The following is a 72,089-nucleotide window of genomic DNA, read 5'->3' as shown; positions in this document are numbered from 1 at the left end:
TTGCTCGGGGTTTTCATCATTTCTTTAAAGTTCAAAAGGTTAGACAAAGCCCTTTTTCATCATCTGCTAGATATTTTTTTTCAGAATCTAAAGCTCACAGCCTCATTTCAGAATGCTCTGTTTCTAACCAGAGGAAGCACAAGAACATAAGATTGGCCATACTGGGTTAGACCAAAGGTCCATCCAGCCCAGTATCCTGTCTTCCAACTGTGGCCAGTGCCAGGAGCCCCAGAAGGAATAAACAGAACAGGTCATCATCAAGTGATCTGTCCTGTCACCCATTACCAGCTTCTGGCAAACAGAGGCTAGGGACACCATCCCTGCCCATCCTAACTAATACCCCTTGATGGACCTGCTGTGTGTTTCCCTCCCTTTTTCTTTTTTGTAATAAAGACTGAGGCGTGGTGAACACTACAGAGTTAGGTCGACGGACGGCCGCTTACATGCACAAGCTATATAATTACTGTGGTGTCTGTATGTTGACATACCTTGGGTTGACCTAATTTTGTAGTGCAGGCTTGCCCGAAGATTACCTGCTCATTTTCTACAGTAGTTATGTTCACCATAACTTTACTGCCTTGTGATATGCACAGGAAATGACTCCTGTGAACTAGACACTTTATAAGTCAATGGTGCTACGCTACTTTGCACTAGCTGAGAATCAGGCCCTTTGGAGCCTTGTTGAAGCTCGGCTTGTAAGTTTGTGTGCTGCAGAATTCTGCCAATCGGCTTGGAAAATCTCAGTGGAATTTGCTGAAGTGTTGTGTAGATTGATTGTGTCTGTGCAGTGCAAAGCAGAATGGTGCAGTGGAAAGTGTTTGACCTGAAATGTAAGACAAGATGAGTGTTGATTCACTGCTAAGTACCTTAGAACTTTCCTGCTCCAAATAGCACTGGTAGGAATTATTTTCATTTATTTGGATTTCTGACTCCACTGTGCTAGAAGCTGTACACTCCCAGATCAAAAAAGACGGTCCCTGCCCCAAAGAGCTGATAATCTAAGTATGCAACGAGAGACAACAGATGGATATAGCCAGATGTGGGAGTACAAGGAACCAATGAGACAATATGATAGCATGACAGGATGTGGTCTTAGCACACCAGTGGTCTAACCACTGTCAAGATTTTTATAGGAATGACAGCAAAGGAGAGATTTAAGGAGTGATGTGAAGGATAATGAGGTAGTTTTGTGGGTGTTTACAGGGAGCTTCTCCCAAGAATGAGGGGCAGCATGGGAAAAAGCATGATGGAGCTTGTTTGAAAATTTAGCAAGTGGGCTGTGGAGGCTGGTATGGGTCAACTGGAGGCAGGAGACATCTTGATAGTGAATGTGAAATGACAGGTAGTTGGGGATAGGCCCTGAAGGGCCTTGAAAGTGGACAAGTAGTGTATGGCTGATGTGATCTAGAAGGGGGAGTCAGTGGAGGGATGCAAAGAGGGGTGACATGGTCAAAGCCACAGGGTGGGAAAATGATCTTTGCCCAGGTTATGGGCGTAAGTGACAGGCAGGATGCTTATGGTGTGCACCATGATTGAGAAAGGAGGTAGCTGGGAATGCTTGGTGGTGGTGGGGAGATCAGGAGCTCTGTTTTTGCTATGTGCACCTTCCAGCAGACAAGAAGTCTCCCATCCTGATGGACTGGCAATCACAGAAAGGCCAAGTGACAGGGTGTGGCAGATGGGGCTGATGGGCGATGCTGAAGGAGACCGGGCGATGGTCAGAGATGGGGGCTTAGCAACAGAGAGATCAGAGAAAGCAGTGCTTCGTGCAGACCAAGTCAAGTGAACGTCCCTTTTGGAGAGTGGGGGAGTTGAACCAGGACTGCAGGTGAAAGGCAGAAGTGGGGGGCGAAGAAACGTGCAGATAGGCGTTGGATGACTCATCGGCATGGAAGTCCCCAAGGATGGGTGTGGGGGACAGTGAGGACAGGAGCTGAGGAAGGCTGATGGGGAGCCAGGTGGACAGTAGGTAACAGCAGTATGGAGGGCAGAGGAGAGCAGAGTTGGGGAAAGATTGGGAAGGAGGAGGAGTGGGGAGGAGGAGCCAGCAGAGCTGGTGGGACCAGCAGAGGGGTGAGGATAATGAGGATGGAGAAGGGAGATGGAAGGAGGGGGAGGATGGATGCTATGATGCAGAAGTGGGGCGCGATGAGAGAGAGGGGCAGATCAACAAGCTTACAAAAAAAAAGTAGAGTTTGAAAAATGCTACAAAGGGAACATTCACAGAAGAATCCCCTCTAAGTCGCTCCGGGGCTGTCCCACCCCGTGAGCGAGGGGAGAATTGCAATATCAGCTGTGCCTAGGCAGACCAGCCCTGCCCGTCCAGAGTCCCACTGATGTCAGCCCAAGGCATTTATCAAACTGGGGAAACATATGCAGGGTAGGTACTGCAGTATAGCCCAGCACCCCCTTGGGGGATGACTCCTTTCACAGCTTTCTAATGGTACCTCATATTTCAAGACCTGAAAGGCAGAAAGTGGGAGTATCACACGGTAGGTGAGCACGTAACACCGCATTTTTTGAAATCCTTCCAGCAGCTCCCAACCTAATCTTCCCGCCCTGAAAGAAGCTTTTGTCAACACCTGCCCATACTGCATGAGGCTAGTGCCGTGTCTAAAGACCTAATCGATGTCGAATTGCATCGCCTGTAACGAATGATTTAGCTACGGTCGGTCCTGCTTTGAGCAGGGGGTTGGGCTAGATGACCTCCTGAGGTCCCGGCCCACCCTGACAGTCTGTGATTCTGTGAATGGGCTGCAACACTTTCTGCTACATACGCCTGATGTGCACAGACCAGTGCTTTGGGCATCTCCTTTGGGGAGCTCAACTTGATGCACATTAAAGGGACCTGGTTTTCAGAGGGCAGGTCCTTAGGACCTTCCATGGAGCTTAGGGGTCTTTGCATCAGAGTGTATGACGGTGAAGTAGAAGCCCTGCTAGATGCTGCAGGAATATGAATAGTCATTTTAACAAGGAATTAAAAAAAATATCAGGAGAGCCATGACAAAGTTTATATCACTTCTTTGGGTTGGAGATGGTGTATAGTTTGTGCTTCTCTGTGCTTTCCCTTCTTTTTCAAAGATTTCTTTAAGTCTCTGAATTAATTGCATCCGTGTGTCAGTTACGCATGTGAGAGAAATCATATTTATCTGGCTGCCTTACATAGCATTGCTTAATTAGAAACCCCATTCCTTTCCCAAAGCCAGCAGATTCCCTCCTGTCTTTGGGCTGTGTGTTTTGTTGCTGCTGTCAGCAGAGACATATCTCTAATTTGATCTAAGTAAGACTTTTTATGAGAGCTGACATCTTGCTACGGGACTTGAAATGACTTTTTCCAGGTTCTTTCTTAATTCTGACAGTTAGGAGGTAATTACTAACCACAATTTTTGTCGTACATCATTCCAGTGAAGGGGAATATTAAAAAGCTGGGCAGGAACCTGATATTTTTAAGGTGACAATCAAATTTATAGTGAGTAATGTTAAAACAGTAGATTAAAATATAGCATAACACTGAGTTGATCTCTCATTGTGGTGATGTTCCAACTAGTCATAAAGCTGACTGAGCAACATCCATGTTAGAGTGAGGAAATGATTCAATGATTTAAACAGAACTTGGTTTGTTCATATGCAATGGTTTATTTTTCCTGTGTATGGATGAGGACTAGCTTAGTTTGTAAAGTCACCCACCTGGATGTAAACCTTATTTGCATTCCAGATAGCTGAAGTGTTTAGTGGTTAGAATAGGTGTTTTGGAGTCAGATCTTCTGCATTACTGGTCCATTTTTATTATCGACTTGCTGCAAGGCCTTGGGTTAGTTGCTAAAAATATTTTTGCCTTGGTTTTTCCACCTGTAAAATGGATATAATTTTTTTTGCCCTGTGGAAATAACAGAATGTTTCTAACGTGCTTTGAGATCCACCAATGAAAGGCAGATAGAAGTAAAAAAAAAAAAAGAAAAGACGTAATACACATTCTAAGATCAAGTAACCACGGGCTGAAGCATCTGTCTAGTTATCGAAGCTATCTTCTTGTATAGGAAAACCAGTCCTTTAGCTTTTGTGCACATTGATTTGCTTCACTGAAAGAAAATAAAAAACATACACTACAAAACCTCTTTAAACTGCTTGTTTTTTCTTACTGTGCACAAACACACACACACACACACACACAGAACAGTTGGGGCACATTTTAGAAAACTACATTTCAGTGTTTTACAACACTTTTAGTGTCCACAAAGCAGCTCTTCCTTACATTTAGGTTGTTCCCCCTGCCTGATTCATCTCAGAACAATGTCAGTATGTAGTGTTGATGCCAACAGAAGTCACTGTCAGGAAAGCGTTTGTATTAATGAACAACACTAGGAAAAAAATTGATAAACCAACACTTCTGCTCACATTGGCACTCTTCCCAGTCACATGAACTGCTCAGAGTTCTCCACACACCAAATAAGAGCAGAGGCATTCTCCGTCAGTATGCATCTGTTTAGGCATAAAAAAGAATTCATAAGTGCTGTATATGGCAGTTTAAAGGGGTTTTGTAGCGTAAGCTCTCCGTGTTTGCTTCAATGAGACAAAACCAGTGTGAGGCTGGGCTAAAAGGCTGGTCAAAATCAATACAAAATGTTTCAAGATTATTGGAACAAAACCGTTAGATTGAATTGAACCAAATTCTTTTTGGCTTTTGGGTTTGCAGAAGTTTGAGATAGTGACACTTTGTCCTAGTTCAGGATGGGGAAATTTTTTGCTATCTCAAATTTTCCAAAGGACGAGAAAATTATTTCCCAGCCAGCTTTACCCAGGGCCACAGCACTCCCTACCCACTTGTGCTCTTTGCACAGACATCAATTTTCTTCACACCTCATGAGGGGAATTCGTCACCTAAAACAGATCCACTCATGTCAAAAGTCTTTGCACAGCAGATATCAGTGCTGGTCAAGTCGTCATTGGCTCTTCCCCAGTCCTCATCAGTGCATGAAGCTGAGTGAAAAAAGTTCTAAGAATAACTTCGAACTGGATACAGGTTATGGAGTGGGGCAGCTCTAATCCTAGGTCTGCTGAATGGTGTCTGATCTATAGATTATGTATCAATTATATTGATTACTTAAGAATTCCCAGTTATCACTTGGAGGGTTGGTGGGTTCTTGTCCCAAGATCAGGCCCAGTATTATTGAAATTATTATATAGTTGGGAACCCCAATGTGCATATCTGCAACATTCACACTGTAGGAACTCTTCTATATTTACAAATAGTTTATTAATGCATTTAGCACAGTCACAAACACTCCAGCTCAGTAAGGTAGAGATACTACAGAATGTACATGTGCACAGCCATATACTGTGGCAAGGTACCTTCTCGGTTTCACCAGCCTCAGCTGTTTTTAGCCTTGGTGAGACGGGCTTGGGTAAAACAGTCACAGAATCATAGAATATCAGGGTTGGAAGGGACCTCAGGAGGTCCATCTAGTCCAACCCCCTGCTCAAAGCGGGACCAATCCCCAACTAAATCATCCCAGTCAGGGCTTTGTCAAGCCTGACCTTAAAAATGTCAAAGGAAGGAGATTCCACCACCTCCCTAGGTAACGCATTCCTGTGCTTCACCACCCTCCTAGTGAAATAGTGTTTCCTAATATCCAACCTAAACCTCCCGTACTGCAACTTGGGACCATTACTCCTCGTTCTGTCACCTGCTACCACTGAGAACAGTCTAGAGCCATCCTCTTTGGAACCCCCTTTCAGGTAATTGAAAGCAGCTATCAAATCCCCCCTCATTCTTCTCTTCCGCAGACTAAACAATCCCAGTTCCCTCAGCCTCTCCTCATAAGTCACGTGTTCTAGTCCCCTAATCATTTTTGTTACCCTCCGCTGGATGCTTTCCAATTTTTTCACATCCTTCTTGTAGTGTGGGGCCCAAAACTGGACACAGTACTCCAGATGAGGCCTCACCGATGTCAAATAGAGGGGAACGATCACGTCCCTCAATCTGCTGGCAATGCCCCTACATATACATCCCAAAATGCCATTGGCCTTCTTGGCAACAAGGGCACACTGTTGACTCATATCCAGCGTCTCGTCCACTGTCACCCCTAGGTCCTTTTCCGCAGAACTGCTGCCAAGCCACTCGGTCCCTAGTCTGTAGTGGTGCATTGGATTCTTCCGTCCTAAGTGCAGGACTCTGCACTTCTCCTTGTTGAACCTCATCAGATTTCTTTTGGCCCAATCCTCCAATTTATCTAGGTTCCTCTGTATCCTATCCCTACCCTCCAGCGTATCTACCACTCCTCCCAGTTTAGTGTCTTCTGCAAACTTGCTGAGGGTGCAATCCACACCATCTTCCAGATCATTAATGAAGATATTGAACAAAACCAGCCCCAAGACTGACCCTTGGGGCACTCCGCTTGATACCAGCTGCCAACTACACACGGAGCCATTGATCACTACCCATTGAGCCTGACAATCTAGCCAGCTTTCTATCCACCTTATAGTCCATTCATCCATCCCATATGTCTTTATCTTGCTGGCAAGAATACTGTGGGAGACCATATCAAAAGCTTTGCTAAAGTCAAGAAACAACACGTCCACTGCTTTCCCCTCATCCACAGAGACAGTTATCTCATCTTAGAAGGCAATTAGATTAGTCAGGCATGACTTGCCCTTGGTGAATCCATGCTGACTGTTCCTGATCACGTTCTTCTCCTCTAAGTGCTTCAGAATTGATTCCTTGAGGATGCACAGGATGCATCATTCCTTCTAGGATGCACAGGAGCAGTCCGTTCCGTCTCTCAGCCAGTCTTTTGGGCTTGTTTTTCTTCCCTTAGGGGAGGGAATGCAGCCTCCACTCCGGGTGAGGCTCGCTGTCTTGCTGCTCCTAGCCTACTGGCAGCTTGACTCCTCTCTCTCTCTCTCTCGCTCGTTTCCCCCCACTTCTCCCAATAGGGGAGGGTTTAAAAGGGTCTCAGGCAGCCCATAGTGTTCTGTAGAGGTACAGCCTCTGGGTACCGGGTGACATAATCTAGCAGAAATGTGCTGATGGCCCCGGGCTGATTTCTCCAGTGGCCCTACTAGGTCCATAGCTATTTGCTCAATCGGACTTCAATAATCGGCGGAGGTACCAAAGGGACCCTTAAGTGTGGTCGGGGGCCATGTAATTGGCATTCCGGACAGGAGGCACAATATTGTCGGACCGCCGCATAAATTCTGGGCCAAAAAAAACCTCTTCAGAATTCGACTGAGGGTTTTATCTACCCCTAGATGCCCCTTGAGCAGATGGCTGTGGGCTAGATCCATCACGCCCCTCTGATGCTTCTGTGGTACTAAGAGCTGTTCCATGACTTGCTCTTGGACCTGGACTACTCTGTATAGCAGATCCCTCTTTATCATATAATATAGCCCTAGGCTCTTGGCTCTCCCTTCCAAAGGGACCCCATTCACCTCAGTTACTACTTTGTGAATATTGCTATATATTGGATCATTGGCCTGATCCTGCCCAAAATTCTCCTGTGAAGGTCCAATTTGCCCAAACTCAGCTAATGTAGATCTGCATGATATTGTCCAAAGTAGACTTTATAAAGGATTCTACTCTTTGTTCTTACCATGTTCTAGGGAAACTTTGTTTGGGTCTACATGGGTTTTGTATGTTTCAAAATAAGGAAATCTGGTGGATCATTCTCCAAAACCAATCCAGACATTAGCATAGTCTCACATCTGCTTGATAGCTCATTCCACGTACAGGCCACCTTCAACCATTCTTTAGTTGTGGTTTTTTTTTTAGCTGCTTTGACTCCAAGAAGGCAAATGATTTGGCAGTTCATAGCTACAGAGAAGTTCTCTCCTGTTGCTTGGTTTTGATCCACCCATTACAATCTAATGGGTTTTTTTTGGCAAAATGTTTAAAACAGCATTTTCCCAAATTTGTCACTGGCATACTTCAATACATGTAAATGAATATTAACATTAGTTTGCTTAAAGATTAAACCTGTTTTGAATCTGATTGCAATTTGGAAGGTTACTGTAAGACAAACAGAACTGAGAATTCCATTAATAAAATATGAAGAACATGCATGTTGTTATAATACAAAAATGTGCAATTATGTCTTGATCGCAGCTCAGGGATTACATGTTTTTAATGAAGTGCACATTGTCAGAGTGGGAAGCAATAAAAATGAAAAAAGTTACAGAACTGAAAATTTAATATATATGATAATACACATAAATCTATTAGAGAAAGTAAAGCAGAATTAATTACATTTCCGAACCCAGAGGGTGAATAAAAATGGTAAAGAATTAAAAAATAAAAAATTCTTACTGTAATTAGAGTTTAGCACACTAAAATTAGAGGAAGTGTTTTCTTTTCTGATAACTTGTGAAATCTTTTCTAAGCGCAAAGCAAGATGGAGTAGGGAGTCTTAATTATGCATTTGAACCGTAACTCAAGAAACCTATACACAACTTAGAAGAGAAGATTAAATATCCTATTATGTGTATGTATATATGTGTGCATGCATTTATTTTGCATCTGAAAAGTTGTGCAATTAAAAATTTATGTGTGTGTTACACACACACACACACCTCTTTTTAATTTCAGAACTTTTCAGAGGCAAAGTAAATAAAATCCAAGGAAATACAGAGAGACTGAACAATTTAGTCTGTATTTATTTAGATATATAACTAATAGACAAACGACTGTGCGAGAGCTCTCGGTGACCTGGCAATTAATCTTGCAACAGCATAATACACCCAGCAGTATTAAAAAACCCCAAACAGCCGACAAAGAACAAATTAACTCACTAAAACAAATATTACATATTATTATTTATGTTTTAGTTCCTTTTAGTACCTGCTCACCAACTTCTGGAGACTGAAACATGGAAAGTCACTTTGAGTGGGAAGCCCAGTGGTATTTAACCCTGAAATCCTTCATTTCCCTCCGAATGAGGGCAGAGAATCTTGGCAAACGGCAAAAGATTGTGCTTGAATGGAGTGGGGAGTTGATGGTCACACCCCTCATTGTCCTTAGAATCATTCAGTGTAACTGTCCTCAAGTCTCCTGGACGTGATCCTGCTTCAGAAGGAAGCAGTATTAAATGTGCTCTGGATCTGTTAGTCTCTCTTCCAGTTCTCTAACACTGAACTCCATAAAACTTCTACATTTGCCTTGTCTCCTCTTCCCTGCAATCCTTTGAATTTTCTCTTCAGTCTCTTTTATTTTCTTTCCCAGTTCCAAGCCTTCATTGCTGTATGCACCAAGGCACGACCACACCTCTGTGGCTGCTGGCTAAATCCTAGTGTATATCCTTCTTTTAAGTCTTTGAATGAGACCATCATGTCTGAATTAAGGATTTAAGCTCTGTCCCTACCTGTTTGCAGTCAGCCTTAGGTTTTAGGTTGGGATTGGTTGCTACTGAATGTACTACACCCACTATTCCTTTTTGCCTCAGAGTAAAGTATGAGTGAATGGTAGCTGTCTGCTTCAAATGACTAAGTGAATAATAACCAGTCTCCTGGTGGTGGACTTGCCTTATAGTGAACTCTTCTGGGCTATTTCTCTGGAACTCCTTTAAAACGTCACCCATTGTGGAGTGTGGCATCACATGCATCTTCTCTGGGTATAAATATAGAAGGTGGGGGAAGACAGGAAGAAGAAGGGGCACAGTGATTGTCGTCAGTGGGGAGGAGAGACGAGAAAGGCATTTACCATGAGATGTTTGATGTTTAATGTGGCTGTTATTTCTGGATAGGGTCCTTCGCTTCCCTGCAGTAAAGACACCAAATGTGCAGATAGTATCAGCGAAATCTCCAGTTCATCAACCAAAGGGCACCAAAGAGCTTCTAGATCAGAGGTTCTCAAACTGTGGTCTGTAGACCACCAGTGGTCCGTGAGCTCCATTCAGGTTGTCTGCGGATAGTTCCCTCTAAGGTGCATGCCCGGGCGACTGCACACAAGAGAATGAAGGGCCACCCACCTAATTAGTGGAGCCGCGCAGGCATGGCTCCACTAATTCGGTGCCTGGACCCTGGAGAAGACGCACATGTAAGGTGAGGTGGTGGCCTTGGGAGGAATAGGGGGTAGGTGGGAGGGGGCAGTGGGGTGAGAAGAGGGGGTGGGGGAATTTGGGACGTGCAGGGCTGTGGCAGCCAGGGAAAGAGGCCCTCTTTCCCAGCGTCAGCTCTGTGGCTGCTGTGGTGGAGGAGAGATCCCCCCACCTTCCCAGCCCCAGCTCGGGAGCTGCTGTGGTGGGGGAGAGAGGGAGAGACCCCCCCTCTCCTTCCCGGCCCCAGCTCGGGGGCTGCTGTGGTGGGGGAGAGAAGGCACATCCGTTGCATTAGAAAAGTAAGATATTAAAGATATTAAAATATGAGTTGTGTGCTTTTATCTGTAGAACAAAAAATGTTATTTTTTTTTATATAGCGCTTTTATCCAAAGCACTTTACAATAGTTAGTTAATGGTACAAACAACATTTGGAAAGATCATTAAGTGGTCCGCCAAGACCCTCAGTAATTTTCAAGTGGTCTGTGAAATAAAAATTTGGAGAATCACTGATCTAGATCATAGCCATTTCCTCTTGCCATTGGCCTAGAGTGGATTGGGACCATGTGGAGCGTAACAGCCCATGTATGTAGGACAGATGCATTCCAATGGTGTTTAAAGTGTGAAAGCCACTGACTCAGCTTGAATTAATGTTTGTATCCATCCAATGATGCACACAGTGGGCAGGCGGCCCTCTGCTAAGTAAAAGCTGGGTGATATTTGATAAGCTACTCAGTGACATTTGAAAACGAGTTACAAATTGGAAGGCTTGGATCAAATCCCCACTGTTCCAAGAGGTGGCATTCATCTATGGAACACTGCAGCCACTGAGCTGAATTCTCACCACTCTGATAGGCTTTCACTTTTCAAGCCTTGGTGAGGAAAGTCTGGGGATAAATTAGGGTTTATCTTCACAGTGTGTTAGTGTGCACCAGCTGGGGTGTAAAGTCTAGTGTGCACCCATGTGCCGCGTACTAACTGGCCCACGTGTACCCTGATTGCACTCACTGAAAGCACGTTGATGTAGTCCTGTTTCAAACAGCACTCCATTAATGCACATTAGGGGACTTTTAGTGTGTGCTGGCAGGGTACCCATGGGCCAGTTAGCGCGGGACATGCTAGTGCCCAGCTTGTGTGCACTAACACACTGTGTAGACAAGCCCTCATACGCCAAGGATCCAGCCTGAATATCAAGTAAGTTTATTTGACTATTTTGAAGTCTGGTTAGGACTTTCACCATTTTGGTGTCTAATCCAGGGTCAGATAGGGACAATTTGAGGCAAATACCTGCAATTTTTGAACAGCTCTGCAGTTTAAAGAGAGGTGGTGACGGTGTGGCCTCTGCTGCCTTTCCAGATGGAGTGATAGGGTTGTGCAATTGCACTCTGTGTTAATCAGAGTGGTTAAACAGATAGAAGCTTTTGTGTCTTCTCTTTGTGGTGGGTGTAGCTGTGAAACAGACTCCTTTGTTTTCTGTGTCTAGCACCTTTACATGTCACACAAGACATCTTTACACATCACAAGACATTCCTGCATCAGAATGTGATGGAATGTGTTTTTCTTGCATAATGCGCTGACATCCCCACCCCCACCCCCTTCCAAGCACAAGAAAACCTGATTTGAAGTGTAATTAACCATTAGGACAATTTACCAAAGGTTGTGCTGGATTCTGCATCACTGCAAATCTTTAAATTAAGATTAGTTTGTTTTTCTAAGAGCTCTGCTGTGGTTCAAACAGGAATTAATCCAGGGAAGTTCTCTGGCCTGTGTTAACTTTTCTCAGGCGGGTTTTCGGTGACTCAGCCCTCTGGCCAAATCATACACAGTCTGCGTGTGAAACAACAAACTGATGTCTTCCGGGTAAACAGCCCAACAGGGCCCAGTGCCCTCTGTTGGTATTTCTATCCGCAGCTGTGTCTCTGGGCTCAGCCCTCCACAATCTGTCCGACAGGCCCCTTCTGAGCTATCTCACCACAGTCCCTGCTCTGATATGGAGCAGTGGCCCCAGAGCTTCCTCCCTGGAGATTCTTTAACTTTCATTGTCCCAGCTGTCTCATTCCTTTCAGCTCAGTCGACTCCCCTTCTGGGGGTATTAAAGTCCAACAAATGCTGACCCTCTTCTGGGTCTCCAGCTCCTTCCCCGGGCTACTCCCTTGCTCAGGCACGCAGCTGGTGTGTGTGAGGACCTCAGCCTGCCCATTACTCTGGGTCCTGACCCAGTGACCCTATAAGTAGCAGCCGCCTATGGCTTCACTTTAACTGTTTGCTTCTGGGCCACTTCCCTTCTCAGCCCCAGTACCTTCCTTGCAGCCTGGTCTAGCCAGCACTGATCTGTCTACTCCTGCAGCTCCTGCAGCCTGTCGGGGGAACCATTTTTGTTTCTTTGGCTCCAGCCAGCAAACTGAATCTGCTCAGGCCCTGCAGCTCTTTTTAGCTGGACCCGCTATGCACTGATTGGCTGCTCCCTGCAGCATCTCTGTGATTGGCTGCTTTCCCATAGCCTCTCTAGGCAGCCTGGAGGACTCACCTCTTCAGCTGTTTCCTGGAGTGGGGTATGGTAGGACTGTGAGGTCTGAGTGAGGTACACTTATGGTGACCAGACAGGAAGTGTGAAAAATCAGGACAGGGGGTGGGGGTGTAATAAGCACCTAAATAAGAGACACCCCCAAATATCAGGACTGTCCCTATAAAATCGGGACATCTGGTCACCCTACGTACACACTGTCACATCACGTATTACTGTGTTGCCGGCACCCAGTGCCGAGAGGCTGAACAACAGCTTGAGTTGGTTCGTTACCCGGTGTGCTACACCCAATTATCACAACAGGGTGGAGAAGCAGAAAAGTTTATTTGAAGCTTCAAATAGGTACAGGGAGATTTGAATCTCAAATCCTGTACACAGAGCAGGAAGTTACACAGGCTTTTATACATCCCTTCTTCAGCATACTTATCCAATAGCAAGCTTCCCCAAGTATCCATATAGCCAGCCAATCCAGTTCCCAGATAGTTCCCTGGTTCTCTGTATCATTTGTTAAACTATACATAAAGCTGCTTTATTCAGCATTGTTCTTCAATATCTGTCCTGTTTGGCCTTGCTTAGTTTCAGGCAGTCTGACTCTGCAGCATATTGTTGCAGATCCTTAGCATAACTGCTGTGAGTGCCTCCAGGCGGGGGGGCCAAGGACACTTGGGCCTAGTATGCAGAGCTGCTGCGAGTGCCTCCAGGCGGGAGGGGAGGGGGCAAGGACACCTGGGCCTAGTGCGAGGGGGCTTCATCGACACTCGTGGTCTTCCATCCCCTCGAGTTACCTAGTGGCCATGCTCCAGTGTCCCCAACAACTGGGATTTGAATTTTTGTCTTGAAATGTGTAGGGGAAGAGGAGGAGGAAGGCTGTGGAGTTCTGAGCATTTACATACAGCCGCAACAGGGTAAGCCATATGGAAGCTAACTCAACACCCTGTTGATTCCCTCATGAATTCTGACCCAGTCCTGGGTGTGACAGCTGCAAATTTTTCCTGAAGCAGGAACTCCAGATAGGTCGTGACATTTTGAGGAAGGGTGTATTTTGCAGGGTCATCTTGGTAGCTGACCAGCCCACTTCATTCATAGATGTGCTGTTCAGTCACTGTACGTTTGAGCACTTCGGCTGCATACAGTGCAGGTTTCCCCCCAGCAACTTGGAGTAATATCTCTCCTTGCCAATTGGGCACCACAAGAACATGGCATTAAAAAGATGGAGAAAAGTTGTTCTCTCGCCACAGAGGGCAGAACAAGAGGACATGGGGTCAAACTACAGCAGATTTAAATTAAATCTCAGGAAAAACTTTCTAACTGTAGGAACAGGAGAACAATGGAACAGACACCTAGGGAGGTTGTGGAAACTCCTTCACTGCAGATTTTGAAAGAGTCTGGGTAGCCATCTGTCTTCGATGGTTTAGACACAACAAATCCTGCATCTTGGCAGAGGGTTAGACGAGAAGACTCTGGAGGTCCCATTTAACCCCATGATTCCATAATAAAGAATAGAAGGAGAAATATATGTATTTTTTAAATGAGATCTCACCACTTATCTTAATGGTGCTTTGTGGGTACTTTGCACATATAGCTGGCCTGGGCACACAGGGGATTCTGCAGCTTCTTTGTCGGTTTACACAACTCTAGGGACCCACATAGTGACCTCAGTTTTATATATCCTGACTCCAGGGCTCATTGGAGGGACCACACTCTGACTTCTATGAACCATTTGCCAATTGAGTGCCTCAGGTTTCAGCTGCTGTAGCTGTGTTGGTCCCAGGATATTAGAGAGACAAGGTGGGTGAGGTGATATCTTTTATTGGACTGACTTCTTTCGGTGAGAGAGAGAAGCTTTTGAGTGTTACTGGGAGTTTTTCTTTACTGTGTAAGCTCAAAAGCTTGTGTGTCAGATTTCAGCTCTCAGTTTCTCTGCTGCTTCAATCGGTATCCAGGAGCCGGTGCTGGTGTTTAACAAAGTCTCCAATCCTTTTCTTATCGGTGGCTTTTTATGTTTGATACAATCCTTGAAATGAATTTCAGCATTAGCCCATGTTGTTAATTGGAATTTCCCCCTTTTTAGCAATTTCTTTTAATAATCACTTAGTCAGGATACAGAGTAACAGTCGTGTTAGTCTGTATTCGCAAAAAGAAAAGGAGGACTTGTGGCACCTTAGAGACTAACCAATTTATTTGAGCATGAGCTTTCGTGAGCTACAGCTCACTTCATCGGATGCATACCGTGGAAACTGCAGCAGACTTTATATATACACAGAGAATATGAAACAATACCTCCTCCCACCTCACTGTCCTGCTGGTAATAGCTTATCTAAAGTGATCATCAGGTGGGCCATTTCCAGCACAAATCCAGGTTTTCTCACCCTCCACCCCCCCACACAAATTCACTCTCCTGCTGGTGATAGCCCATCCAAAGTGACAACTCTTTACACAATGTGCATGATAATCAAGTTGGGCTATTTCCTGCACAAATCCAGGTTTTCTCACATCCCCCCCACCCCCCCACACACAATCTCACTCTTCTGCTGGTAATAGCTCATTCAAACTGACCACTCTCCAAGTTTAAATCCAAGTTAAACCAGAACATCTGGGGGGGGGGGGTAGGAAAAAACAAGAGGAAACAGGCTACCTTGCATAATGCATTATGTGGAGAGTGGTCAGTTTGATGAGCTATTACCAGCAGGAGAGTGAGTTTGTGTGTGTATGGGGGTGGGGGGGATGTGAGAAAACCTGGATTTGTGCAGGAAATAGCCCAACTTGATTATCATGCACATTGTGTAAAGAGTTGTCACTTTGGATGGGCTATCACCAGCAGGAGAGTGAATTTGTGTGGGGGGGTGGAGGGTGAGAAAACCTGGATTTGTGCTGGAAATGGCCCACCTGATGATCACTTTAGATAAGCTATTACCAGCAGGACAGTGAGGTGGGAGGAGGTATTGTTTCATATTCTCTGTGTATATATAAAGTCTGCTGCAGTTTCCACGGTATGCATCCGATGAAGTGAGCTGTAGCTCACAAAAGCTCATGCTCAAATAAATTGGTTAGTCTCTAAGGTGCCACAAGTACTCCTTTTCTTTTAGTCAGGATATAACTTTGACTTATCTCTTTCAACTTTCCTTTTTTTGCTCTAAAATGCCTATTGCTTCTAGTGTGCAACAATCATTTACCAAGAGAACAAACAAACTCCTTAATAGTCTTCTAAATTAGCTGGATATATTCTGTACTCTTTGATTGCATATAAGCATTTTACATTATTTAGGGCTTACATCAGAACAAGAGGTATCATCTGCTTCACCGGGCAGACAAATATGTGGCTTCTTATTCAGTGTGATGGGACAAAACAGACTCCATGGTATATTTGATTTTTTTTTAAGGCAAACATGTATGGTTTAAAATTTGGGGCGAAACCATGGGGTTTAGCTTTCTTGGGGTAACAGGTAGTTTGCCCTGTCTAACATTCAATCGGACAGTAAATTGTTTCCAGTTTGGTTAACTCACATCTTTCCCATTCATCATCTGATCCACTTCTTAGCATATATGCAACTCATAGACTTTAGACCTTAAGGTCAGAAGGGATCATTATGACCATCAAGTCTGACCTCCTGAACAACGCAGGCCACAGAATCTCACCCACCCACTCCTGTAACAAACCCCTGACCTATGTCTGCACATGACCAGGGTTCATCACCGAATTTGGCCCACTTGGCTAGTTACTGATGGGGAGTGCAACATGAATGCTGATCCATGCCCCCATTTGATCCCCTCACAATGTGCAATGGGATATTTTGTATAGGAAAGCAGGGTGTTACCCTTTCCTGGTAACTTTCTGGAGTTCTTTTTAGCTATGTTGGGTGGGAGAAAGAGGTTTTATCCACATGTAATGTATGAGAGAGTCTTGCCTAGAGGAATAGCAGTAATAACATTTAGCCATTTTTCAGTTTCTGTATGTGGGAAGTGGAGCTCCCAATCTTGGTTGATCTATGGGTCCTGAGACAAAGTGTCTCCCACAATATGAACCATTTTCTTATTGTCTTTACTTCCTAGGTGGACCCTATTTGGGGATAAACAGAGGTGGATAGTTTCCCCCCCCCCTAAATTTGAGGGCCAGGAGGAATTAATAGTTGTTAATCATTCAAGGCGTATCTCTGCTCTAGACCCCTCATATATACTAAAAATGATGACATAGCAGTCAGTGCAGCCCAAATGAAATATTTGCTCAGGCTGATTTCCTCTGGTATCATCTTCAACAAACTTCTGTTTAAATCAATGGATTCCATTGCCTCTGTCTCTTCTTAGTCTCTTTATTAAAATATCAAAGGCATGGCTGGCACTAAGTTAAACACTGTGGGTATCTTATCAACCTGAAGGGTTCAGAAGAACTGTAGATTCTTTTCTGATGTATCCATCAATGTGCTGTCCTGTTAGTCTGTGTTACTGCCAAAAAAGAGGAAAAGAATTTGCTATGTCTCTTCTCCACATCTACAAATATCCAACAGGGCCAGAATATCATTATTTGGAATGTAACTGAGTGGAAGACACAATGGGGATGTAGGTGGAAATAAATACATACTCCAAATGTTATCCACTTTCATGTGGATCTAGTCTGACTGTATGATCAGGATGTTCTTTACTGTATTTCTCTTTTCTTAAAAAAAATCACTGAAAAGATAATGAGGCAAAAATCCCTGCTATGAGCAAAGTCTGGAGATCTCTTCATGCCATCCTATGGGAGAAACTCTCAGCAGCTTTGATCATATTCAAATTGAATGTCTAGGACAAATTCCATCATTCTGTATGTCACTGCCCTGTGCTGGTTATGCCTCCATCATCAGACAGTTGCCTTTTTCTGTGACTCTTCTCCCTGGTTTCAGAGGATGCATTTTTTAACTATGGTTTTGGGGTTTTTTTTTTGGGGGGGGTTGTTTTATAGCGAGGCAGTCGTGAGGGTGGGGAAGAGGGAGAGAGTGGGGTACAGGCTTCTACTGTCTCGAAAGGGTCACACTTTCTTATCTGATACAGTGACTTTTCTTGTGCCTCATTTCTATGCTACAAGACACTCTGCCATACTGTGCCGGAGGCTGGCTATGTATAAAGACTTTGAAATAAACAAGAAAAGAGAGAGTATATTTAAGAGAACAGATACCATGCTTCCCATGGTCAGAAGCCAGGATTTACCAAGGAGAACTGTAAAAAAGTTGCCTGATAAATGAACAAGTTCAATAGGCAAATCCAGAATCTGTACCTGACATCTCACTCCAGGAATTACTGTTATTGGTTTGGTTTCAGAGTAGCAGCCGTGTTAGTCTGTATTCGCAAAAAGAATAGGAGGACTTGTGGCACCTTAAAGACTAACCAATTTATTTGAGCATAAGCTTTCGTGAGCTACAGCTCACTCATTGGTTTGTTTATTGGTTAAATAACCCTCTGTTCAGCCCCGGTCAAGTCACAAACAAAAGGCTCCCCTTCCCCCTGCCCCATTCCCAATCATGCAGGGAATGCAGCAATCACCTCAGTGGTTTTCTATTAAGAAAAGGACCGTGGTTTAAGTTACTGCCTCCCTTCTAGAAAAGAAATGCTCAGGTGATTTGATGTCAATGTGGAGTGTGTGTTTCTTGAACTGATCTTTGAATTTCAATGTGAGCACACGTGGTGATACAAAGGCAGCAGGAGAGCCTGTGTGAAGCACATGAGAACTGAGACAGCCCGATGACGAGTGCTGGCAGAGTCTGGAGACCATTCATATAGTAGTCTCTGTCCTCTCATGCAGAAGGGGAGGAAGGCTTTGACACCTCCGTAGCCTCCCCCTGCATGTCCCTGGGACTCTGGTGTTCCTGCCGGGGTGGGGTATGCACACTGTCCCCCACACCAGTCCCCTTACCCTGTTACCTAGGCTCTGTCATTGAGGTGCCAGGGGAGCTATCTTCTGAGGGGACAGGGAGATGGGATACTGTGGGAGGGACCCAGAACTGGAAGGTACAGGCTGCCTGTGGATCCCTGGCAATCCACAGGGTTTAGGATTAAGGCTGAAGACTGCCTCGGGGGAAAACATGAGGGGGAAGTCTGAGGAGAATCTCGGTGGAGATGGTGTGGGCTGGCCCTCCCGCTTCCAGCGCTGAGCGACTGCTGAGCTAAAGCATCCGTACAGCCGGTGCAGAAGCGTTTGCCTCTGCTTCCTCCTCTTGGCCTGCGGCAATGCATTGGCTTTGCTGGGGAAAGTTCACACCTCTGCCCAGAGGCTGGAGGAGCAGCACCCCCAGGCACTCCCTGGTCCTAGCCCAGCGGCGGGAGTGGGACTGGGAGTAGGCAGACTCGCCAGAAGCTAGGATGGGAGAAGGTGGCAGGGCTAATAGGGGTGGAGGTTGTGGCCTGGAGGCAAGGGGAACAAATAGGCTTGCAGGATGGGATCCATGGGGAGACTGTGTGTGTGTGCATGTGGGGAGACCCTCAGGTGACCAAGAGGGGGTTTGGGGTGTCAAGGAGAGGTTGTGTCATGAGGAAAATGTGTGTGGGAGCAAATGGGAGAGGGGAATAGCTCCCTAGAGAGCATGTCAGTGGGTGGTAAATTGGGGACCCACTCAGATTGGAGCAGTAGCATGGGGTTAGTGGGGGCATTTTGGGTGGGTTGCGGGGGAAGAAAAATGAGTCTTTAGAAGTTAGGGTGAGAGCTGACATTAGAGAGCCCTAATTTATCATTATGCTCTTGCTGGGTGTGTCCTCCTTTCACACTGCTCCCACTGCTGGTTGATCGGGGGTGAGGTGTCGTAAGAACATCCGTTGCTGAGACCAGGCAGACCTGGGGAGGGGGAGAAGAAATTCCGATCCCTAAGACCTCTGCAGAGCACTGCTCTTTGGGAGCTACACTCAGTTAAGGACAGGATGGTGCAGGACTGAAGCTAAGCCCTGGTGGGAGGAAGCAGCTGATGGTGGAGAGAGGATGGGGTAGAGATCATGAGCTCGTGTTACCCCATCACCAAACTTCTAAGCTAGCTGCCTTCCCTGAAAGCTAGCCACCTGCTCTTTCACTCTCTATTCTCTTTCTTCTTTGACTCCCGTCCATCAGCTCAGCAGCAAGGATGGGGCTGAACAAAGGCTTTCTACTGCTTTTTTCTTGTGCCAGCTTCTCAGCTTTCATCTCAAAACCTTTTCGGTTTGTATCAAGTTGCAGTGGGGGAGGTTTAGATTGGATATTAGGAAAAACTTTTTCACTAAGAGGGTGGTGAAACACTGGAATGCGTTACCTAGGGAGGTGGTAGAATCTCCTTCCTTAGAGGTTTTTAAGGTCAGGCTTGACAAAGCCCTGGCTGGGATGATTTAACTGGGAATTGGTCCTGCTTTGAGCAGGGGGTTGGACTAGATGACCTTCTGGGGTCCCTTCCAACCCTGATATTCTATGATTCTATGATTCTTCACCAGGTCTATCCAGTGCATCCTTGGCCTGCCTCTGTTTCTCGTTCCTTGCACTCTGCTATGTGTCACCATTTATGGTGTGCTTTTGGGTCCATTCTTGACATGTGTCCGAATCACTGCAGTCCCCTTTCTTGGAACTTCTGTAACAGTGTTTTTTCTTTCTTGCCCTAGCTGTTTTCTTATCACTTCATTTTTTATTTTCTGCAGTCTCAAAACTCTCAGTATTCCTCTCAGCCAGTTCATTTCTATCATTGGTGTCCTACATCTGCCGGCTTTCCTCCTGCTCCAGCATCATGAGCTGCAAAACAATAGCAGCCCAACAGGTGTCTCATTTATGCTGATTTTTGTTTTTATTGAAATACCTTTAGATTTGCAGTTTTATAGAGCTTTCTAAACACAATGGCAGCTATTTCAAGTCTTCATTTTACGTCACCTTCACAATTCCCATTCTTTAAAAACAGTTCTCCAAGGTACACAGATTTTTCCATTTGTTCTAGTTCTTTGACTTTTATCTTTACCTCTTCTTCTTGTCTTCCAATTGCCATCGTTTGTCTTCTCTATGCTCATCTTCAGTCCGAATTCAATCTCATTGCTGCCAACACAAACTTATGATCCGAGCTGACAACTGCAAATGATTTGCACAACGACACGCTTGATTTCTATCTGTGATTCACAAGTACAAAGTCTGTCATGTTCTATCATGTTCTTTGTTTGTCCCTCAGGTGATATCCAAGTCCACTTTCTCTGCAACTTTTTCTTTTTTCTTTTCTTTTCTTTTCTTTTCTTTTCTTTTCTTTTCTTTTCTTTTCTTTTCTTTTCTTTTCTGAAATAGTGTGTTTGTTATCAACAGGTTGTTGCTTAGGTAGAAACTTAGTAACCTTTTTCCTTTTCCTTACCAAGTCTGACTCTGCCTATTGTTTCAGCCCCGGTTTTCTAGTCCAAACCTACTTTCGCATTAATATCTTCCATCACCTACAACGTGTCTTGCCTTGAAACTTCTGGTATTGCTTTCTGTAGATCATTATAACATTAGTCAATCTATTCCTGGGGCACTGCTGAGGTCAGTACATACCCATGCACTAATGTGACTGAATCTTGCCTTCAGCATACAAGGAGATATACCATAAAAGCCTGGCCTGCCTTCAGCTTTAGAACTAATGTGACACCAATGTGGTACCCACCACTTTCCCTTCCCAATGTCACTATATTCATTAAAAGAAAGGGAGTACTTGTGGCACCTTAGAGACTAACAAATTTATTTGAGCATAAGCTTTCGTGAGCTACAGCTCACTTCATCTGTAGCTCACGAAAGCTTATACTCAAATAAATTTGTTAGTCTCTAAGGTGCCACAAGTCCTCCTTTTCTTTTTGCGAATATACACTAACACGGCTGCTACTCTGAAAACTATATTCATTGTGGCAGACTTTTGCTTTGCCTTCCAATCTTGTTTCATATGAACCGATGATGTCCTCTCATATCATTTTGACTCATCCATCATGACTGCAAGTGCTCCACTGTGCTATGATGTTTTTATGTTCCACATTCCAATAAATGTCTTATCCTTTGAGTTCATCACATAATCTCCTGTTCTGCATGTCGTGTTGGTTCCGTTTGCATACTTTTCACCCCTCCTGGGTTTCTGAGTGGTGAACCTGGCCCTTGTTTGACCTGGCGATGAACAAGCTGTCATGCTTTTGATTCTCTTTCCATTCTTCATAAGATTTCTATGATTCAGTATTCTCTTTATGATAATACCAAAAGGTGAAATCTTGACCCCACTGAAGTCATCAGCAAAACTCCCTTTGGCTTGATGGGGCCAGAATTTCACCCAAAATGTGTAAGATGTGGTTTAAACACATCTAGATTTCCTCTGCCATGCGGACACACATCGGGATTGCACTTTGGTCTTACACCCCCTTTCCTTCACATCCTGTGTGCATGGAGGAGGAGCTTGGGGCAGGAAGGTGGTCAGAGAGTCAAAGCAGGGCAAGTTTGAGAAGACCTGTTAGACCATCCCATCCATCTCCCTGCAAGCGGGGTCTGTTCCCTACCATGTACTCTTTGGATCCAGTCGAGTGTTAAAAGCCTTGTGCATTGTGAATGCTCTTGGCACTCTTCTGAGTCCATTCCACAGTGCTGGGGTGGGTTAGTCCATGAGTCGTTTATAACATGGCTCACAAAACAATCTCCTTCGAACAGGCAGGCTAGTACTTTCATGCCTGGATCCTTCATGAGGTCTCCTGTCTCCTAAACTCATCTGTTCCTCTGCCTATGCTGTACTTTAAAAAAAAATAGACAGGTTTTAGATGAGTGAGATAAGATGAAAGAGAAAAATTAAACCATTTATGAAACTTTCATCAAAGGGCTGTTTATAATGCTGAAGGAAACACTGCCTTTTCTTGACACAAACTTCATTCATAAAACAGATTTTCATTATTTTTCAAGATTATTTTTGAAGGAGTTTGTCAGCAGCTCAGCGACTCACATAGACAACCTCATGATCTGCTTTTTGTGTGTGATTATCAGATTACCAAAAGTGGGTGTTTATGTGCCTCAGATTATCCTGAGGTTTTGTACATGTAATTAAAGTCTGGCTGAATTAGAAAGGTAATAAATAATAATCAGTCTATGATTTGGTCCCTGTTCAGAACATGAAACTTTCTCCAAACATTACACAGGCTCTAAAATATTTTTGAAAAATGAACAAAAAGCCTGAGGTCAAATAATTTCAGCCCAAGCCCTTGCAATGATTATGGAAGCTAAAGATGACTGTTGACATCATTAAACTGAGTCTAGATTTGATTAATGCCATGAGAACTGGGAGCCACTTCCTGTCGCTTCACATGATTTGAAGAGAGAGATTACCTTTTGATATTTTCAGAATAGGTAGTTTTATTTACTTGTAGGGAGTAAAGACACACATTTTTCACATCTGTGTATATTTTACTTTACCCTTTTGAAATGTCAGATGGGCTTAAGATTCATGTTCAAGACAGTTATTGGAGGAGTTTTTTTTTGGATTAGCACAGTTTGGGTGCTGCTATGTCATATATAAAAAGAGAGAGTCCCTGGCCTGTGCACTCTAAAAAGGCAGCATGAACAAAGGATGAGAGAAAAAGACACCGCACACAAAGTGGTTGGTTTGATATTTGGCACATGTCTTGTTTCGTGTCCCATGGAGAACTAGCCATTGTAATGAAAGCCCTCCAGACAGTTCTTGCGTGTGTATTTTAACAGGAACTTCGGTTAAGTCCAGAGACCCCTGTTTCCCGAAGTTCTTAAATGTCTAGGTGAAATGGAGCGTCATGTGGAGGTGCTTTCCTCTCCACCACTTTAAGTCCGGCCAAGTTGCTTGAGTTAGGCGCACAGGCTTTCCTACTAACTGGGAACTCTTCTGAGTCAGCAGTCTTCCCGTGGATCAGCCTGCAGACTCAGTCCTACTCCCCAAAGAGGACCAGCTCTAGGCACCAGCAAAGTGCTTGGCCAGTTGTGCTCTGGGAGCTTGGGGTGGCAATTTTTTTGCTTGGGGCAGCAAAAAACCTAGAGCCGGCCCTGTCCCCAAAGTCCTGCTCCAGCAAAGCCTCATGCACACGCTTGCCTCTGTGCACTGTGAAAACCCCTTATGATGTCGGTGAGGCTACTCTCAGTGGGTAAATTTAGGATCACTCACAAGTTCTTACAGCTCAAGTTAGGCATCCTTTGGATTGGGGATATTTCCTTGTATTATTTAGCTGTTTTTATTTCAGATAATTTATCTGTTTAGCCTGGACCTGTTGGATTTGAAAGTCCCATAGATACTTCCACATGCAAGAGCTAGAATAGATTTATTTATCTTTCTAAAAATCTCCTGCATTGATAAGGCCCCCATGACTGTGGTGTCTAGGTGTTGACTATTATGATACATTTATTTTTTTCCATGTCTCTTATTACCTGTAGCTTATCTATGCACGGGGTCTGATCCTCCAGACAAAATGTCCAATGAAACTTGTGAAGACTCCAGGACTGAGTAGCATGAAAGATTTTTATTTACATCTATTCAGGAAGAAGGAAAGGGACACTCTGAAGCTTCACTGCACTAGATTTCAATGGTAGGTGTAGACTTGAGCAAGGGGGGTGGTGCATGAATTGCCCTGGGAAGCACTGTGTCTTAGAGATGCTGCTCTGAGGCATAGTTCCCAGCTTGTTGCTACCATGTGCAAGGTGGGTTCAACTCCCTCTGATTACTCTCTGGTGTGGGTGTATGGTCTGAGTCACAGCTTAGCCCATAATAGGTATGTGTATTTATGGGTGAGTTCACACGGTGTGGGTGAGTTCACCTGCTTTCCAAGCTTCCAGTCTCAATTCGTAAACCATCTGAGATAGGACTGGGCCTGTTGCCTTTAATTCGCTTTGGGACAGTCAGCAATATACCCTGTATGCTTCCAAACAGGGTGCAGTCGTGCTTCCCAAACTCTGGTCTGTGGAGCCCTTTTCTAACCCAGCCCCGATATCTTTTTCATTTTTTTAATATCTCCCCTTTGAAAAAAGAAAAGGGGGGAGGGGAACAAAACCAGATTTTTTTTTGATTTTTGTTCCACCAAAAAAAAAAAAATCCACAAAAATATTTGAACTAAATTAAACTTGTTTTGGCCCAAATAGCTAGTGGAATGTAAAGAGCATTTTTCAACCGCCTTGAAATAAATGCTTTCCTAGCATTACTTTACTTTGCTGCAGGTTGAGGGGTTATGAGATTGCCAGTCTCCCTGTTCGGCCATGGATTGCACTGCGGAAGATAATATAATATGCACACAATATCCCCATGGACAAACACCAGGCCATTAGAGTAGTTGAAAATAATCTCTGCTGAACTGTTTGTAATCTATATGAATGTCACATGATGTGCAGACTTTGGGTCCATTCCCTGTACAGTTTACTCAGGCAAAACTTCAATTGGCTTAATCTGAATTTGAGTGCATGATGGGCCTCTTTATGGCCTGAGTTAGGTCCCTGCTTTCTTCCCTCTTTCCCTCAAAATACACATAATCATTAAAAACATCTCCTCAGTTACTGAATGACGGAGACTGAAAGCCCAGTATGTCTAGTACAGAATAACAAACCTACCACAGGTTTCAGAGTAGCAGCTGTGTTAGTCTGTATTCGCATAAAGAAAAGGAGGACTTGTGGCACCTTAGAGAGTAACAAACCTGCCACAGTGAAACCTCAAGCTGCCCTGATCTTTCTTTCTGAAGTGCTTGGTGCACAGACCGAAACCTTTAGCCATCTTGGATTTTGTGTTTTTTTTATTAAGTGCCTCAGGAACAATCGGCAAGTTTGAAATCATACACTTGGGAGAGTTCAGCTTGTAATGATTGTGTGAACGAACAATGTTCAGGGAAGGGAGCTGTGTTAGTGCGTTCATTTTTTAAAATTAAAGTGCAATTCTTATCTTTGTTAAAATGGCCCCTTGCTCTGCTCCCTTTATGTATCCAGAGAGAGATCCACTGATGTCAGTGGCTAAAATATCTCGCAGATCTGCAAAGCCAAGATTGAGCTCTGCACTCTCATCCTTCTGATGCATCATCAACATTATGCCTCTGTCATTGTCTGAGCACTGATCTTCTCCTCCTGTGTAGAAAAGGGGTCAGCAGCCTACACTGTAGAGTAAAATCCCTGTCCTGGATCCTGTGAATGTCCAGGCATCTGCAAAGATAATGGGAGGATAATAGCTCACGAAAGCTTATGCTCAAATAAATTGGTTAGTCTCTAAGGTGCCACAAGTACTCCTTTTCTTTTTGCAAATACAGACTAACACGGCTGTTACTCTGAAACCGATTAGACAAATGCATACAATTCAAAAAAGGGCTGGACAATCTTATCCCTAATGTCTTCCTACTGCTTCTACAGAAAGGAGAGTTCTAGCACAAGAAAGAACAAGACACTGCTTCTTAAAGAAGAAAGGATAAAGTAAGATAAGGAACTTGAAAGCACATGGCATTACAGTATATCCAGAGAGAAACAAGAAATGACAAGGAAGGATCAGGGCTTTACTGTTACAATCTGCTGTGGTTTTCGGAAAGAGGGGAGACCACACATGCGGCACCTCGACAATGGGCCTGGGCAATTTCCTAGTTAATGCAAGTGAAATGTCCAACAAAAGACAGAGGCTTTAATAGACAGACTTGTTGCTGGATATTTTCAGATCTCAGCATGAGTTCAGCAGAAAAATGTGGTTTATTGTAAAATGTATTAAAGTTTTATGTCACCTTAGGAAAACTTTGTAAAATACTTTGCGGCTCTTCAAAGAATTGCTGGAAGTTCAATAGAAGTTTAGAGATGAGACAAGCTCTCATTAGGAATTGACTTCAGAGGGGGGTGAGTGAGTGAGGTTTTTTGGTCACTTTTTTTGGGCTTCTTTGATTAGTACAAAACCTTTAATGAATTAATCTCCATATATGTTGCTTAGAATGCAAAAAGGAAGTTAATATAATTACTAATCAAAAGCTCTCTAGAAGGTCACTGGAAGTAGAGGTGGAAGGGTCTTTTTTTGTTACTCAGGAATGGGGTTTTGAATTCTTCAAAGCACTGTGAAGCTGGTTTGTGTCTGAGTGGCATGGGGAGTACCACCACCCTAGGGCCGGCGAGGGGAAGTTTCTAGGGACAGCAATAGCTCATTCCAGGATGATCTGATTAAAGAAATAACTAGGACGGGGGACCTGGTTACTCAGGGATAAATGGTCTCAGGGAGGCAGTTTGGGGAAGGAACCTACACTGCTATCTGTATTCAGGGTCTGAGCTCAGACAGGCAGGCAGTCCTCTTTCCCCTCAACACTGAGGGCTCAAGCTGGGTTTGTGGGTGCATCCACCAGCCTCCCTCTCACCAGAGCAAGAGAATAGGACAGGCTGGGAATTGTAGTCACCAGGACAGGCAGGAATGAGCTGGCAAAGTTGGCTGGGAAGGGGGCTAGTTATATAAAGAATTCCCACCCCTCAGAATAGAGGGAGACTTGGAGGGATTAAGAAATCTTTTCCAGAAGAAGAGGCCAGTAATGTGTTGGTTTTGGGGGCTCATTTGTATTCTGACAGGACAGCCTGTGACACAGACCCTACTGGGAACAGGCCGAGCAACTTTGGAAGGAGGATGAAACCCCCTGGCAGGGGAAGTGTTTAGGAAAAGAATGCTGCAGGCTTGTCCCTTTGTCTCCTGTGGTGTGCTGCAGTGAGGCTCAGTGACCTATTCCATGAGGTGCATGCAAACAAGCAGTGAATTATGGGAACCTTTCTCTCATCTGCACTTTCACATCCTGGGCGGTGTTAGGGCTGTCGAGCATCTTGCAGCAGCCTTGGGATCTGGCCTGAGGCCAGCGTATTGAAAACAATTGCTATTGCCAGCCCAGTGCATTTCGAACAGCTCTCTCAGCGGGGAATTAAAGTGAGCCTTGGCACTTTGAGGTGGCTGTGAGACAACCTGCGTTTTGAACAGGTGAACTTTCCCCAAACTGTACGTTTTGTGCATCTGTGCCTTTCAGTCTGGGGTGTAAAGTACCAACCTTCAGTATGGGGTCTAATCCGGACCCCACTGAAATGAATGGGAGTTTTGCCTTTCAGGGTTAGAAAAAGGGGGAGTTGGAACCTGACTGGAATAGTGAATTAACTGGATGTGGATCCAATAGTTTGGAAAAATGCAGTTGTTTTGCCTGAGTAAGGACTTCAGGATTGGATTCAGTACTTGGTAATATTTCCCAAGTTCTCCCAAGGATTTAGAGTAGATTGCTATGATTCCAAAGTGGTGTTTTAATATTTAATCTTAACGTATATCAAGAGGAAAATAATTTACTCTGTATTTCCAGTAGTGAAACCTTGCACAAGAAGGAAATTAGTTAATTTCACATACCATGTATTGTGCAAACATTTAACTTCTGCACAAGATGTAAAATTGCCAGTCACATGACTTTGCCATTCCTAAGTGCAGCTGCTCCAGGTGGCCAGACCCCTCTGGGAACTACTAATTGGAGATGTTTCAGAGTAGCAGCCGTGTTAGTCTGTATTCGCAAAAAGAAAAGGAGGACTTGTGGCACCTTAGAGACTAACCAATTTATTAGAGCATAAGCTTTCGTGAGCTACAGCTCACTTCCTCAGATGCATATCGTGGAAACTGCAGCTCAGATATGCATCTGAGCTCACCGATGAAGTGAACTGTAGCTCACGAAAGCTTATGCTCTAATAAATTGGTTAGTCTCTAAGGTGCCACAAGTCCTCCTTTTCTTTTTACTAATTGGAGAGTTGTGCCTGACCACAATGCAGTATGTCTGTGCAATGTATGTTACTTGGTGTTGGCACCCAAGGAGACACACTACAGCTTGTAACGCAAGATTATGAGCAGCTTTTGACATCACAGTGGGATGAATCTGACAGCATGGCCAGAGAAAAGATGGTGGCCAGTAGAGTAGCATACACTCGGGACTAAAAGCAGTGTGTGCTAGGTCACCATTTCTTCATGAAACCAGTTGTCGGTCAGTGTCGTCTGTTGATGGAGCTTAAGATTTGTGGAGTGAGGTAACCTTGCCTAATAGACAGGTTTCAGAGTAACAGCCGTGTTAGTCTGTCTTTGCAAAAAGAAAAGGAGGACTTGTGGCACCTCAGAGACTAACCAATTTATTTGAGCATGAGCTTTCGTGAGCTACAGTTCACTTCATCGGTGAGCTGTAGCTCACGAAAGCTCATGCTCAAATAAATTGGTTAGTGTCTAAGGTGCCACAAGTCCTCCTTTTCTTTTTGCCTAATAGAGCAGTTTTCAAAGGATACATCGAAACCATTAGCTGAAAAAAAAGCCCCTTGAAAAATGTCTTTAAAAATCACTTTCTGGCTTTTCATCACAAACTAGACAATGTTGATTAAAACAAAAATGTTCACTTTGGTCAAATTAATTTTCCATTTAAAAAAAAAATTGTTCTACAAAATTTCCTCCCCATCTCTACTCATGAATGCTTATCAGTCCTCTTTTCTCAGCTGTATCACGCTGACTTGAGCGAGCCAAATGACAAAGACAAACTGCTTTGATCAGAATTGAAAGAGACGGTAGCTGAGACAGGAAGTTCATGGTAAGGGAACCAGACAATAAAATAAACCCTTGATTATTCAGTTTCTGGTTTCAAAATGTGCTAGTAGTCAGAATGATAAAACAACAACCTCCAAGTTTTGCAAATGTCGACGTCAATCCAGGCCCCATTATCAAGACCTGCTTTTTTTATTATCTAGACCATCCCTGACTGGTGTTTGTCCAACCTACTCTTAAAAATCCCCAATGATGGAGATTCCACAACCTCCCAACACAATTTATTCCAGTGCTTAACCACCCTGACAGTTAGGAAAGTTTTTCCTAATGTCTAACCTAAACTGCCCTTGCGGTGATTTAAGCCCACTGCTTCTTGTCCTATCCTCAGAGGTTAAGAAGAACAATTTTTCCTCCCTCCTCCTTGTAACAACCTTTTATGTACTTGAAAACTGTTATCATGTCCCCTCTCAGTCTTCTCTTCTCCAGACTAAACAAACCCAATTTTTTCAATCTTCCCTCATAAGTCATGTTTTCTAGACCTTTAATCATTTTTGTTGCTCTTCTCTGGACTTTCTCCAATTTGTCCACATCTTTCCTGAAATGTGGAGCCCAGAATTGGACACTACTCCAGGTAAGGCCTAATCAGCGCAGAGTACAGCGGAAGAATTACTTCTTGTGTCTTGCTTCCGCTAATACATCCCAGAATGATGTTTGCATTTTTTACAACAGTTTTACACGGTTGACTCGTATTTAGCTTGTGATCCACTATGACCCCCAGATCCCATTCGGCAGTACTCCTTCCTAGGCAGTCATTTCCCATTTTGTATGTGGGCAACTGATTGTTCCTTCCTAAGTGGAGTACTTTGAATTTGTCTTTATTGAATTTCATCCTATGTACGTCAGAACATTTCTCCAGTTTGTCCAGATCATTTTGAATTTTAATCCAATCCTCCAAAGCACTTGCAATCCCTCCCAGCTTGGTATCGTCCACAAACTTTATAAGTGTACTCTCTGTGCCATTATCTAAATCTTTGATGAAGATATTGAACAGAACCGGACCCAGAACCGATCCCTGCAGGACCCCAATCATTATGTCCTTCCAGCATGACTGTGAACCACTGATAACTACTCTCTGGGAACGATTTTCCAACCAGTTATGCACCCACCTTTTCATAGCTCCATCTAAGTTGTATTTCCCTAGTTTGTTTATGAGAAGGTCATGCGAGACAGTGTCAAAAGCCTGCTGTGAGACATTACAATGCAGCTTGTCACCTGAGAAATGGGTGGGAAAAATTAACCTCCCAGCCTAACAAATGCTCAATGCAGTTTGTAAAAAAAGTTGATTGGCTTAATGAGATTTGGGTGGAAATAGTCACAGAGTTACTTTTCCCTGGTTATTTAGCAGATTGAGTTTGTTGAGGAAATTTGAATAGGTAGAGGCAGATGGAAGCACAGTTCACCTTGTGGCAGTCGTTTGCATATTGCAACCATTAGACCTGATGCTATCATAATCAAATATCATAAATACCTGATGCTATCATAATATCAAAATGTCTGTGACCTAGGGCAATAGGTCACAGACATTTTGCTTTCCTTCAAGGGCTACCATGCAGTTCTGGGTAATTTACAGGGTTATTTCATTTTCCTGTAATTTAAAAAAAAAAAAAAAAGAATCTGGAAAGAATGTTTGCGGCCCTAGTGTTTAATGTACAACTCGCCTTTATCATTCCCAATCTCCTGAAGCAGGCTCAATGTCATCAAATGCGCCTGAATGATTCCTTGCATGTGTTTAAGCAGCACTGATGTGCTGTCATGACATGGCAAGTGCTTGCAAATTGCACAGATCACATATTAAAGTAGCATCTTAAAATCAAATTTGCCTACTAAAGATTTTTCCATCTGCCTTTTCTCATTGGGCTATTATAATGGTGTATTCTATGTATGGAAATTGTAATAAACACAAATGTTTGACAATCAAATGTTATGAATGTATTTTGGTGTCTCTGCTACCATGTATCAAAAGCATCAGTCATCATAGTCATCTGTTAAGAGGTTTTTTTTAATTAGGTGCTGCTTTTTTCTGCCTTGGATAAGCCAATGATAACCTTATGTAAAGTGTAGGCTGTATAGTGGGTTAGAAATGATGACATATAAGACAGAAATGTAAGTTTTAAACACATTGCAAACCATGCAGAAAATGACAGGTTTCAGAGTAGCAGCCGTGTTAGTCTGTATCCGCAAAAAGAAAAGGAGAACTTGTGGCACCTTAGAGACTAACCAATTTATTTGAGCATAAACTTTCGTGAGCTGCAGCTCACTTCATCGGATGCATGCAGTGGAAAATACAGTGGGGAGATTTATATACACAGAGAACATGAAACAATGGGTGTTACCAGACACACTGTAACCAGAGCGATCACTTAGGTGAGCTATTACCAGCAGGAGAGTGGGGGAGGCGGGAAGGAACCTTTTGTAGTGATGCACTCTAAGGTGCCACAAGTCCTCTTGTTCTTCATGCAGAAAATGTGATAATTCACTGGCATGATACCACACACGCGAGTTAACAAATTCAGCTTAACACACATCAAACTACAGCTCTTCTGGAAAAGGTGTCACTTCCTTTTCAGCAGTTGGGAGTGGAGCCATTGTTATTCTGGTAGCAAGAAAATAATCAGATCCATACTTGGATGAGCTGGCTGCCTGTGTTCTGCCGGCTAGAAAACCCACTCGTGCATTGCATCCTCCAGGTGTGCAGAGATTATGCCACAATACCTGCACAAGTTGCTCGGAGGCTCACGGCCATTTCATCCCTTCCGTGGATCAGCTTTTTTTTTTTTTTTTAAACATGGAGGATAAGGAGCATGTGTCCAATAGGATTCGAAAGCTGGACAGACACAAGGAGCAACTGCCAACCAGTGGGCTAAATTCTGCTGTCAGTTCTGGCAGTGTCAATGAGTAGTTCCTCTCGCAAAGTGAATTTTACAGTCCTTAACCCAAATTCTGAGTACTAAGAGCAGAGTTAAAAGGCAAAATGATAAACAGAAATGGTCAAAAAATGTTTTCTCTGAAAAGTTGTGATAGATACTAAAATTTCTGGGGGTTCTTCCAAATGTTTTTGTGGATTATTTTTCAGTTTTTTGATTAAATGTTTATTTTACATCTCTTTTCTCCCCCCCACCCCCACTTTTTTTTCCAGAGGGAAGGAAAAGTGGGGAAAAACAAACAAACAATGATAAAAATGGGGAAAAAACTGGCTTTTGAAAAACTAGAAAATTTCAATCAAAACAAAATTCCCTGGGAAAAATTTTTTTTCCCCCCAGATAAGGCATTTTTCATTGGGGAAAAAGTGTTTTAAATAAAAACATCTGAGCAGTTCTAGTGGTAAGTGTCCTGTGCCTGGCTTCCATTACAGCATCTCCTTTCGGGAGCATGGGTAGACTGCACCAGTCACTAAAACATGTACACGTTTTCCTATTGTACACAGGGCCATAGTTATAAGTACAAAAGGAACTCAGTGGTCCAGGTAGGAATTAACACTTCACTCTTTTGGTCCTGACTATACAGAGTGGAATGTTTGAGCACAATAAGGTAATAGCTCCCTTAGAGCTGGGGGAATAATTGACTTGTGTGTGTGTGTTCAGTGGCTGAACTGAAAAAAAAATCAGTTTGTTTAGATATGAAATTGATTTTTTTTCTTGATGAAACAAAATCTAAATTTTTTTTGTTCAACTTCAGTGAAATGTTTCAAACATTGTTTCACAAATATCGATGGGAAACAAAACGTCAAAATCATTCTTTTTGAAAGTCAAAATTGATTTTGACATTTCCAATTTTTTTTTTTTGGCTGAAACTATTCACCCAATTCATCCTGAATTCATGAGCAGATTCATTACTCTGAAAAATGCATTTTTTTGGCTAATTTACTTATTCACCAAATACATTTTGTGCAGCTCTAATCCCACTGGAGATGGCTTGACTGAGCTAGGAATGGCCGTTTCAAATCTCTTGTTCTCAGGGTATGTCTACACTACGGAATAAGGTCGAATTTATAGAAGTCGGTTTTTTAGAAATCGGTTTTATATATTCGAGTGTGTGTCCCCCCACAGAAAATGCTCTAAGTGCATTAAGTGCATTAACTCGGCGGAGTGCTTCCACAGTACCGAGGCTAGAGTCGACTTCCGGAGCGTTGCACTGTGGGTAGCTATCCCACAGTTCCCGCAGTGTCCGCTGCCCATTGGAATTCTGGGTTGAGATCCCAATGCCTGATGTGGCTAAAACATTGTCGCGGGTGGTTCTGGGTACATATCGTCAGGCCCCCGTTCCCTCCCTCCCTCCGTGAAAGCAAGGGCAGACAATCATTTCGCGCCTTTTTTCCTGGGTTACCTGTGCAGACGCCATACCACGGCAAGCATGGAGCCCGCTCAGGTAACCGTCACCCTATGTCTCCTGGGTGCTGGCAGACGCGGTACGGCTTTGCTGCACAGTAGCAGCAACCCATTGCCTTCTGGCAGCAGACGGTGCAATACGACTGGTAGTCGTCCTCGTCATGTCCGAGGTGCTCCTGGCCACGTCGGCTGGGAGCGCCTGGGCAGACATGGGCGCAGGGACTAAATTTGGAGTGACTTGACCAGGTCATTCTCTTTAGTCCTGCAGTCAGTCCTATTGAACTGTCTTATGGTGAGTGGGCAGGCGTACTGTACCATCTTCTGCCAGGCAGGCAAGAGATGAGGATTGCTAGCAGGTGTACTGTACCATCTTCTGCCGAGCAGCCATGAGATGTGGATGGCATGCAGTCCTTCTGCACCGTCTGCTGCCAGCCAAAGATGTAAAAGATAGATGGAGTGGGTCAAAACAAGAAAAAGACCAGATTTGTTTTGTACTCATTTGCCTCCTCCCCTGTCTAGGGGACTCATTCCTCTAGGTCACACTGCAGTCACTCACAGAGAAGGTGCAGCGAGGTAAATCTAGCCATGTATCAATCAGAGGCCAGGCTAACCTCCTTGTTCCAATAAGAATGATAACTTAGGTGCACCATTTCTTATTGGAACCCTCCGTGAAGTCCTGCCTGAAATACTCCTTGATGTAAAGCCACCCCCTTTGTTGATTTTAGCTCCCTGAAGCCAACCCTGTAAGCCGTGTCGTCAGTCGCCCCTCCCTCCGTCAGAGCAACGGCAGACAATCGTTCCGCGCCTTTTTTCTGTGCGGACGCCATACCAAGGCAAGCATGGAGGCCGCTCAGCTCACTTTGGCAATTAGGAGCACATTAAACACCACACGCATTATCCAGCAGTATATGCAGCACCAGAACCTGGCAAAGCGATACCGGGCGAGGAGGCGACGTCAGCGCGGTCACGTGAGTGATCAGGACATGGACACAGATTTCTCTGAAAGCATAGGCCCTGCCAATGCATGCATCATGGTGCTAATGGGGCAGGTTCATGCTGTGGAACGCCGATTCTGGGCTCGGGAAACAAGCACAGACTGGTGGGACCGCATAGTGTTGCAGGTCTGGGATGATTCCCAGTGGCTGTGAAACTTTCGCATGCGTAAGGGCACTTTCATGGAACTTTGTGACTTGCTTTCCCCTGCCCTGAGGCGCATGAATACCAAGATGAGAGCAGCCCTCACAGTTGAGAAGCGAGTGGCAATAGCCCTGTGGAAGCTTGCAACTCCAGACAGCTACCGGTCTGTCGGGAATCAATTTGGAGTGGGCAAATCTACTGTGGGGGCTGCTGTGATGCAAGTAGTCCACGCAATCAAAGATCTGCTGATATCAAGGGTAGTGACCCTGGGAAATGTGCAGGTCATAGTGGATGGCTTTGCTGCAATGGGATTCCCTAACTGTGGTGGGGCTATAGACGGAACCCATATCCCTATCTTGGCACCGGAGCACCAAGCCACCGAGTACATAAACCGCAAGGGGTATTTTTCGATAGTGCTGCAAGCTCTGGTGGATCACAAGGGACGTTTCACCAACATCAACGTGGGATGGCCGGGAAAGGTACATGACGCTCGCATCTTCAGGAACTCTGGTCTGTTTCAAAAGCTGCAGGAAGGGACTTTATTCCCAGACCAGAAAATAACTGTTGGGGATGTTGAAATGCCTATATGTATCCTTGGGGACCCAGCCTACCCCTTAATGCCATGGCTCATGAAGCCGTACACAGGCAGCCTGGACAGTAGTCAGGAGCTGTTCAACTACAGGCTGAGCAAGTGCAGAATGGTGGTAGAATGTGCATTTGGACGTTTAAAGGCGCGCTGGCGCAGTTTACTGACTCGCTTAGACCTCAGCGAAACGAATATTCCCACTGTTATTACTGCTTGCTGTGTGCTCCACAATATCTGTGAGAGTAAGGGGGAGACGTTTATGGCGGGGTGGGAGGTTGAGGGAAATCGCCTGGCTGCTGGTTACGCGCAGCCAGACACCAGGGCGGTTAGAAGAGCACAGGAGGGCGCGGTACGCATCAGAGAAGCTTTGAAAACCAGTTTCATGACTGGCCAGGCTACGGTGTGAAAGTTCTGTTTGTTTCTCCTTGATGAAACCCCCCGCCCCTTGGTTCACTCTACTTCCCTGTAAGCTAACCACCCGCCCCTCCTCCCTTCAATCACCGCTTGCAGAGGCAATAAAGTCATTGTTGCTTCACATTCATGCATTCTTTATTCATTCATCACACAAATAGGGGGATGACTACCAAGGTAGCCCAGGAGGGGTGGTGGAGGAGAGAAGGAAAATGCCACACAGCACTTTAAGCACAGCACTTTAAAAGTTTACAACTTTACAATTTATTGAATGACAGCCTTCTTTTTTTTTGGGCAATCCTCTGTGGTGGAGTGGCTGGTTGGCCGGAGGCCCCCACACCGCGTTCTTGGGCATCTGGGTGTGGAGGCTATGGAACTTGGGGAGGAGGGCGGTTGGTTACAGAGGGGCAGCAGTGGCAGTCTGTGCTCCAGCTGCCTTTGCTGCAGCTCAACCATACACTGGAGCATACTGGTTTGGTCCTGCAGCAGCCTCAGCATTGAATCCTGCCTCCTCTCATCACGCTGCCGCCACATTTGAGCTTCAGCCCTGTCTTCAGCCCGCCACTTACTCTCTTCAGCCCGCCACTTACTCTCTTCAGCCCGCCACCTCTCCTCCCGGTCATTTTGTGCTTTCCTGCACTCTGACATTATTTGCCTCCACGCATTCGTCTGTGCTCTGTCAGTGTGGGAGGACAGCATGAGCTCGGAGAACATTTCATCGCGAGTGCGTTTTTCTTTCTTTCTAAGCTTCACTAGCCTCTGGGAAGGAGAAGATCCTGTGATCATTGAAACACATGCAGCTGGTGGAGAAAAAAAAAGGGACAGCGGTATTTAAAAAGACACATTTTATAAAACAGTGGCTACACTCTTTCAGGGTAAACCTTGCTGTTAACATTACATACATAGCACATGTGCTTTCGTTACAAGGTCGCATTTTGCCTCCTCCCACCGCATGACTACCCCCTCAACCTTCCCCCCTCCCTGTGGCTAACAGCGGGGAACATTTATGTTTAGCCACAGGCAAACAGCCCAGCAGGAATGGGCTCCTCTGAGTGTCCCCTGAAGAAAAGCACTCTATTTCAACCAGGTGACCATGAATTATATCTCACTCTCCTGAGGATAACACAGAGAGATAAAGAACGGATGTTGTTTGAATGCCAGCAAACATACACTGCAATGCTTTGTTCTACAATGATTCCCGAGTACGTGTTACTGGCCTGGAGTCGTAAAGTGTCCTACCATGAAGGACGCAATAAGGCTGCCCTCCCCAGAAACTTTTTGCAAAGGCTTTAGGACTACATCTAGGAGAACCGCAAATGCCAGGGCAAAGTAATCCTTTCACATGCTTGCTTTTAAACCATGTATAGTATTTTAAAAGGTACACTCACCAGAGGTCCCTTCTCCGCCTGCTGGGTCTAGGAGGCAGCCTTGGGTGGGTTCGGGGGGTACTGGCTCCAGGTCTAGGGTGAGAAACAGTTCCTGGCTGTCGGGAAAACCGGTTTCTCCGCTTGCTTGCTGTGAGCTATCTACAACCTCCTCCTCATCATCATCTTCTTCGTCCCCAAAACCTGCTTCCATATTGCCTCCATCTCCATTGAAGGAGTCAAACAACATGGCTGGGGTAGTGGTGGCTGAACCCCCTAAAATGGCATGCAGCTCATCATAGAAGCGGCATGTTTGGGGCTCTGACCCAGAGCGGCTGTTTGCCTCTCTGGTTTTCTGGTAGGCTTGCCTCAGCTCCTTCAGTTTCACGCGGCACTGCTTCGGGTCCCTGTTATGGCCTCTGTCCTTCATGCCCTGGGAGATTTTCACAAAGGTTTTGGCATTTCGAAAACTGGAACGGAGTTCTGATAGCACGGATTCCTCTCCCCAAACAGCGATCAGATCCCGTACCTCCCATTCGGTCCATGCTGGAGCTCTTTTGCGATTCTGGGACTCCATCATGGTCACCTGCAGCTTGCCACGCTGGCCAAACAGGAAATGAGATTCAAAAGTTCGCGGTTCTTTTCCTGTCTACCTGGCCAGTGCATCTGAGTTGAGAGTGCTGTCCAGAGCGGTCATAATGGAGCACTCTGGGATAGCTCCCGGAGGCCAATACCATCGAATTGTGTCCACAGTACCCCAAATTCGAGCCGGCAACGTCGATTTAAGCGCTAATCCACTTGTCAGGGGTGGAGTAAGGAAATCGATTTTAAGAGCCCTTTAAGTCGAAATAAAGGGCTTCATTGTGTGGACGGGTGCAGGTTTACATCTATTTAACGCTGCTAAATTTGACCTAAAGTCCTAGTGTAGACCAGGGCTCAGACAGTTATGTGTACGGGTAAATTGCTTTCTGAATTCAGACCTCGTTTTTCTGTATTCCCATCCAGGTGGAAAGTGATGGCATATATATTCTAAAGGAAAGCCAATGATTGACCTAGTGCAAATCTTTAGACCTGAGTAAGGAAAGAGCTAGAATGCTCTCACCCTTGCTCACAAAGAGAGGTACCTCTGTCCTTGCTACGCCCCATTTGAATTCAGTGGAACTGCTTGCAAAGTGAAGCACCACTCGCCCTGAGTCAGTATCGCAGAATCTGGCCCTGCTAGAGATTTTCTTGTGTTTTTGATTTTACTGCACCTGAGCTGAAAGCTCTAAGAAGAGAAGTACACTTCCAACATCATCTCTGCTGACTGCAATACTTCAAGGACCATCAGCTACATCCTGTTTTCACATCAAACCTTTGTAACCTGAAATAGACACCTGGTGGTAACTTTTTGGCAGCCCAGCTCTGAAGAGCTTACAATATCATGACCAGACAGTGACGTGCTTTACAAGCCTCTGCAAGGGAGTAAGAGACAGTAAAAACCTCCCTTATCCTGGATGTAGGCATGAAGCAGTGAGCAGGCACTGCTGGTACTCCCTATGCCACAGGTGGATGGGGAGCGGGTAGAGAATGAGTTGAGCCCTGTTTCTCTCCCTTTTTGCTGCCGGGAGTAGCTGAGCTGGCCTGGTGGATGTTGTAACTTGCAGATGGTATAGGCCAGAAGCAACCTGCAACCGCTTGTCATCCCCTTCCAGAAAAGGGGGGAAGGGCAGCTTGCACACCACTCCTTGCTCAGCGATGTGTCTCAGATCACCATCTAGCCCCAAATGTGTAAGACACCGACACAACACCCCTGTGACATAGGCAAGTACTAGGCTCTGAAGATACCCTACTGAGCAACTTCCCACCGTTAAGTCTGAGCTCCCAAACTAAAGAGAGGCAGGAACTCCCCTAGCTCGCCAAGATTTTTGGCCCTTTGAGGCCCTCTGAATAACATTAGTGTCTATTTTACACAGACTGGCTCCCTGGTAGTATCTCGCTTTGCCTGGAGTGCCTAAAGCTTGCATCTGTTTGAGATGGATTTTTTCCAGATCCCTGGTCTCAAGAATGAACACCTATTAAGCCACATGTTCTGTCCTCCTTCCATGCTTCCCTTCCTGCAGTGCCAATTGGTCATTACTTATTGATCTCGTGTTATACATAAATTACTCTTGTAAGTTAATGAAAATAACACTTGACACTGTAATGAAACTTCCAAGGACATTAGAAAGTAGTCAACCATTTGGTATCAGCGGCCTTAAACCTACTAGCCAAAGCCTGATGTGAGTGGGACATCAAGACCCCGAAAATCCATTTCTGGGTGAAGACTTGGTACCTCCTATTGTTACTAGAACATCGTTGCTAGCTAGAGCTCAGAGAGGGAATTTCTGTCTCTTTTTTTCTTGGAATTCTTAGAATTCCCAATTCCAAATGTTTCAGTCTTTACTCCTAACTCTGTGTGATCATTTAAAGTTCAGCTAAAAATGTCCATGTTAGTTTGTTGGTGGGGAACTCCATTTCCCTTTTCTAATTCCTGGGATAGGAGATATAACGGTGTCTGCCTACTACCTTCCCACTCCAACATTCTCCTCTCCCAGCCCACCAGTCTCCTGGCCCCCTCTCATTCTCCTTGTACACCTTCTCACAGCCGGCCATTCCTCACCTGCCTTTGCAGTCTTCCTGTCCTCCAGACATCAGAAAGGAGATGGGGTTGGATCATTCCTATGTTCCAGTGATTTCCAGTCATTGGGGCCATCAACAGATAGATTAAGTTAGTGAATCCCTGAGTCTGCTCTCATTTACCTCCGGGACCATCCTGGTGGCCAGATAGCACTAGGCTTGGGGCAGGGCAAAAGTGGCTTAAAGCCATTTTACCAACCCTTCTCCTCCCTAGAGTGGCAACTTGGGATCTGGGCCTTTAGGTGCTATATAAGTGTTTAATATTATTATTGGTTTCAGAATAGTAGCCGTGTTAATCTGTATTCGCAAAAAGAAAAGGAGTACTAGTGGCACCTTAGAGGCTAACCAATTTATTTGAGCATAAGCTTTCGTGAGCTACAAAAGGTATGTATGCATCCGATGAAGTGAGCTGTCGCTCACAAAAGCTTATGCTCAAATAAATTGGTTAGCCTCTAAGGTGCCACTAGTACTCCTTTTCTTTTTGTGAATATTATTATTGTTGATATTCTTTGAGTGTCTGTGGTTCAGTTTGTTAAATGGTTTTTAGTTACAGTTAACTGTGAGAGGCTGCATTTCTGGAATTATTTTCCTTTGGGAAATGAATTAATAAAATTGCTTTGAAGAGATTATTATGAAAAAATGGTAAATTGTAGGTGGGAGGGTGAATTTGCAAAAATGCTTCAGTGCACAAAGTCCTTTCCATTTTGCAAAATGTATTACAGTTCCAAGCTGTACAAGTATCATGGCAATGCTTTTGGAAAGTAATCATAGGCTGTATCCAGCTCTTGTTCAGGGGGCTCAAAATGCAGTGATTTTATTCTCCATGTTTTGAACATAACACAGGAATAGCTATACTGGATCAAACCAAAGGTCCATCTAGCCCAGTATCCTGTCTTCTGACAGTGGCCAATGCCAGATGCTTCAGAGGGAATGAACAGAACAGGTAATCATCAAGTGATCCATCCCATCATCCAGTCCCAGCTTCTGGCAGTTGAAGGTTTAAAGATACCTGGAGTGTGGGGTTGTGTCCCTGATCATCTTGGCTAATGGCCGTTGATGGACCTGTCCTCCATGAACTTATCTAGTCTTTTTTTGAACCCAGTTATACTTTTGGCCATTACAGGATCCCACGGCAATGAATTCCACAGGATGACTGTGTCAAGGTTCCTTCCCCACTCTGAACTCTAGGGTACAGATGTGGGGACCTGCATGAAAACCACCCAAGCTTACTTTTACCAGCTTAGGTTAAAACTTCCCCAAGGTACAAACTATTTTACCCTTTGCCCTTGGACTTCCACTGCCACCACCAAACGTTTATCTGGGTTTATTGGGAAAACGTTGTTTGGAAATGTCTTTCCCCCCAAAATCCTCCCAACCCTTGCACCCCACTTCCTGGGGAAGGTTTGGTAAAAATCCTCACCAATTTGCATAGGTGACTACAGACCCAAACCCTTGGATCTTAGAACAATGAAAAAAGCATTCAGTTCTTGAAAAGAAACATTTTAATAGAAGAAACAGTAAAAAGAATCACCTCTGTAAAATCAGGATGGTAAATACCTTACAGGGTAATTAGATTCAAAACATAGAGAATCCCTCTAGGCAAAACCTTAAGTTACTAAAAGACACACAGACAGGAATATTCATTCTATTCAGCACAGCTTATTTTCTCAGCCATTTAAAGAAATCATAATCTAATGCATATCTAGCTAGATTACTTACTAAGTTCTAAGATTCCATTCCTGTTCTGTCCCCAGCAAAAGCATCACACAGACAGACCCTTTGTTTTTCCCTCCCCCCAGCTTTTGAAAGTATCTTGTCTCCTCATTGGTCATTTTGGTCAGGTGCCAGGCAGGTTATCCTAGCTTCTTAACCCTTTACAGGTGAAAGGGTTTTTCCTCTATCATATCCCCCCTTAGTCGTCCCTTTTCCAAGATAAACCATCCCAGCCTTCTTAATCTCTCCTCGTACAGAAGTTGTTTCATACCCCTCATAATTTTCGTTGGCCTTCGCTGTACCTTTTCCAATTGTAATATGTCTTTTTTTCAGATGGGGTGACCAGAACTGCACGTAATATTCCAGATGTGGGTGTACCATGGACTTATATAGTGGTAGCATTCTGTTCGCTTTTCTGATGGCTGCTGAACACGGAGTGGATGTTTTCAGAGAACTATATCCACAATGGCTCCGAGATCTCTTTCTTGAGTGGTAACTAATTTAGACCCCATCATTGCGTATGTATAGTTGGGATGATGTTTTCCAATGTGAATTACTTTGCACTTATCATCATGGAATTTCACCTGATGCTTTCTTGCCTACTTACCCAGTTTTGTGAAGTCCCTTTGTAATCAGCTTTGGACATAACTATTTTGACTAATTTAGTATCATCTACAAGTTTTGCTGCCTCAGTGTTCACTGCTTTGTCCTGTATTTGTGAATATGTTGAACGGCACAGGTCCCAGTACAGATCCTTGGAGGTCCCCACTATTTAACTCTCCCCATTCTCAAAACTGATCTTTTTTTCCTATCATTTGTTTCCTATCTCTTAACCAGTTACTGATCCCTGAGAGGACCTTCCCTCTTATCTCATGACTGCTTAGTTTGCTTAGGAGCCTTTGGTGAGGGTTGCTTTTGTATCATTGTATTTCATTAGGACCACTGGGTGATGGATGAGTAGAGCTTGCTGCTTATCTTTCAGTGTCTGCTGGGCCTGATTCTGCTCAGTGATACTCTTGTTTTCTGCTGGCAACTCCAGATGCCAAGGGAATTATGCTGACTGTGACAAAGTTCCTCCTCTGCCTTGGTTGGTTCTGCACTTTCTGGTGGATTTGCTCGCCTCAGAGGTTTATGGCAGTCCTCAGTTTGGCTCCTTTTGTTAGTGGCACAAACCTGCCGTTCACTTGGTTAACCTCATCACTGGCCAGCATGGGGAAAAGGAGGAGAACAATCCCCGCAGTCTCTGCTGGCCCACCTAATGGGTTGGGAGACAGACCAGAGACCTTCCCCTCTGGTGAGATCCACAGTCCAGATCAAATCCTCTTATATCAAATAGGGAGTTGGGGGAATGGAGGGAACCTGGCCCCACCCTCTACTCTGGGTTCCAGCCCAGGGCCCTGTGGATTGCAGCTGTCTATAGTGTCTCCTGTAACAGCTGTGCGACAGCTACAACTCCCTCGGCTACTTCCCTATGGCCTCCTCCCAACACCTTCTTCATCCTCACCACCGGACCTTCCTCCTGATGTCTGATAACACTTATACTCCTCAGTTCTCCAGCAGTATGCCTTCTCACTCCCAGCTTCTTGCGCGCCTCTTGCTCCCAGTTCCTCGCACGCACCTCACTAACTGAAGTGAACTCCTTTTTAAAACCAGGTGCCCTGATTAGCCTGTCTGTCCTAATTGATTCTGGTAGCTTCTTAATTGGCTCCAGGTGTCCTAATTAGCCTGCCTTAATTGGTTCCAGCAATTGGTTCCTGATTGTACTGGAACAGCCCATTATTTTACTCAGGGAAAAGGGATCTGCTTAATCTGGGGCTAATATATCTACCTTCTATCAATCTCCTGTAGCCATCTGGCCTGACCCTGTCACATGACATAAAACTGGCATGAATCAGAGGTGAATCAGGCCCTGGATATTTGCCACATTTTGCCATTAATTGAATTATTTGATTTTGTTTAAAGTATTCACCCAACTTGATTGCTAGTTGAATGGTATTTGTTGGATAATTTATTCAGACAAATGTTCAGTGAATGAATTTTTAGTTTGTTTGGTTTTTTTATGTTGTTGAACCAATCCTGAACTTGCAAAACTTTAAATTTTCTGCTGGTTCAATAGTGTGACTTTCATTTTGTTTATAGTCTTCCTCTTGTTTGCTTGTTAGTGAATGGAAAGGGTATGTAGTCAGGTATGCAATGGGAAAAAAACCAGCTGTCTTAATACCCAGGGCTTGTTAAGTAGATGAACTGTTCTGTATAATATGCCTTTACAAACTACAGCTGTGAATGGAGTGACTGTCACCTCCTTGTTCTTAGGCTACAAAACCTTGAATGTGTTTGAAGTATTGTGCTGTTACAGCATTCTTTGGAGCGCTAAAGGATTCATGGAGTGTTACAGATTCCTCACTCCAGAAAGCTGATAAAAACTGAGACATTTTGCTGCAATGGTGACTCACTAGAAGGGAATGTGGTCCATTAAAAAGGCATTTGAGTTGGATGCAGGTAGAACTACTGAGCTAAAGAATGTGTCTGGGGTTTGCTTTTCATTAAATAGCAATGCCATTCTATACATGCCAACTGGGAGAGGATTTTGATTAGCTATGGAGTGTGCCATGATGTTTGGGGTCTGAGGCTCAGGAAGTGGTAGCTTTGAACATGCAGACTCCCTGTTTGTAGTTTTGGGGCACTTGTGCTTTGGCATATAGGTGATCAGGTTTAGGGGCACCAAACCTGTCACCTGTTTATGCAAACATTTGTGCCTGAAAAGTGTGTGTGAATGCACAGGGGTGTGCATGAGCAAAAAGAGACAAGGTCAAGGCCATTGGGAAATATCAGGTCCCATAAACCAATTACTATGGGAGTGGGTGGATATTGAAGACTGCCATTGATTTCAGGGGGGTTTGCATCATGACCTGGTAGCAGAAGGACCCAAGTCCCATTGACTTTCCATGGTGGTTAGGCACCTAAATACCTTTGAGGATCTGGGCATGAATTGCCTAAGTCACTTTTGAAAATGGAACTTAGGCTCTTAAGTCATTTAGGTGCTTTTGAAGATGTTACCCTGGGCCTAGGGAAATTATGATGTTTTCCCTAGTGGTTTTGTTTTATTTGCTATACCTAAGTCCTCTATAGGTCTGATTTTGATTTTTCTCATGACCTCTGTGTCCCTATGTATCATTTTAATATTCTTGTATCAAAGCAAAGTCCAGATTTTGAAGATATGGGGACAAGCTGTTTCTGGGGTGATTACAGCAGTCGTCCATTTAAGCAGCGCAATGCTTTGCAGCTGACCCTCTCCCCCCTCCATGCCCCAAGTGTTCAAAAATAGCTAAATGTTGGTTACTGCAAACTTCAGCCTGGCTGGTAGCCCAGGTAAATGCATTAAAAAATAGTCAAGGGTCAAACCTGACCTTTAGACTGTGACAGCTGCGGGGTAATTGCTCTGAAATCATTCCTTTCCCCAGAAAAAAAAGTGTGTTGAACATTGACCCCCTGATTCTATTAAAGGGGGTATTTTTTCCTAGTCTTTTGACACTTGGTGCCAAGTGGCACTAGCCCCGTCAATCCTGTTGATTCTAGAGTTTGGCACGTACGACTTAATAGGCTGAAAGTGTCATGAAATATTTATGGTTCTTTATGCTGAACTGTCTCAGAAGCTTTCAGCCTTTACATGGAGGCACATCATTTGCATTGCAGGCTGAGCTGAAGGTGACATATTGGATCATGTTTACCTTTTATAAATCAAATGTCTTCTCCCTAACGAGAAATGCTTGCTAGGGTTAGGAGAGAAAGGGCCCTATTTCATAGGGGATGCTGTTCATTGTTCTGATGTTTTCACAACAGTGGTTTTTTTTTTTCCTCTTTCACACACTGACCTCAGGTTATAGTCCTGATTTTTATTTCCCCTTGTGATTAATATCTGATCTTGTATATTGGGTTTTTCTAGTGTCTTAAGAAGCCACATAATTTAATAATCTACTTTCCATCTGTGTCTGAAAAAAGTGTATTTACAGATAGAAAACATTTGCAGCGTCTTAAATCTCAGCGTGGAGTAGATTTTCTGTAAATTGGAACCAAAACTAAAGGGAAAATGTCCCTGAACCAAGAGGGGGAAAAGATAGACAAGAGAAAATGCCAGGAAAATCGTTTCCTAGGGCATAAAAATCCTCTTATTGAAGCAGGGGATAATTCTGTGTCCAATTTTAAAAGTGCAAAAGTTTCCTATGTCAAAGATATTATTGGTGTGTGTTCATGAAGTTGGGAATTTGAGAGGACTGTGGTTCTTTAGTGAGAGGAATTAAAGAGAATGAAAAGGGGGAACATTTCAGAAAAGAGCATTTTAAAGCAATGCTGGACTGGATGTTTTTCTAAAAGATATGCTCTAATAAATTCAGGGAAGTCCTACAGCCTGTATTACCCAGGAGGTCAGATTATATGATCACAGTGGTCCCTTCTGGCCTTAAAAATCTATGAATTTATGGATTTTTTTCATGCAGGAACATAGCCTTGTGAAATTTCCAGATGGATTTCTCATCTAAAGGGGTTTGGATAAAGTGATAGAACTTGGATACTTCTCTGGGCATGATGAAGTTCTCCTATCTCTGCTTTAGGCCTGACCATACCTCTTTATGTGGGATTTCTGTCTTCCCTGAAGTGCATAGGACATACATATCACACCCCCAGGACAGGATGCATTACTGGCACATGGGTCTCTAAAACTTCTAGGTTTTCCTTTTTTCATAGAATCATAGAATATCAGGGTTGGAAGGGACCTCAGGAGGTCATCTAGTCCAACCCCCTGCTCAAAGCAGGACCAATCCCCAACTAAATCATCCTAGCTAGGGCTTTGTCAAGCCTAATCTTAAAAATATCCAAGGAAGGAGATTCCACCACCTCCCTAGGTAACGCATTCCAGTGTTTCACCACCCTCCTAGTGAAAATGTTTTTCCTAATATCCAACCTAAACCTCCCCCACTGCAACTTGAGACCATTACTCCTTGTTCTGTCATCAGCTACCACTGAGAACAGTCTAGATCCATCCTCTTTGGAACCCCTTTTCAGGTAGTTGAAAGCAGCTATCAAATCCCCCCTCACTCTTCTCTTCCGCAGGCTAAACAATCCCAGTTCCCTCAGCCTCTCCTCATAAGTCATGTGTTCCAGTCCCCTAATAATTTTTGTTGCCCTCCGCTGGACTCTTTCCAATATTTTCACATCCTTCTTGTCGTGTGGGCCCAAAACTGGACACAGTACTCCAGATGAGGCCTCACCAATGTCGAATAGAGGGGAACGATCACGTCCCTCAATCTGTTGGCATCATTTTTGATTTCATCTATTTTCTTATAGAGACTGACACAACATAGTGAAAGGGATGTCCTTTCGGAGGGCTTTCCATTATTTATTTCTATTTTCTTGAACCAATCATTGCCTGAACTGCCCTCTAAATAGCAGAGTTTAGTTTGTGCATAAAAAGAGATGTTTAATGCTGTGTGACATATTATTGGACAAGCTAGAAAACGTCACTGGAATAATATGATACAGCACTCCTCTGGGTCAAATAAAATGCTATTTAACGCATAGGCCTGAGTGGAGAATGCTAGTTTGTTGCTGTTGGATAGTTATTCTCCCAGAGCTTTGCAGAGTTAATGTTGACTCCCATAAGCTACACTGTGTCCTTATTAAAGGCTGGGTATGGAAGAAAGCAAAGTTAATAATTAAATGAATGGTAGTTTGTTTGGATTGTAAAGAAGGTTGAAATAGTACAGCCCTGAACATCCTATTGGAGTATTTAGATCAATCTTTCGGCTGTGTCATCTAGGGTCAAATCCCGGCTCCACTGAATGAAATTCAATGGGAGTTTTGCCAGGATTTCACCCCTAGTTATTTATGGTCCAATACTGTGTAATTATGGATTGCATCTGTTAGGTGCTGATGAGAACTGATCAAAAAAGAGGAATATGATTTTGTAGACAATTTTGAAATTTAAAATTTCAGTTTGAAAAGGATTTTTTTTTCTGGGGGTGGGGAATATTCTATGACTTTGTATTGATGTTTTTATCTAAATATCTTTTTTAAATCAATTTTTTTTCATTTACTGAAAACTAAGTTTTTAGTTAAAAAATACTGATAATTATTTAAATACATATTTTAGTAAAATATTAATACAAATGTAGCAGGAAATTTGACTGGAAAAATTGAAAATGACAGTAATATTGAAATTGTTTTCTCCAAAAACCTGAATTTTGAAAGGCCACTTTTGACCAACGAACAAATCTTGTGCAAAATATGTATCATTTCTGGGGAAATTTTTTTTTTTTAAAATGGAAAAACCAGCCTGAAAATGTCAAACATCCTGTTTTGACATTTTCTAAACAAAACACTTCTATTTTTCATTTTGAAATGACTTTTTGTTTCTAAATTTAATTTACATAAAACAAATTTTAAAAAACGGTCAAAATCAAGATGAAATGTTTCAATTTGATCAAAATGAAATCTTTCAATTGACCAAAAATAATACATTTTGAGAATTTTGTTTCACAACTTTTTTTTTAATTTTTGGCTTTTCCTCCCAATTTGGGACATTTTCTCCAAAATTTTGATATTTTTTCAGGGGACAGAAAATCAGTTTTCTGACCAGCTCTAAGTCTAAGTGCATATGCTGCAATTCATCTTCTAGGCTGGGCTGTGACATCCAGTAGGAAAGATCGAGGGTGGGATTCCTTTTTCCTTTCTGATCACTAACTATGCTCTGTCAACAGTGCTACATGCAGCCAGGATGGCTCAGTACCTTAGAAGTAGCTCTGTTTCAGCAACTGTAAGTCCACAACGTAACCCCTTAGGAGTTCTTTGGGTCAGAGTTTGTGCAGTCATAGACAAGGTACCTGTATTACGTTCAGCATAGCTGCCGAAGACACAGTGCATTAGTTCTTTTGCCACGCCCTACGCAAACCATTTGTAAGTGAAGCTCTAGCAATGACGTAGCAATAGGAACCAAGTGACTTCTTTGGCTGTGTCACACATGATCAGCTCCTCCCAAATCCCCAGTAAATGTCCTGCCCCTGGATAGTTATTGTAAGAAAGAGTTGGTCAAAAAAAGTATATGCAGCCCTATCTAATGCCCACTGAAGTCACTAGAAAGCCACCATTGTCTTCAGTAGGAGGTGGAGCAAACTCTGGATGAATAATGTCCTCACCAAACATTGCCATTATTTAGCCAATATTCAACTGGGCAAATAGGATGGAGCTGATGGAATAATTTATTTGTCAAAGAATGGCAAAAGGTGGAATATGTATGGAGCCATTGCAACTGGTGTGAATGGAAGTACACTCATTTACACTCACTGAGGAGCTGGGACATTGAATAATATTCACAAGGTCTCTTGTCTAACCACTAGCCAGTATGGCTAGCCAGTGCTCTGACCACTAAGGGAGGTGGTCTAGGGTGATGGTCTCCCAGCCACTAACCAGGAATATGGTTTCATATTCAGCCAGTCAGAGTCTCCTGCCTGTAAATCATGTTATCCCATGCTAAATAACGAGAAACTGCAGCATGTGGAGACAACAGACTGAACTTCTCAGCTGCAGAGCTAAAAACTTCTGCTGTGGAAGTAAGTTTCATATTCAGAAAATCCCAGTACCCCTTGTGCTGTTCTTTAGCCTGATGGTGAGAGAGTGTGAAGAGGCTGTACAAACATGATTTTCTGTCACTTTGAACAGCAGCTGGCTAATCCACCTGACATTAATTCACTTAAGCCGTCACCTTATGAGCAGCAAAGAGAGAAGCTGTCAGAAAGGCTTCGTTCGTAACTGAAATGCTGCTGCCACCATTTTTTTATGATGCAGAAAAAGGCCTGTTCCCTGTGTGCCAACCGAGTTGTCTATGGCACTGACTCCTCAGGGGTCGTAACACATTGCTGTGTCCTGTTACTGAAAACTGGGGCAGAGTTCTTTTTTGCGTGTGCCTGAATATGCTAATTTTTGGTGGTCACAGGTCTGCTTACTATCCATCAAACTTCAGCCAGTAAAATCGTCCCTCTCACTTTGGGTGAATGGCATTGATTTCTGTAGTGTGAACCCTATAGCAGGGAGAAGTTCTCGAGGTCATAAGAGTGTCAGTCCTGCCTTGTGAACGCCTCAGGTCAGGGAACTCAAAACACACTGGAGAGAGAATAAGAAAGCCTATTGCAATGCAGGGCCGAGAACTAAGTCACTTTTCACACAGTCACTCAACTACTAAACACTAATGTATTCATAGAATCATAGAATCATAGAATATCTGGGTTGGAAGGGACCTCAGGAAGTCATCTAGTCCAACCCCCTGCTCAAAGCAGGACCAATCCCCAATTAAATCATCCCAGCCAGGGCTTTGTCAAGCCTGACCTTAAAGACTTCTAAGGAAGGAGATTCTACCACCTCCCTAGGTAACGCATTCCAGTGTTTCACCACCCTCCTAGTGAAAAAGTTTTTCCTAATATCCAACCTAAACCTCCCCCACTGCAACTTGAGACCATTACTCCTTGTCCTGTCCTCTTCTACCACTGAGAATAGTCTAGAACCATCCTCTCTGGAACCACCTCTCAGGTAGTTGAAAGCAGCTATCAAATCCCCCCTCATTCTTCTCTTCTGCAGACTAAACAATCCCAGTTCCCTCAGCCTCTCCTCATAAGTCATGTGTTCCAGACCCCTAATCATTGCTGTAATCTATTTGAACAGGGACTAAAGTATGTCCATATGGAGCAGATCTCCATACTATAGGCCAGTCCTGTTCTATTCCAGTGTATCACTACTCATGGAAGAAAGCTGGCTTATCATACTTCACGTACTTGACGTTCAACCTTTAGGGTCAGACTATGGCTGGTTCCTTCTACCTGGGCGCAGACCCAACGTACAAGGACCCTTCACTCGCATGCACCCCTTGCAGGGGCCAGTCAAATTGCTATCGCTGCCCTGAGGAACGGCAGAGACTGTTCTATCCAGCCCCTCCCCACCCCCTGCACATGGGAATACTTAATTTGGGGAGGAGAAATAGCTCAGGGGTTTAAGCATTGGCCTGCTATACCCAGGGTTGTGAGTTCAATCCTTGAGGAGGCCATTTAGGGATCTGGGGCAAAAATTGGGGATTGGCCCTGCTTTGAGCAGGGGGTTGGACTAGATGACCTCCTGAGGTCCCTTCTAACCCTGATAATTCTATATGATTCTCCTCAAGTGCTGGGAAGCTTGGGGCAGGATTGTGCCCACTGCTGTTGTTACTACCTCTGGGAATGTCACCAGGTATTGATTTGTTGTGTCCATTGGTGTGCAGCTATGAAGGGAACAATAGGCAAAGGCAGGTGGCAGATGCTTTGCCTGTCTCATCTCTGTTACTGAAGGCAGCTGTCGGTACAGAGTGCTCATAGTCTCTGTACATTAACACTGGCTTCTGAGAATAATGCAATATGATGATATTCAAATATGTGTTTTGAGACCCATTACAGTAATTGGTTTAAAATGTGCTACGCCTGCTAGGCATATCAATTCCTTAAAATGTGCAAGGTTTGGTGAAAAAAGTTTATATATTTCATTGCATTGAGGGGGGTAGACATAGCTCCCATACACAACAATGCCCTCATTTATCTGTCCTCAGCAAGGAGAATGTCATACCACATGCTGAGGAAAAGTAGCATGAAAATAGTATGAACATTTGAAGTGTGAATCCAAGAGGGAAAATGATGGCCTTGATCTACTAAATGCAAATGAGAACTATGCGTGCACATCAGAAGGAGAACATAACCCTAAAATTGTCCCCTTTGGCTCATGCAAACTAATGCAGGAAAAGTACAAAATAAGGCTATGGAGAAATGGCAAATGGGTTTATCCTCTTTATGGTCAGGAACTGCAAAAAAATGATCAGAAGATGAGGGACAAATCTTGAATCGCCACCTCAGTGTCTAGCAGCAGTTCAAGATGTAAACAGAGCAACAGAATGCACTAGATCACTAGAGGAACAGACAGCAAATAAGAAGAGATTAGTTCTGAAAGAGAATATTAAATACATTTCGTAATACAAAGTTTTATCGTTATTACGCCCGACTTTGGGCACCGTAACACATACATGATTTAAGATACAGAAAGGAAAATAAGAGTAACAGTCATGGGGTGGTTATACTAACTGTGATGTATTGAGGAAAGAAGGTTGTCTCTGGAGCTAGTTGGAAGGGTTTTCTGTTGGAAAATACCAATTCACTGAAAGAGAAATGTTTTGCAGAAACACATTTCAATTAAAAAAAATTGAAAATTGTTTTTGATAAGGTCAAAATGTTTCGTTCTGATGTTTTTGGAACAGAATATTTCAGTTTTCCACTTCAAAATGACTTTTTGTTTCAATTTTTAGATTTTATATTATATAATAGCTTTTCAAATAGACAAAACCAGAACAAAGTGTTTTGATTTTCTTGAAACAAAATATTTTGATCAACTCAAAATTAATTTTTTCAATTTTGCGTCATGGGAAATTTTGAGATTTTTTGTTTCCACTTTGTTTTGGAATGAAATTTTGTTTTTATTGTGTGGATTTTCCTGCAAAACAAAAAAATTGGTTCCCCACCAGCTCTAGTTGTATGCATTAAAAAACACCTGAAGAGAGGTCTTGACAGCAATGTAAAATTCTGTGAGTGTCGTGAACAGAGTACCACAAACCTCAATGGTAACGAAAACCAAGAGGGCATATGTAAAACCAGGAAGACTATGGATGTTAAATGTGTGGAATGGACACCCAAAGTCAGCAACAGCAACTGCAACTGCAAACAGTGTATTTGGAAAATCAGAGCAGGAAATACTTGTGGGAGAGAACACTGCGAGGTGCAAATGCAGGCTGGATCAATGTATGGGTCTTCAGAGAGAACCTGCATGATGAGATCTTGAAAATGTGGCTCATCTTTTTGACAAGTGCTAATTCCAAGCTGTAGTGGTGGAATGAACTATCACCATTGACAGGTGAATCTCCATTGCTTCAGGTTTGTATTAGACAGGCACCCATAAGTTTGAATACTTTGATTGTATGTGGCAATGAACACTCAGAAAGACTGTTTTATTTGTTTCAGAGTAGTAGCCGTGTTAGTCTGTATCCGCAAAAAGAAAAGGAGGACTTGTGGCCCCTTAGAGACTAACCAATTTATTTGAGCATAAGCTTTTGTGAGCTACAGCTCACTTCATCGGATGCATGCAGTGGAAAATACAGTGGGGAGATTTTATATACACAGAGAACATGAAACAATGGGTGTTACCAGACACACTGTAAGGACAGTGATCAGGTAAGGTGAGCTATTACCAGTGGGTGGGGGCGGGAACCTTTTGTAGTGATAATCAACGTGGGCCATTCCCAGCAGTTGGATATTTATCTGTAATGCTGTTTATAAATTAAACATTTATATCGATGTTTAACATCCCCACAGTTCTCCTTGGTTGAGTTCTGTAAACGGCCATATGGAAAATTGCAAGTGTTTGGAGGGAGTTTGTTTGCCTTTTTATTTTGTTTTAAACTAAATTTGCATGGATCAACATGGTGTACTCCATTTTTAAATGACTAAAACTGGGAAAAATCAGTTAATCCTGATATTTCAGTTTAAGAAGATGTCTATTTGATCTTTACCAACCGATTATGAGAGATCCAATTCACTTTGTATTTTTTTTTAACATTAAAATGATCTGTAATAGGACCATCAATAACTACATTTAGTATTTGTCTTATAATTGTTTTCTCTATAATGATCAATCTTTAATTTTCTCTCCTGCTAAGGTGGAATCATTGTGAAGGCTCAAAGCTTACATTTCAATTGCACTGTTGCAGTAAAACAGCCTATTATTCTTCATAAATTGCCTTACAAAGCTATGAACATGAGCATCAGATATTCTGATGTAACGAGATAAAAGAAGCTGATGGGCCTAGTTAGGCAAGATAGCGCTACTTTATAATGTGCACTTAGATTACATTATATGAATCTGATACTTGTCTTTCCTGTGAAGAAATTTGTTATAGGAAAGGTGAAAACCAGGAATAATTAAATGAGCTTGATACTGTCTTTCCTAGTGCTTAAGATGTTGCATTTTTTGATGATGCCACCAAATTTTCTTTTATCCAGTACTTGGCAAGGCAAATATGTCTGTAAGGACAGGACACTGTGCAGGACCTCCCATGGCATTCATGCTGAGTTAGGTGGTACTGCAACAAAAGTGTCTGTTATAAAATTATTTGTTCTTGAAATAGGGGTGGCAGAGCTATGCTGAAACTTTGCCCATCTGTGATGGAGTGTCCACCCCACACAAGTCCTGACCAGATTAAAATGGGCCAATTAGCTTTACAGGCTGAACATGTAGGAGGGCCGCTGACTGATAAAGTCAAACTGAAGATGAAGCCCAGCTGAGTTTTTATAAAGCCAGGAAGTTGCTGCAGGGAGGAAGGTTGCAATCACTCCCTGGATAATAAAAGAGGTGGTTAGGGACAAGGAGGAGTTCTAGGGGGAGAATAAGCCCTGGGCTACAGAGTCTGACAATAAGCCAAGATGGGTGGAGTAACCAATGGGACTGGAGGGAGCTCAGGCTGGTAAACCCAGAGGTAGGCCAGGAAATAGCAAAATGAGATAGGAAGGAGCCTAGGGAAACAGCAACAGGGTCTGAGATTGAGTAGAACCATAGAAGATCAGGGTTGGAAGAGACCTCAGGAGGTCATCTAGTCCCACCCCCTGCTCAAAGCCCAAAGTAGACCATGGTTGCTAGGCATGGGGTTCCTGGGCTGGAACCCAGAGTAGTGGGCAGGCCTGGGTTCCCCTACCAGCCACTGGGAAAGGGTACATGACCTGGGCTTGGAGTGGAAGACTGCCTGACATGACATATGCACAGCTTATCTAATGGGCTGTCAGGAAGATGAAGCTCTCCAAGTCCCAGAGATAGAGAGGCTGTGATGCAAGCAATAGGAAAGCGTGCCAGACCTGATCCCCAGACCCAGCCACAAGGAGGCACCCCAGCGGTGAGTTTACATCATCCCTAGAACTGAACTTGAACAGAGCCTTATTTTGGGGGGCTCAGGAAAGTTCAGTTCAGGGCAGGGACTTGGGCGTCCTTTGTCTCTGCCACCCCACCTTTGGTTCATGTATGAGCTAGATGGCATTGTGGGACTCCAGGACCTCCCTGGTGCAGATGTGTGAGATAGTGTGGCCTCAGGGCAGAATTCATCTCTGGTGGGAGACAGTCCATCAGGCAGGTGACAGCCATGAAAGGTTTGACTGCAACCCCCTGACGCTTTGTGGCTTGTGCAGTCCAAAATGTGGCGGGTGCCAGCTAGGGTAGCAGTGTTGCCAGTTCTTGTGACTTTATAGCAAACCCTGGAATATTTAGAGTGTTTGCTGTTTTCTTAAAGCCCCACCTCCTGGAGGCATGGGAACACACGAGAATTTGTTTTCTTTAATAAGTAAATAAATAAAGTAAATTTCTAGGCCTCATGGTTGCAGAGAAAAGCTTTCAGGTGTGATGTGAGCGCAGTGCAAAGGCTCAGAAATCAGCAAGGAAATAGAAAGCACTCCCCAGTGTATTATCAGTTTAAATGTAATGACTTCTAAGCCACTCTCCTGAGTTTTTGAACATTGGGGTTGGTCAGACGGGAGTAGCCAGGGCTAGCAGTGATCCCCGTGTAGTTGTGATTGCATGGCACAGCTGCTCTGCCTCCCAGGAATCTTTCAAAAGGGAGCGGAGGGTCTGGAACCTGACTTGCCTCCTCCTGAGGTGAATTCCACTTAGGCTGCATAAAGCCAGTCTAGTATCAGATCATTAATCTACCCTGGAGATTTAAATCCCTCACCTTCCCTGGAGGCTGTCAGGTAGCCAGGGCCAGATCCTCAGTTGGTGTAAATCAGTGGAACTCCATTGAGGTGAGTAAATTTACATGAGTTGCGGATCCGGTCCCTAACTCCAGAAAGGCCAAAATTTCACATAATTTCTACAGAGAAAATCCTTTGCTTAAAAATAAAGCAGCAAAATATACACTTAGGTGCCTCTTTCCATTTCTGTGAGAATTATTCCTATGGTCAGGTCCCATTAAGATTTATGAACAATTACAAAGGGAAACAGGGCCGGTGTTTGGGGGTAGCAAGCAGAGCAATTGACCGGGGGGGCCCACACCACAGGGGGCCCTATGGGGAGAGGCTCGGGCTTCAGCTTCAGAAACGTTGCAGAAATCCAGTGTGTGAGCAGGTACAGGAGGTGGGGTGGGGGCCCACTACTTAGTTTCTGCCCTGGGCCCCAGTGAGTCTAATGCTGGCCCTGAAGGGAAGTACCTATTTTAGGGTTTTATGTTGCTGCCCATCACCATAGTATCTGAATACTTACTACTCTTCCCCCACCATTCATGAACACACACACACATACATATATATCAATAGGCAAAGTTATGCCTAGGTCATCCTCTGGAGAATGATCTTTTGTACAAGAATGAAACAAGTCAATTTGGAACAGTATTGGGTTGGAAATACCACACGCTGGGTGCTGTGCCTTCATCTTAAATTTTTGTGTCATGACCTTGCTTTTACAATTGGCACTTCCTATTTTGTAGTTACATGTACAGTTTTCTTTGCTCATTTCATTGTTGCTTCCTCTTTCTGTCAATGGTGTTTGCAAAACTTAATAATTTAACTCATTGCATAATAAGAGATCTTGTGGCTATTGCCTACATTTATGCCACATACTGCTATGATATTACTTGTAAATACAGTCTCTTTAAAAGCATCTTTAATGACTAGGCTGGGAAGTATTAGTTTTTTATTGGTAAATATTGGTATACCTTGAGTTCATGTTTCATGAAAATAATCCATGCACAAACATTTCCATTGATGTTCAATATTTACAGAGAGGCAAAGTCAGAAAAATGCTGCTTGAGAACATATTAGAGTTTAATTTTTAAGGATATTTATTCTGTATATTTTGACATGTGATGTTGACAGTTTGTGTTCTGGCAGTTCTAAAGCTCTCAAGGTTTGAATTTCAATACCAGCTGTGATACAGGAGGACCAGGAAGCAGTAGGAGAGTGCTAGAGGGGAAATATATAAGCTCAAGGCTAATTAAGGCGTGGTTCCCTGTAGACTAGGGAAGGTGGCTGCAGGTTAATTGGAGCACCTGCAGTCAATTAAGGCCCTGTTAGGAACCTAATAACCGCCCCCCCTCTCCCCCCGCTTCAGGCAGACAGGGGAGGAGGAAGAGGACTGAAGTTTGGAGGTGTGCTGTGATACTTGAAAAATCAGAGAACTGAAGTAAGGGGGACCCACCCCATGTAGGGGAGGGAGACTCCCTTCCCCAGCATCTAAGGCTTGCAGGTACTCCATTGAAGGGGGGGGAGAGGGTAAACACCCATAGGGGTTGAGAGGGGCTGGGGCTCAGAGTGAGGAGCAAACCCAGACCCCTCCTTTACAACCTTCCTGGGCCACTAGCGGGGCCACTGATGCCCCAAGAACAGGGGCAAGGGGTGGCATCTTAGCTCCCTGGCAAGAAAAGCCCAGGACCCACCAGACTAACATCAGCCATCTTGTCACACAGCTATCATTAAACAGTTCTGACCCTGCATTATCAGCCCCTCCCCATAATTTCCCACTACTGTAAACATTGAAATAAAAATAGAAAAAATGCCAAAAAGTATAGTTTTGCACAACTGGGAAAATTTAAATAGATAAAAATTGAAAAAAAATCTTAAAACATACATTATTATCCATCAATTATAAAATAGCTTGAATTCTGCCAACCCTAGTAATAACCTATATCTCCCCTTTCAATCACTAAAATATCTGTCAGACTCCAAAGGTTTGACTTTGAAGAGCAAGTTAATAAAAGGGCATGAGGCAATGTTATTCACTTTATTAATATTTTGTCATGTGCTCTGCTAAAGATCATGATCTACTGAAAAGTTTTTCAGAAGAATCCAAGCTGTCATTTAATCTTAATCAGAAGCTGAGATATAGGGCTCCATAGTAGAGCTGGGTGATTTTTGGGGGGGGATGAATAGTTTGTGTCAAAATGCATTTTTTTTTTGGTTGGCTGAAATTATTCATGAATCTGGGTCAAATTCAGCAAATAGTCTCAGCTGAGGAAGGAAAAAAATAAAAATAAATTGAAACAGTTAATTTTGACTTTTCATTTTGAAACTTTCTTTTCATTTTTAAAAGGGAAAAGAAAAATCACCTGAAAACATAAAATAAAATAAAAAAAATAACCAGAAACAAAACCAAGCCATTATCACCACCAATAAAAAACCTCCCAGACATTTTGTACAAACCTGTAGTACAAAGAAAGAGCCTGAGGCCTGCTACAAGGGGCCTTGTGTAAAGCCTAGGGCCTAAACAAAAATCAGGTATAAAACCAAGTTAGCAAGAACCAGGAGATGAGCAGAAGTCAAACCCTGTTACAAAGCAGAGGCCTGCTTGCAGGTTCACTGTCTACAACATTAATTTGGCAAGAACAGGGCTGGCATTACAATTATACAAGCACTCCTGGGCACTAAGTATTCACGTAAACACATTCCAGAAGGGTAGTATTAGAACACCCTGCTGCAAGGTTGTGGTGTAAACACACTCCCCAAAGATGACAGGGACACACTGATCCCTCCTAAGGATAAGTTCAGGATGGCAGGCTGATGCATAGAGATGTTTTGGTCGAAAACAAGGAAAGATGTACAAGGTAAAGTATGGTAACTAAACTTGTCAGAAGGGCAATAAGTAATTTGTTTGTATCAGTGTATAAAAGAAGGGTCTTTCCAATGCTCCCTAGGCCAGACAAAATCCCTCCATTCACTGAGCTGGTCCAATCATAGACTCGTAGGACGGGAAGGGACCTTGAGAAGTCATCTAATCCAGTCCCCTGCATTCATGGCAGGACAAGTATTATCTAGACCAGTGGTGGGCAATGTGTGGTCCACGGGCTGCATGCGGCCCATCAGGGTAGTCTGGGGATGTGCTGGCTGCCACTTCCCACAGCTCCCATTGGCTGGGAACAGTGAACCATGGCCACTGGGTGTTGTGGGGGGCTGTGTCTGCAGATGGTCAATGTCAGCAAAATGTCTTGTGGGCTTGTTAGGATATAGATATTCAGGCCTGTCTGTAAAGGCCTAAACTCTAAGAATTTAGGTGTATTCTTATCACTTGGCTAGTTATAGAGGTATAAAAGAGAGAATCAAAATCACTGTCTGACTGTATAAGGCCTTTTCTCACTGTGACAGTCTGAGGCCCTGTTCTTAGGCTAAGGCCTCTGGCTAAGCAGCAGAGGCAGACATAAGCTGGGAAGCGACCAGTCACCTCCTCACATTCCAAAGTAGTCACACTGAAAGAAGGTGCTATTGGGCTGTTAGGATACAATCCTGTCCTGATAGTGCCTATCACCTCCAGAGAAAGGGAAGTGCCTAGAAGATGTAAAAGGAAATTTAGTTTGATAGCATCCTGTCCAGCAAGAAATCACTTATCAATAGCTGGGATGTGAAATCCTCACTTCTGTATTGTTTTGTCATTATAGTTCCCACTTTGCTATTGTTTATTTGCATGGTCTCTGTCTGGTTCCATGATTTTCTGTCTGCCGTATAATTAATTTTCCTGTGTGTAAACTAATTAAGGTGGTGGGATATAATTGGTTAAATAATCATGTTACAATATGTTCGGATTGGTTAGTTAAATTTCAGTAAAATGATTGGTTAAGGTATAGCTAAGCAGAACTCAAGTTTTACTATATGGTCTGCAGTCAATAAGGAAGTGTGTGGGTTGGGGTGGGAATGGGAACAGGGAATGGGGCTGGGGAAATTGGAATCATGCTTTGCTGAGGGCGGTGGGGGGGAATGGGAACAGGGACACAGGTGTAAGGCTCTGTGGTGTCAGAGCTGGGAAGGGGGACACTAAGGAAGGAAACTGGAATCATGCTTGCTGGAAGTTCACCCCAATAAACATTGAATTGTTTGCACCTTTGGACTTCGGGTATTGTTGCTCTCTGTTCATGCGAGAAGGACGAGGGAAGTAAGCGGGTGAAGGAATAAGCCCCTAACAAGGCTGCAATCAGATTACCCTGGTGGGCCACAAGTTGCCCACCACTGATCTAGACCATACCTGACAAGTGTTTGTCTCACCTGCTCTTAAAATCTCCAACGATGGCGATTCCACAACCTCCCTGGGCAATTTATTCCAGGCCTTAACCACCCTGACAGTTAGGAAGTTTTTCCTAACGTCCAACCTAAACCGCCCTTGCTGTAATTTAAGCCTGTTGCTTCTTGGCCTGTCCTCAGAGGTTAAGGAGAACAATTTTTCTCCCTCCTACTTGTAACAACCTGTTATGTATTTGAAAAGTGTTATAACTCCTCTCAGTCTTCTCTTCTCCAGACTAAACAAACCTAATTTTTTCAATCTTCCCTCATAGGTCATGTTTTCCAAAACTTTAATAATTTTGGTTGCTCTTTTCTGGACTTTTTCCAATTTGTCCACATCTTTCCTGAAATGTGGCACCCAGAACTGGACGCAATATTCCAGTTGAGGCCTAATCAGTATGGGGAAGAGCAGAAGAATTACTTCTCATCTTTCTTACAACACTCCTGCTGATACATCTGAGAATGATGTTTGCATTTTTTTTTCAACAATGTTTGTGGATGGGATTACTCAGAGAGATAAGGTGTAGAGGAAGAAGAGAGAGAAGAAAAGGGGGACCCAAGACACAACCTTCTGAAACCTCCACAGAAAGTTGGAGGATAGAGGACAAGGATCCTCTGAAGGACTTGCTGAAGGAGCAATTAGAGAAGTAGGAGGAGAATCAGGAGTGGGAGAAGCCAAGGAAGGACAAGGATTGCAGAACAAGAGCATGGTTGATGGTGTTGAAGAAAGTTAACCAATCACAGAGGATGGTTCTGAGCTTTGACTAGGGAGAGATTGATAGAGATTTTGGTGAGAACAATTTCAGTGGAGTGCAATGTGGATTAGAGGGTCTAGGATGCAACTGGAGGAGATAAACTCCACACACCAATTGTAAACAGCATTTTTGAATGAACCTCCTAGCTCGTGTCCACAGATGAGGCATAGCAGGGCACACTCCAAAATGCTGTGTAGAAAAGGAAAGGGGGCAGGGTAGTTGGAGAGGTAAGTGGGGAGGTCAAGGGTGTGTTTTTTAAGATGGATGAGCTAGGGCTGGGGGTTGACAAGCAACTTTGCGATGGGTGAGAGGGGCAAAAGAGTCAAGCTGGAGGAGAATGCATAGTGGAGAGAATCAATAACCATATCAATGAAAGGAAGGGAGGAGAGGGCTGAGAGCAGATTAGAAGTTGTCATTGATGGACTGGAAGTCACAGAAAGGCCAAGTGATAGGGCATGGGGAGGGGCTGATGTTTGGAGAGCGGGACTTAGCAACAGAGGGATCAGAGAGAGTGCAGTGCTTGGTGCAGACCAAGTCAAGTTGAGCTCCATCTATTTAGCTTAACAAAGAGAAGGTTAAGGGGTGACTTGATCAGTCTATAAGAAAACACGTTCCAATGGCTGGAAGCTGAAGCTAGACAAATTCAGACTAGAAACTAGGTGTCTATTTTGACAATGAGATAATTATCCATTGGCACAATTTACCAAGGGTTGTGCTGGATTCTCCGTCAATGACCATTTTAAAATCCAGATTGGATGGTTTTCTAAAAGATCTGCTGCAGGAATTACTTTGTGGAAATTCTCCAGCCTGGGTTACACAGGAGGTTAGACTAGACGGTTACAATGGTCCCTTCTGGCCTTGGAATATATGAAGCAAACATCCTTTTTGGTGAGTGGAAGTATTGAACCAGGGCTTCATATCAGATGAAGAAGAAGAGGCTCGGAAACTTGCAGCTCAGGGATCGGATGGCTCACCCAGGATGAGTGTTGGAGAATGTGTGGAGAGGAAGAGCAAACCAGGGGTCTGTTGGAGAGGCAGGCTGGTGAGGAGGAGCTAGGTGGATGGTAGATGACATAAACATGGAGGGGAGAGGAAAGACAAGTCAGATGCTGTGCTGCTCAAAAGGGGAGGCAGAGGAGAAGCCTAATACCACCACCACCATCCACGGCAAGAAATGTGAGAAAAGAAGAGGCCTCCGTAAGAGAGGACAACTGCAGGGACAGTGTCAGACAAAGGGATCCAGGTCTCTCTGAGAGCCAGGAGCAGGAGGGAGTGAGGTGTAAAGAGATTGTGGATGGCTGAGATCTTTTAGAGGTGGAGTGGGCGTTCCACAGAGAGGAAGGGAAGGGGAAGAGGGGGAGTGGGTGTGAAGTTAGGAATGGTGTCATGAGAGAGGCGGAGGTGGTGGTGGTAAGTGGAGAGAGGGCCAGGGATGGGGCAAATGTCACCAGAAGGGAGGAGGTGGCAGAGGAGGGTGTGGATGTGGGATCTGGATTTGTGCTGGAGAGGGGAGGTCAGGATGGAGAAGGTAGAGCTGGTAGGAACAGTGGAGGGGCAAGGGTACCAAGGGTAGGGGAAATGGAGCCTGCGGGGGAGAAGGACCAATGCTATGATGCAGAAGAGGGGTATGGTGAGAGCCATTGGGGAGGACCATATGGACAAGGTTACAAAAAAAGTTGTGAAGGTAACACCTTCAGCTGGTCCCGGTGCTAGACAGAGACAGGGCATTGCCCCTCCCTGTGAGTGAGGAGGAAGAAGGAAGATAAACTCCGGCACTGGTATGATCTAGGCAGGAGGGATTCGGTCAATAGTGTCTCCCTGGTGCTTGCAGGTCCCACTGCTAAACAGCTAGAAAGCCTAGACTGTCTACACTGGGTGAACTGTTTAAAGGAGATCTCTGGATTCTAGAACTCAAGGTCCTGTGCTGAATAGCAACTTCTGCACTGTGCAGGTCAGCTGTGCAAGTAGAGACCTAACGCTGCTGTTCAGAAAGTAGCCAGGTGTATTTCCAATGTACTGCAGGTAGAGTCCCTGTCTCCTATAAACATGGAAGAAGTGCTATAAAATCTGTCTTCATCATGAATCCTCTTCCACAGGACAGCTGCTGAAATGACTTTCCCGGAGCTCTTGCCCTGCTGAAATGAGTTACGGAGCCCCTGTTAACGTAGAGAAATGAGATCAGCGAACAGACTACTGCATAGTGTATTATTCCTGAGCAAGTTTTACTCTACCAAAGCCATTAGTGCACAGACAAACAACAAAACGGGCTGTCGTAAGCCTGGGGTCAAAGCAGTTCTCCATCATTTTTGTGTTGCATGCAGCAATGAGAACCTCAGCGTAAGCAGTGGATGCATTGACATGCTGGTGGTTGATGCTTGTTTGACCAGAGCCATACAGCTTGTCATATCAGACTATCCCACAGTAACCAGAATTCATTGTCTCCATTGAAAAGGGTGGTAGCCAAATCTATTTGCAACAGCATGCATTGCCCCGATGCATTATCTTCACCATAACATGAGTCACCATGTGTAAATGGAAGTGGGAGTTCAAGATTGAGGAATAGCTAAGAAACCCAAATTAGCAGTTTTATTTGAGGCATTTAAGATGCCATACACTTTACATATATTTCACTGTAGACTTGATTGCTTTCCTTTATTTAATTATTATCCTTAAACAAAATGACTACAATCATTATTTTAATCTGGCTTTAATCTGGTAAATTTTAATATACATGAAAGTTACCATAGCCAGATGCTTTTAAGGTAAAATGGTGACTCTTCTGACCTACTCAGGCAGTTTATGAAAGCATCTGAACAAGTAGCAAACAAATACAGGCAAATCTGATTAATTCTTGCTTGGTTGAGTCATATGTGTACACATGCAAAAGATTGCAGTGGAAAGTAGTGCTTGAGGAAGCCTGAACAAGTGAGCGAATGGGGTTTAAAAATCAGTCTTAGAGGGCTTTTTGTAATTCAATTTGTCACTCCCACACACACACACACACACACACACACACACACACACACACACACACACACACCCCTGACTTCACCAAGGTCAGGTTCATCAAATATTTATTCATCTCTCTCACTTGCAATTTTCTAGCATGCATTTTACAAACCTTTACCCTTTTTGTACACTAAATACAGTCTTCTGAGATTTAAGAAACCCCTGCCCAATTAGCAGGCAGACCCCCACCGTATAAAAGCAATTGATGGAGTGCACCTTTGCAATGGTGAGGGGTTTGGTAGTAAAGAGATATTCTGTCTCATGACTAACATTCAGTCCAGCATATGATGTATGTGCCTATGTATCTCCCTCAAAGGCATAATTACAAGGCGTAAATGAGGATATGCTGCATCTTCAGGTTTTCACATCTTGGCAGCAGGAGAAAAGGTCACCTCTCTACTCTGTCTAGATTGTGTCCTGGATTCTTGCTTGGTACTTAATGGAGCAAGGAACAAATACCAGGAATGGCTACTGTGGTAAGAAGAGGTCGGTATCCGCTCGAGAGTTGCAGAGGCATTGCTAAGAGGGGCAGTGACTGCACTAAACAAAATCTCATCCAAAAGTTATTGTACTGTGATTGTGGAACTAACATGATGTTTGTAGACAATCACTCTGTCCACTCTGGTTGTCTGTCACATCCCTTCGCTCTTATCCCTTCACATGCCTCATCCACTTAGGTCTGGTCTACACTGGGGGTGGGGGAGGATCGATCTAAGATATGTCGACTTCAGCTACACTATTCTCAGCTGAAGTTGCGTATCTTAGATAGACTTAGAATCACTTACTTCGCGTCCTCACAGCGCGGGATTGACGGTCGCCGCTCCCCTGTTGACTCCGTTTCTGCCTCTCACCCTGGTGGAGTTCCAGAGTCGACAGCAGAGTGATCGGGGATCGATTTATCGTGTCTACACTACACGCGATAAATCGATCCTGATAAATCGATCACTAGCCGCCGATCCGGCAGGTAGTGTAGATGTGGCCTTAGTCTGTAAACTCTTCAGGGCAAGGATGGTCTCTTATTGTACATATGTATAGTGAGTGCCTAGAACAATGGACTACCATAATGTACTACCATAATACAAATTAATAGTAATGATTAGGTGTTTCCTTTCTTTCCCTTGAACTGCATAACAACTTCTGGTGCTGTCTATAATCTCTGTGTTTGAATACCAAAGAAAAAAATTGTTTTCAGAGTCTAATAATTTTATAAAATAGACAACTTTGGCCATTTCCTAGAGGCACTTTTTCTGAGCTTCACTACCTGGTTATGGCTGTGCATCAACCAGGTACTTTTTCAGTAGGTAGAACCTGCTGATTGTGCTTAATGCTGGGGCTGTGTGTGTGTGTGAGTGTGTGAGAGAGAGATGTATCTTCAGAGTATAGTTTTATCACATCAAAATATATTGGGTGAAATTTTGGCCCAAGTGAAGTCAATGGCAAACTTCCATTTCAAAAATTCCACCCATTATCAAGGTATTTTGTGGCTAGCCTTTAGACAATAATGGATTCCACACTGATATCAAATATAAGAACAGAAAATCCCTTTTAATGAACTACAATATATAATCACAATTCCTTAAGATTAACCTCTTGATCAGGATTTATTCATGACATTATTTGTGGTGTAAAATTAAAAATGCAAATTTATAAAGTACCAATAGCCTGCTGCATAAAAGTGGGGATTTCATTTAATGGTTGTCAGTTTTATGGCAATACCATAAAACGGCTGCAAAAATGATGCCTGAACTTCTGTAAGCATACAAAAGAATGTCTTTCAGACAGCTGTGGAGAGTGCTGAGAAATATGTTCATTCTGCTGTGATGTAGCCTTAACTTACGGATTTATTGTAAAGAAGGCTGTTACACTTAAGAAATTGACAAACATTAATTATGCTACTTATGTTTCTGATAATAGAAATGCTTTCAGTAGCTTTAATCAGGGAGTCATACTTAATTTTTTTAAAGTAAAATTATTGTTCATTGACAGTTTTCAGAGTAGCAGTCGTGTTAGTCTGTATCCACAAAAAGAAAAGGAGGACTTGTGGCACCTTAGAGACTAACAAATTTATTTGAGCAAAAGCTTTTGTGAGCTACAGCTCACTTCATCGGATGCATAAAGTGGAAAACACAGTGGGGAGATTTATATACATAGAGAACATGAAACAATGGGTGTTACCATACAGATTGTAACGAGTGATCAGGTAAGGTGAGCTATTACCAGCGGGGGAGGAAGTCTTTTGTAGTGATAATCAAGGTGGGCCATTTTCAGCAGTTGACAAGAACCTCTGAGGAACAGCGGCAGGAGGGGTGGGGGGTAGAAACATGGGGGAAATAGTTTTACTTTGTGTAATGACCCATCCACTCCCCATCTCTATTCAAGCCTAAGTTAATTGTATCCAGTTTGCAAATTAATTCCAATTCAGCAGTCTCTCCTTGGAATCTGTTTCTGAAGTTTTTTTTGTTAAAGAATTGCCACTTTTAGGTCTGTAATCAAGTGACCAAAGAGATTGAAGTGTTCTCTGACTGGTTTTTGAATGTTATAATTCTTGATGTCTGATTTGTATCCATTTAGTCTTTTACATAGAGACTGTCCAGTTTGACCAATGTACATGGCAGAGGGGCACTGCTGGCACATGATGGCATAGATCACATTGGTAGATGTGCAGGTGAATGAGCCTCTGATAGTGTGGCTGATGTGATTAGGCCCTATGATGATGCCTTCTGAATAGATGTGTGGACACAGTTGGCAATGGGCTTTGTTGCAAGGATAGGTTCCTGGGTTAGTGGTTCTGTTGGTGGTTCTGTTCTATTTCACATTTGGGGACAATGTATACCTTCAAATCGGCCTCATTGCTATGGGTACCCGCATGGCCCCACAGTATGCCAACATTTTTATGGCTGACTTAGAACAACGCTTCCTCAGCTCTTGTCCCCTAATGCCCCTACTCTACTTGCACTACATTGATGACATCTTCATCATCTGGACCCATGGAAAAGAAGCCCTTGAGGAATTCCACCATGACTTCAACAATTTCCATCCCACCATCAACCTCAGCCTGGACCAGTCCACACAAGAGATCCACTTCCTGGACACTACGGTGCTAATAAGCGATGGTCACATAAACACCACCCTGTACCGGAAACCTACTGACCGCTATTCCTACCTACATGCCTCCAGCTTTCATCGAGACCACACCACACAATCCATTGTCTGTAGCCAAGCTCTATGATACAAACGCATTTGCTCCAACCCCTCAGACAAACACCTACAAGATCTCTATCAAGCATTCTTACAACTACAATACCCACCTGCGGAAGTGAAGAAACAGATTGACAGAGCCAGAAGAGTATACAGAAGTCACCTACTACAGGACAGGCCCAACAAAGAAAATAACAGAACGCCACTAGCCATCACCGTCAGCCCCCAGCTAAAACCTCTCAAACACATCATCAAGGATCTACAACCTATCCTGAAGGACAACCCATCACTCTCACAGATCTTGGGAGAAGAGGCCTGTCCTTGCTTACAGACAGCCCCCCAACCTGAAGCAAATACTCACCAGTAACCACACAACAGAACCACTAACCCAGGAACCTATCCTTGCAAGAAAGCAATTACTCCATTTGCATAGGTCAAGTGTTTACAATGACAAGGTGGGTGAGGTAATATACTTTACGCGACTAACTTGTGTTGGTGAGAGAGACCAGCTTTACAGAGCTCTTCTTCAGGTCTGGGAAACATACTCTGAGTGTCACAGCTAAATAAAAGGTGGAACAGATTGTTTAGCATAAGTAGTTTGCATACATTTCAAGGGACCATTCAAGAAGAGGTGGCCTGTTAACATCCCTTTAGTCATGGAGGGGGAATCTGAGGAGGGAGTGTGTGTGTGTGCTATAATAAGCCATAAATCCAATGTCTCTATTCAGCCCATAACTTTTAATGTGTGGCAAAGTTATGAATTTAAACTCCCAGGCTTGTCTTTTGAGGACTGAGAGGTTAGATACAGTGATCACTTTGTGGAAAGTGTTCACCCACAGGTGATAGGGTGTTTTTGTCTTATCATTTTTCTGTGTGAATTCATTCAAGAGTGTAGTGATTGCTTGGTTTCACCCACATAGTTGTTGTTGGGGCATTTAGTGCATTGGATGAGAGACATCACATATTGCGATAGGCATGTATAGGGCCATGGATCTTGAAAAGTGTGTTGGGGGGTGTTGATCATAGCAGCGCAGAAATATCTGCTGGTTTTGCATCTATTATTCTGGTAGGTTCTGGTGCTGCTTTGAGTTGGTGTGTCATGGTCTGTGGGGAGCTTTCTTCTTCTGATGAGCTTGGAGAGGTTGAGGGGTATTTGAAGAGGGGGGTTATTATAAGAGGGGGTTCAGGAAATATTTTTCAGGATGGGGTCCCCATTGAATTTGAGTTGTAGTTGTTTGATACCAATAAGAGTTCCAGTGTGGGGTGGTTGGTTACAACTAGGGGTGTATGGTCAGGAGGGGTTTTATTTCTGTATTGAAGCAGGCTCTCTCAGGGTATCTGGGTGGCCCATTCCATGAGGAAATCTAGTTATCTGGTCAAGTGTTCTTCTTTGATGAAGGTGGTTTTAAGTGTGCTAAGGTATATATCCAGGACTTTCTCCTTGGAGCATGTTCTGTGGTATCTCAGTGCCTGACTGCAGATAACCCCAAACACACCCAGAAATCTGTTGTTACCAGATATATAGAGATTGGTGGGTTTCTTGTATATAGCTGTTTATAGGGTTCCATTCTTGAAGCTGATTGTGGTGTCCAGGAAATTTCTGCTAGTGTGGGAGTGTTCTAGAAATAGTTTAATGGATGGGTGGTGGTTGTTGAAGTTATGGTGGAAATCTGAGGGAGTTTAGTTTGTCTGTTCAGAGCATGAAAATTCCTGTATTGCATGTATATTATTGGTTTCATAGAGCACTTGTCCAGAAATTCTTCTTCAAGGTGGCCCATGAAGAGGTTGGCATATTGGGGAGCCATCCTAGTACCCAGAGCTGTTCCCATGGTTTGGACAATGTGTGTTGTTGAATTTAAAATTATGGGTGAGGATGAAACAGGTGAGTTTGATGTATTTGGGGTGGATATCTGAGGGGTATGCTTTATCTTGGTAATATTTGAGACCATCAGTGATGCCATCATTATGAGTGATGGTGCAGGGGGAGGTGACATCCATTGTGGGAAGTAGGTGTTCTGAGGGAGGTTGTTAATGTTGTGGAGTTTCTGGAGGAAGTCAGCTGTGTCCTTGAGGAAGCCCTTTATGTGGTGAGTGGTTTGAGGATGGCTTCTATGAGCCCCTATATTCTTTCAGTAAGAGAGCCATGACCAGATATGATAGGTCTGCTCGAGTTACCTTGTTTCCATATCTTGGGGAAGCATGTGGAAGGTCCCTGGGGTGGGTGCATGGCAGATGACCTTGTAGAGTTTCTCTTGTAGCTGTTTGGGGAAGGACTTGATGATGTCCTTAAATTCCTGGGTAAATTGTGATGTGGGGTCTTCTTTGAGTTCTTTATAGTAGTGGGTGTCCGAGAGTTGTTGATTGGCCTCATTAACATAGCCATCACTATTGAAGACTATGATAGTGCCCCCGTTGTCTTCTGATTTCATCATTATATGGAGATTTGGAGTTTAGGGACTGTATATTCATCCTCTCGGCAGTGGAAAGATTGTGGTGAATGTGAGGTTTGTTAAAGATTTCAGTCAATTTTTTCCTGAAGCAATAAATGTCATGATCAATGGTGTGGTTTCGTCCACTGTATGGGTATCCAGTCAGATGATTCTTTTTTCTTATGATTGTTGGGGGATGTGATAATTGTGGGTGGTCACACAGTGTCACTGCTGTGAAGTAATTCTTTGAGGCAGAGTGAGCAAAAGATGTCTTCATATGCTAATATTGTATTAGATTCTGTGGTGAGGCAGAAGTTCAATCCCTTGGAGAGCAGAGAGAATTGAGCTCCGGTTAGGGGTTGATGATGATGATGGAGTGTCGTGTAGTGTCCATATGGTGGATGCTCTGTGTAAGCTTTAAAGTGTGTGTCTCTCACCAACAGAAGTTAATCCAATAAAAGATACTACCTCACCCACCTTGTCTTTCTAATATCCTGGGACCAACACAGCTACAACAACACTGCATACAAGTGTTTGAAAAGTTCTTAGTTTATTGGAAAATTTTTCGTGAAGCAATGTTCCATCAGAAAATGCTGTATTGACAAAACCTATTTTTTTCACAAAAATGTCTTTTTTTGACAAAATTCCCATGAAAACAAATTTACTTTGTACTTTATTTGATGGCATGTTAGTAGGAATAGTACACAACATTCTTATTGTTTCTTTGGTTTGCTTATTCCTGGTATGAAAGTAATCAAATATATATGCACCATTAGTGACTCTTGTTCTGTTATGGGAATTTGTAACACACCACTCTCTGAAAGTACAATCGTGAAAAACTTTGCATGAGATCACAGCTCTAATATTAGATACCTTATATGGGCAATGTGGGAGTTTCTGAAAACTTCACCATAAAACAGACCCTACTTAGATATTTATGGTAATGTGGCCTTTCATGTGATCTTGGCAGAAATTTTATGAAATATCATGACAAGTGTGGAAGGCATGAGCTGTTGCTTTTAGAGTCATCAGCTCATCTTCATTCACCCACCTCAGAATGTTTGAAATGTGGGAAGAAGAATGAGAGCTTGCTGAAATTCAGAATTTCTGCTCAAATTGTGAAATGTCAAAATTTCCCACTTGTTCCAGATTGGAATAAAAACAAATATTTTTGAAAAGTTCCACAAAATGGAAATTTTGAAAAATGTGTTTTGGAAAACTTCATTATAAAACGTTCATGTTGAAATGTATTGTATTTTGCTTTTAATTTTAATATTTTATTATTTTATATTATCTCATGATATGCCAGTATTATTGCATAATATGACATGTCATGTTATGTCAAATATATTATTCACTACTACTACTGGCATATTGTAATTGACAATATAATAGCCAAAATATTCTATTCTGTTTTGTTTTCAAAATCAAGGGCAGCTGCTAGTTAGTAGTAATTGAAACATCTTATGTTACTTTCTAGATCGTGCCTCCTATTTGTGTTGTAATGAAACAGTTTGACATTTTGAACAAGAAGAACAGATAAGCACTTGGTGTACTGATTTTCAGGAACAGCTCTTTTCAATAGCCTCATGTTAGCCTGGAACATTTTTCTAGGAGTAGAGTAAAATATGACATATCATTAATATAGTGCATATTGTGCCTTACTACTGACATGCCATGAAATAATGTAAAATAATAGATGGGTTTATTGAAATTTTGTCAAAATTGACACGATTTTGTGGGGAAAAATAGGTTTTGTCGTTATGGAATCTTCTGACGGAAAGTTGTTTGTTCAAAAATTTTCCAACCCATTCTGATAACTTTGTAAACAATTAACCAGTATGAATGGAGAAGAATTGCAATGGTTCAGATTATAGCTGAGAGAAGGTTCAGAGCAGCTGAGTATATTGTTAGCTTTAGTTAGAGGAGCTGAGTGTAACTTAATCACAATGCAAATCCAGTCTGGTTTTAATTCTCCTATAGAAACTCTCAGCTCTGTATCATTGCAAGGAACATAATTCAGTTTGGAATCCGACTGATTTTTCAAAAATGGTGAATAATGTTAAGACACCTGAAAGGTGCCTGATTTCCAGAGGGCAGGTATCAGCACTATCTGAAAATTCTGTCTTTGAGGGGTCTGAAGTTGGGCACCCAAACATTAGAGGGGGTCCCAAATCACTTTCTCTTGCCAATCTCAGCGAGATTCTTGTTGTCTCGTAAGAAAATGAGGAATTAAGAAAATGAAGCTATATAACTTGTACTGAGTTTTTTAGCCCAGCTTCATTAAAGCTTCATGCACTCTTCTCTTTTTTTCTCTTTTCCCATGGGGATATTCAGGTGATTAAAGCGAAGCCTGCACTAAAGTGGTTTGCAAGGATTAGATTTGGAGTTAATTTTGGGTTAGCTCCTTAAGATAGGAAATGGTTTAAACCAAGTGGTTTCCTGTACAGGTTTACAAGATGATGATACATTCTACATGTCACTCCATGTTGTTGCCGTTAATTGCACTATATTGTGGGAGCTCCTCAAAGCCCGAGTCACAAACAGGGTCTTATTGTACTAGACACTGTACAAACACTTACGAGAGACAGTACCCGTAGGCCCCGCAAGACTTAATGCCGTTACTAGACATCCCAGATGGTGATATTCAGTGGTGTGTCTTTGTGAAATACTGTGCGAGGAAGCATGCCATCCCCCCATTCATTATTAATGGTCCCTCCATCTCCACAGATATCTGGCTGAAGTTTAAGAAAGGCAGGTTCTGGCTGACTTTTTCCAAATGCTATTCAAGAGTTTTTGGCTATTGAACTTTTATAGGCTTTATTTCCTAATTTGATTAAAGAATAGGTCTGAAATTCTGGTACTCTTTAAATTGATGCTTAAAGGTTAGTCATTTTACAGTTAATGTGATAGAAAGCATTTTCTTTATAAGTTCATACACTGGACTTCATTTTCATATACATTGCTTGCAAATTGTAACTAAATTTTATCTTGATTGTGAAGTGCTGTCAGTTGCCTAGACGTAAAAGGGAGAAGCTTAGCTCAGCTAGTGGGCAGACCCAGGAGGAAATCAGACTCTGATCTCCTTTGAAGGGCTTGGATGAAGGCAGGAATTGAGGCCCCTTTCAAAGAGAAAGGAGGACCCATTGCTGTATTTGGGACTATTACTAGAGTGTTGACTGCAGCTGCCAAACCAGGCCCTGGCCTAGCAGAGTCTCTCTGAAGGAAGAGAGTCCTGCTATGGCTTTGTGTTTTTTCATTTGTGTTTAGTTTTGCATTTGATCTTTGCTAGCTCTGGAAGTGGAAGGCTCTCAAGAACTCA

The 72,089-nt window shown here is 43.4% G+C and overlaps 1 protein-coding gene across 1 annotated transcript; it reads right to left on the bottom strand.

The window, feature by feature from the left end:
• Positions 1-30,626: 30,626 nt before the first annotated feature.
• Positions 30,627-37,457, bottom strand: LOC311521497 (uncharacterized protein; the record flags this gene model as incomplete). The annotated part of the gene is made up of 3 exons (XM_084629822.1): positions 30,627-30,639; positions 35,854-36,313; positions 36,902-37,457. 3 exons carry the CDS (start codon positions 37,455-37,457, stop codon positions 30,627-30,629), a joined length of 1,029 nt encoding a protein of 342 aa, XP_084485948.1.
• Positions 37,458-72,089: the final 34,632 nt, after the last annotated feature.

The sequence above is a fragment of the Lepidochelys olivacea genome (genome assembly GCF_965140295.1).
Source record: "Lepidochelys olivacea isolate rLepOli2 genome assembly, chromosome: 6".
NCBI classification, from domain to species: domain Eukaryota; kingdom Metazoa; phylum Chordata; order Testudines; family Cheloniidae; genus Lepidochelys; species Lepidochelys olivacea.
The sequence above is the reverse complement of the archived record's forward strand: the minus strand, read 5'-3'. Positions and strand labels throughout refer to the sequence as shown.